The sequence below is a fragment of the Lampetra fluviatilis genome, chromosome 29 (genome assembly GCF_964198595.1).
Source record: "Lampetra fluviatilis chromosome 29, kcLamFluv1.1, whole genome shotgun sequence".
NCBI lineage: Eukaryota > Metazoa > Chordata > Hyperoartia > Petromyzontiformes > Petromyzontidae > Lampetra > Lampetra fluviatilis.
The window spans coordinates 4,254,882-4,316,825 of NC_136303.1; the positions used below are offsets into that span (position 1 = coordinate 4,254,882).

Consider the following 61,944-nt stretch of genomic DNA (forward strand, 5'->3'; position numbering starts at 1 on the left):
TGCTTTACCGAAAGAACCAAGAAGATGCATCCCTGCAGTCACGAAAGCTTCAAATCGAAAAAAAGGAGGCGATTATATTCACTGGACAACCAAACTTTCCCATAAAGTGGTACTCTTTTTTTATCAATGCCTTAGGGATGATGGGGCTCAGTCAAACCATAAACCAGGAATTGAACTCGCAAGCTTCCCATTCCACTCGCCGCCTGGTGCTTAGCCACCGGGAAGCACACGCTGGGAACCTTGCCAGCGATGCAGAAAGAGAAAAACACAGATCGGAGTCAAACACGCCAAAGTGAAGAGACATCACATCGTCAAGAACAGTCACAGGGATTGGAGCACAACACGGCGCTAGAATGGATGATTATGGCTGATGGTCAAGACTCAACAACAAAAACCATGACCAGGCTGCAGTGGTGGACAACATTCTCTGTGGCGTGCCGTGACGGGTGCTGCAAGATCTCACCGTGTCCCTCCAGTACTCGCCGAGCTGCATAATAGAGGTGTTTTGGGTTAGATCGCCATGTAAATATATAAATGTGTCGTTAAAACCCGACACCACCCGACACAACCAGCTTCATCAGGCTGTCGCCTGATGAAGCTGGTTGTAATTACTGGCGAAACGTCGTACTCAGATTGTAAATGTTGTGGCTTGGCTCTCCAACACACCGGCGTGCTGTACTAGTATACTACACTATACACTACATTGTACACTACACTATACACTACACTATACACTACACACTACTATACACTACACACTACTATACACTACACACTACTATACACTACTACACTACACTATACACTACACTATACACTACACACTACACTATACACTACACTATACACTACACTATACACTACTATACACTACACACTACTATACACTACACTACACACTACTAAACACTATACACTACACTATACACTACTATATACTACTCTATACACTACACTATACACTACACTATACACTACACACTAGTGCTGTACTAGTGACGAATTGTCCACGTTGTTTACGTGACAACGCTTACTAGTTGGCTGTGTCGGGTGGTGGCGGTTTTAACGACACATTTATATATTTACGTGGCGATCTAACCCCAACGCCTCTATTACGGACACATTGCCAGGTGGCACTCGTTAACACACACGAAGTGCTTGCCCACAAATGAACCACAAGACCTCGGCGATCTCGGTGAAGAAGCATGAACCATCACGCGAACTCCGATCATCCTCGGAGCAGCGGCTTTTGGCTGGAACATCCAACAGAGACGGGTCACTCCATCTCGCGCTTTCAAATGTTGCTGCTTTTACGGCCCTCTGGACCGCCCTTTCGATGCTAGTTTAATGCGAGCAAGGAATGAGGGGGCGGAGTCTGGGTCACGTGAGGAGAAGGAGGAGTCAGGGTCACGTGAGAGAGAGGATTTAGGGGGAGAACCGGAAGGGATCTGGGAGTTGAGAAGGAGTGGAAACAGGAGGAGGCCACGCTGGGCAGTGGCGAGAGGGTGGCACGATTGCCACGTGGTGGGAGGCCACGGCACCGTCGGCCGGTGGTGTACGTGGGGCACAGCAGAGCTAGCGGAGGAGAGCTAGTGGAGTGTTGGAAGCTAGCCGGGCGTGAAGAGCTAGCAGAGTGTGCGGGGCACACAGAGCAGCAGTGTGGCTGCGGACCGGAGCAGCAGTGTGGCTGCAGGGTACACAGTGGAGGAGGTGCGGGTCTGAGCGAGGACGCCGTAGGGGCGAGAGAGACAAGAACCCGAATAAAGGACAACGGAGATCTACGCTGTTGAAGAGTCCTTTATTACACTAGGAAGCCACGGGAGATGTGCACCTTTAAATCTAGATTGAAAACTCACTTCTTTAGGAATGCTGTTTGTGTTTTAGTGGGTTGTCCTTCTTCCTGCGCACCTCCGATCAGCGAAAGAAGTTAATCAATCTGTACAAACGAGATAAATGACGGAGTGGTAGCCACGGAAGGGTAACGTTCTCGTAGAGTATGACTCAGAGGTCGCAACCGGGTACCCGATACCCGTACCCTACCCGATACCCGGCTACCGTTTGCGACCCTGGTGCGGCCGGGTACGGGTAGGCCGTGAGTCACTGGTGAGTCACTGTTTGTCACTCATTTCCCAACGTCTTGTCTCTTCTCACAATTCAAGTTCCTAGAATCAACCCACCCGCGCCTGCAACATGGCTTCATCCCAGAGGTCGCAATCAGGTACCCGATACCCGTACCCTACCCGATACCCGGCTACCGTTTGCGACCCTGGTGCGGCCGGGTACGGGTAGGCCGTGAGTCACTGGTGAGTCACTGTTTGTCACTCATTTCCCAACGTCTTGTCTCTTCTCACAATTCAAGTTCCTAGAATCAACCCACCCGCGCCTGCAACATGGCTTCATCCCAGAGGTCGCAATCAGGTACCCGATACCCGTACCCGGCCGGGTACGGGTAGGGTACGGGTACGGCCGGGTACGGGTACCCGTTTGCGACCCTGGTGCGGCCGGGTACGGGTAAGGAATCAAAACCCGTTTGCGACCTCTGGTATGACTACTGTGGAGATGGGAGCGATGATGATGATGATATCAGCTCGTGTACGACGGCGGGGGAGGGAGTGAGATAGATCGTGAGCATCGCATGATTATCAGGGCATAGTACACGACGTGGGAATGGCGAGCTCACGATGCATTATTACGAATGTCAAGTGAGATGACGCGTCCGTGCTGGGGATTAACCTGGGGTGACTTAAGAGGAATACGAGGTGCTAGTGGTGTTGGTGACAACACGTGACACAACTTGGAAAGTAAATACAATAACGTCGTGCAAAAAAAGTATCGGGAACAAAACAACATGTTCACTTCACCATTGGAACCTCATTTGCCAGTAAAAAATATGATAATTGTTTTTTTACCCTTCTATCTGGCAACAAAACTGACACCTTTTTTTACAAGGAGTCATGTTTGCATAGACCACAACACCTGCAGTCATAATGCAAACAAAAAACATAACTCTGATAATGTATGCAATGTCCTTGAAGTTGATTGGTCCACACCCGAGACAGCTTTCCTTAGAGCCTAGTCTCACATGGGTTGGCTCTAAGGAAAGCTGTCTCGGGTGTGGACCAATCAACTTCAAGGACAGTGCATATCATTATCAGAGTTGTGTTTTTTGTTTGCATTATGGCTGCAGGTATTGTGGTCTATGCAAACATGACTCCTTGTAAAAGGTGTCAGTTTTGTTGCCAGATAGAAGGGTAAAAAACCAATTATCATTATAACAGAACAACATGTTCACTTCAATTTTGATTTTAAACTTTCGTGACTGCAGGGATTCATATTCTTGGTTTTTTCGGTAAAGTCACGTGACTTTACCGAAATAACCAACAATATGTTCACTTCAGGCGTGAAAAGGCTTTGGCCACTGACAAGGGGGAGCTTTATTGGCCATATTATTCCTGTAAAATATTTTACAATAAATACAGAAATATATGTTTTTTTAATTATGTGACAATCTTGTTTGGTGATGGAGAGTTTAATTACCCCCCTCCCTCTTCATTGTAAATAGCCCCTCGCAATCCCTAAACCTCAAATTACATAAAAGTCACAAAAAATACCCAAAGTTATCCTCTTTCAAAGCTTCTAGAACTCACTTTTCAAACAAACACAGGAGGGCATCGCTACCCACGCCCATAGATCCCCCGAGTAAACTCCCTTCCCTTCATTATACTTTCTTTGAAACCACATTAAGCGCGCGTGATGTGTGTTTGCCAGTTATATTTCTGAAAACGAAACGTGCAAAATGAATTGCGAAAATATGTCCGGTGAAGGCCCACTGCGAAACTGATTTAAATATAGTACTGTACAGAGTATATGTTTACATGCCGGTACATTTGCTGTGGTTAAGTCTTTGGTAAATCCACTGCTGGTTGGAGGTTTTCCAAGCCGTGTCGGTCAAGGGAAGTTGTTTGACCATACTTCACCACAATGGTGGGTTGGTTGATGTCCCGGGATCCGGTTCAGATACTACTCGCCACTGGTGAGAGCCGTGGACGCAAAATTCGAATTCAGGTCACGCACCTAGGGGGGGGGGGAGTCAGACATTTGTGACGATGTGTGACGAGGGGGGGGGGGGTGAGAAATGTGACGTCACATCAAAATGCGCAACTTTAAATAAACACAGACAACACGTTCTACTTAATTAAATAGACTTTTAAATAATTGTTTTCTCCTACAACATCAGAGTGCAGCGCCACATTAAATACGCACTACAATGACATTAGTTTAAAGCGATTTGAAGCATGTTTTATATTTGTGGGGGGGGGGGGGGCAGAGCTTTGTGACGTCATATTTGAGGGGTGGTCTGACTTTTGTGACGCCGTGTGACGAGGGGGGGGGGTCAAAAATCGTCCAAAATCGCGTGACGTCATTTATGGACGGTCCCATAGTAACCACTGCGTCGCCGCTCCCGTGTGTGTCACGTGTCATGTTACTCGATCGATTGAAGGATGGATTTTAACCAAGTGAGAACACAATGAGAATTGTCAACTCCTCTTACATTTAACGTGCAAGTGTGTATGTTATTTTTGTGTGTGTGTATGCATTAAGTATGTATACGCAGAATTTGTAGATTAGCACGCGTACATTTATCTGCATGGATGTATATGAGTACATGTATGAGAATTGCGTGTGTATTATGTACATGGCACATCATTTTAAAGCCGTTTTTTGGGAGCTTGGTGGTTAAATGAATAGCATTTAATAAACTCAATTCACTTTGGCAATGATTTACTTTCATTTTCGTGTACGAATGGTGATGGTGATCGTGATTGACTTTTCATTCTTGTGTCTGCGTTATGATCATCAGTCATGATCCATCCGCTGCTGGATGAACACCTCCACCACTATCCGTCGTGGTTCAGCGACGCAACCGCGCGCTCGTGAACGTGATAAGAAAAGTCTGCCAAGTGGGGTGCAAGATTAAAGTATCACACGAGAACAACAACAGTCGCCTTCAACGAGTTTCGCTGAACGTGAATCTGACAACTGGAAACACACGTCAAGAGTGACGTCGGCCACTCTTTACGTGTGGAGAGGCAGATGATGTCATTTTGGAAAACTGAAATTGACAACGATGAGCAACGTTAGTGCGGTATAAGTGGAACAAATTGTTTGGTGATGCCGCTGCATTGGCAGAGGCGCACACGCGCAGTGAACAGCACAAGTTAACGTAATAAGTTTTACCCTGTCTGGCAATAAAACAAGTTGTGTTGAGATGTTCAAACGCCAAATAGAAACCTTTTGCAAGGAATCAAGTTCGCATTAACCACACGTACTTGCGGTGAGCATGCAAACAGACGTGCTCAAAAGGTTTCTATTTGCTGTTTGAACATGTTAACCTGTTTAATTGCCAGAAAGGGTCAAACCGATTCTTTTTTTTCATACTCAACACTCTCATGGGCAACACTGTGCGCCCTTAACATAAAGAACTAAAACTGCCAACGTTTCAGGCACCGGGCCTCTCTTCATAGCACATAATCAGATGCGCCAGGACGATAGAATTGATAACAAGAGTTGGAGACTACATTGCACACCATGAGACCTGATGAGAATTATATATATTTTTTGTGTTTTCTGATTACCATTTTTTGAAAATAGGCACTGAGTAGCAAACAAACCCTTACAAACTCCTTGTTTTTTTCGGTAAAGTCACGTAGGTAAAAAAATAATAAAATCACGACGTTTCGGAGGCAACACAAGCTTCCGTCGTTGGGTGGAACCGTCACAGCAGAATTACTGTATCACTTGTATCAATTTATTTTAATTTTTTACCTACGTGACTTTACCGAAAAAAACAAAGAGTATGAATCCTTGCAGTCACGAAAACTTCAAATCTTGAATAAACCCTTACAAGTGTTGTCGGCTTACCGCGAGAGTCCAATGTTCCATGATGGCCTGGCCATACGATTCCACAAAAATACTTACATCCTCATAGCAATCTTAATTTTTAGAACTTTCGTGACTGCAGGAATTATTATTTGTTTCTTTCGGTTAAGTCACGTCTAAAGATAAAATAATAAATTAAATTAAATAATAGAATACGACGTTTCGATTGCAACACAAGCAATCATCATCAGGTATAATGAAATAGCGACATAAAATCTAACCAGAAAACTATAGACAGACATATTAGCAGACAGATATCACCAAGATACATAGAGAGAGCAACACAGGTAACAGAGAGAGGTGGTCGTCTCTGTGGGGTGGCCTTAAATAGACAGAGGAGGGCGGACGCAGAGAGAGGGAGGGGGGTTAGAGAAAAAATTAGCATATCAATGAGTGGACAACAAAACGTGGTGCTGCAAGTACGATGACACGGCAAGCAAGCCTGAAAATCAGGAGAAGGACACACTAAAATTAAATAACCTAGTAAAATATCGAAATGTAATGTAATACAACACAGAGGGTCGGTCAACACACAATTAACGCATAGCCTGGTTGATTACGTATTTCAAAGATTGCTAAGTTAGAATTTAAGTGTGAACATTCCAAAGAGAGGACACAGGCAGAGAGAGCAAGTAGTCAGAGAGAGAGAAAAAAGAAGATAAGTTAAAACTTCCCCGTAGAAGTGGTTAAATTCTAACTTAGCAATCTTTGAAATACGTAATCAACCAGGCTATGCGTTAATTGTGTGTTGACCGACCCTCTGTGTTGTATTACATTACATTTCGATATTTTACTAGGTTGTTTAATGTTAGTGTGTCCTATTATTTGGTTCTTTCGGTTAAGTCACGTCTAAAGATAAAATAATAAATTAAATTAAATAATAGAATACGACGTTTCGATTGCAACACAAGCAATCATCATCAGGTATAATGAAATAGCGACATAAAATCTAACCAGAAAACTATAGACTATAGACAGACATATTAGCAGACAGATATCACCAAGATACATAGAGAGATCTTGGTGATATCTGTCTGCTAATATGTCTGTCTATAGTTTTCTGGTTAGATTTTATGTCGCTATTTCATTATACCTGATGATGATTGCTTGTGTTGCAATCGAAACGTCGTATTCTATTATTTAATTTAATTTATTATTTTATCTTTAGACGTGACTTAACCGAAAGAAACAAATAATAATCCTCATAGCACTTGGCATAACCCTGACATTTCTTACAATATACGAACGAAGACGAGATATCGTCACCACACCTCTGATGTCCAACAAGGACTTCACTGTGTCGCGTGATTTTATTCATGTTAAAATCACGCAGGCTTTTTGTCTGAGCATTTTGCCATTGTAAGTTTCGCCACAACCCCCCGAACTAGGAACAGCATGACCACCAGGAGGAATTAATCACTGAAACCCATTTGAAGTTCCCCTTCAAAATTTCCGGTTTTTCGACTCCACATTTTAAAAAAAAGATTTGTAAATGTTGTGGTTTCACGCTTCAACACAGTGGTGGGCTAACGCAGTGAACTATTTGTCTTTTGTCAACGTGACACTTTTTTACTGATTGGCCGTGTCGGGTGGTGGAGGGTTACGACACATTTGTAAATAACGCGATCTAAACCCAAAAACGTTGATTGTGAACCACATTTAGAAACGTGCGTTTTTGAGATGTTTGGCTGCTGTACATCTCTGCGTAAAACCACCAGTTATTTGAGCAATCATTCGTGGCCATGTCACTTTGCCTGCTCAAAATAATAATAATAATAGTTCAATTTGTAACGGGCGCAAATTTGCAGACGTAGTGGCGCAACTCAGAGGCGCGGAGCCAAGCTCAGAGTCGCTCGAAAGCACATGGTTATAGAGGTGAGTTTTTAAGACTCTCTTGAAAGAGGCGATTGAGGTGAGGCTGCGAATGTGCAGAGGGATGATATCGTTCCAGACTGTTGGGGCTGCCACCAAGAAGCGGCGCATAGACATGCCCATCCTGGATCTTGGTATCAAGAGGAGGTCGTGAGTCGCGCTGCGCAAAATCAAACATTCCGTAAGTCATACTCGCTTCCGGTGTCTCAGGCACCTGAGCCCACCACTTGAAGAAAAGGCCGTAACATCGACGCAACTCAAGCCCGAGTTACGAGAGCCTTACTTCTACAGCTCTTCAAGGCGTCGAAAGAAAAAAATTTACGAAGCCGCGTTGTCACAAGCAGATGGTGTCATCTTCTTGGTTCTTTCGGTAAAGTCACGTAGAAGGGAAATAATAAAATAATAAAAATAAATATAAAATAATTCTATTTTATAAGGGAAATAAAAAACATAATAAAATAAAATTATTTTATTATGTTTTATATTATAATAAAATAAAATTATTTTAGTCTTTTTATTTATCTTATTTTATTATTTCCCTTCTACGTGACTTTACCGAAAGAACCAAGAAGATGAATCCCTGCAGTCATGAAAGCTTTAAATCGAAATTTAAGCAGATGGTGCTTTCGGCTCAATCTCCCCCCGCACGTAAACGAAACATGCCGATTGGTTACTGGTTCAGCACACCGGTGTGTTGGAGAGTATGTCCACTCCACGACGTTTACAATTCGATGACTACTATTTACTATTTTTATGTTACAAGATAAGGCCCACCAAGATATGTTGCTCTTTAGTCAGAAGTCACGTGGCCATCACAAATAACAGTCCTCTGGTTTTTTTCCCATCCACATTTAGACACATCCGTTTAAAGTTTTTAGCTGCAGTAAGTTTCCACCTGATAAGCCACTTGGTTGAGCATTCATTGCCAGTTCGCTTCTGAAAAAGGGGGCTAAATAGCACAGTCGCCCTTACCTGGTAAAAGAAAAAAATAGTTTACCATTTTTTTTATTATTTAGTTTTTTTTTCTTGGTTCTTTCGGTAAAGTCACGTAGAAGGGAAATAATAAAATAATAAAAATAAAACATAATAAAATAATTCTCACGACGTTTCGGCCACAACGCAAGCAGGACGTGAGAATTATTTTATTATGTTCTATTTTTATTATTTTATTACTTCCATTCTACGTGACTTTACCGAAAGAACCAAGAAGATGAATCCCTGCAGTCACGAAAGCTTTAAATCGAAATTGATTTAGTTTATCTTCGTCTGTTAATGTCGTGTACTTTGTGAGTCGTGCATGTCTGCATGAGTTCCTTGTTTACACCAATGTCCATGTGCCAATAGAAGAATGTGTGTAGTACATCAGCGTGGGCACAACTGCTGTGCCATGGATCAGACAAAATGGACATTGACAAAAAAAATGTTTACGAGAAGCTGAAAGATGCACAACGTTGCAAGAGGCAGCAAGAGGAACACGGACATTCAAGGAAATGCGCAAATTAAAACAACCCCTACCCCCCCGCCATCTTATTGACTGTTGAGAAATGTAAAGTAGCCGTGGGCATGTGTATGCACGCCTGATATGGTCATTTTCAGTCTCAACGCCTCGTATCTCGTTTGGCTACCACATCTTGACCGATAGATAATTTACGACCACGTCTTCACCATTATCGCCATTGCTGAGAATATAAGTGGCAAAATAAATAAGCGGAAAATATGTTTTTTTACTATATCTGTTTATCAGGCAAGTAAAACCCATTTCACAGTATTTGATTTACACATCCCTTTGGTTACTCGGCTTTTTGGGAGTTCACTTTTTTTCCACAGCTCGTGGTGTGTGCAGTTGTGGGGCGGATTGCATGTGTGTTTGTTTTATGTATGGATTTTGGTAGTACATGTTGTTTATGTCATTTATTGTGAAAATTCCGTCACAGTTCCTATGATCACTGTTTCATTGCTTTCATGGCTTTATTTTGGTGATTTCGAAAAGTTTATTGGTTTAGCCATGTTTGTTTGTTGTAGTACGGAGTAAGACTGATGGCCTTAATCTAAGTTATATTGTAGTTGTTGTTGTTGTTTGACTTGCATCCCACTGGGATTTTTGCACACAGCGTTTGTGTACGGTGTTTTTTCTGCAATATTTTGCTGTCTTTTCTTGGATTTTCTGTTTCCACTTAGTCACATATTCACTTTAAGATGTTTTTTGTTCATGTTTTTGTTTTTTGTTAGTTGCGGTTGCACCCGATTCAAGAGCCGAATGGCTCACAGGGCTATACCTAATACATGAACTTGAACTTTCGCACCGTACATAGGCAACCGTGCTAATCGGAGGCTCAGGAAAGCACAAACAGCTCTCCACAAAACTCAGTTGTAAAGAAATGCGGTTTTAAATTTAGATTTAAAAGTGGCCTAGCTCCAGTGGCTTCCTAATATCGGAAGAAAGAGCGTTCCAGACGGCCGCAGAAGCGCATCTGAAAGCGCGCGATGAGGTGACCGTCTTTGTTCGATGGTGAGCCGAAAGCCGCTAAGAGGATGGCCGGAGTTCGCGTGACGGTTACTTTGCAGGATCGTGGTGGCAAGAGATTGGGGAGGCTTTCATCCGGCAGCGGATTGAGCATGGCTGCTGCTGCTGCTGCTGATGATGACCAAGAAACTCTGCATCTTGCATATTATAAAAAAAAAAATTAATGTCTTCATCTTCTTGGTTCTTTCGGTAAAGTCACGTAGAAGGGAAATAATAAAATAATAAAAATAAAACATAGTAAAATAATTCTCAAGACGTTTCGGCCACAACGCAAGCAGCCGTCCTCAGGAGAAGAACAGGTCTGTCGGAAAGACAGCGTCTGAATGAACACCACCAGGCTTGGCAGCGTATATTTAAGCTGGGTTGGAGGGGGAAGAGCGCCTTGACAAAGAAACAAAAATTGGATGCTTACCTTTCTCAAAAGCCTGCTGCAATGTACATGACACATTCGATCGTGACGTGCGGCTATGTTTCGAGGGATATTTTGGCCGATTTTGTGGCGCTGTCTACATGTTGTTTCCGCTTGTTACTTATTTGCTTGATGTTTTGACAAAAATACAGAACATATTTTTCTTGGGTTAAAAAAAAACCCACTGGCTCCGTGTTTAGATTCGGGCTGCCGCTTGCTCATATCTCTATGGTCCAGCAAGAAATCTCTAAGAACGCGTGGGTAAGTTTACCACAAAGCGAGTTGATACCAGTTTGAACTTTATATCTCAACCTGACCACAAAAACCCCTGCACACGTCACGATGTTGGGAGGGGGTGTTAATACAAAGCACTAACATCTGGGGGGAAATAAGGAAATTCACCTCCGGTGTTTAAGTACGCAGACCTGTCTGTTCCTGTGCATGTACGGTGTACAACTACCTATTTCAACGGGGGTGGGTGAACAAGATTCAACTGTGGCCCCCACTCCTTTCTCCCGAATCACTTTTACTGAAATAGCTTCGGATATGTTTAACCCGCATGCAATAATACGCTCGGCTGCAACTACATATCCATTTTCGTTCCACCCGTGTATTTGGGTTTTAGAGGAAGACAGTGTCACGGTGACAGTGTTAACAAACAGACTGATTTAAAGGGTCAATACTCACAATATAGAGTCATCATTGCGTCTTCCTTTCACGCGCATGTCAGTTCGCAAACAAGCCGGTGTTCAGTAACACACATCAGGAGCGCTACTCGATGTTGTCATTTGTAACGATGCTTTTTTTGTCGCATTCGTGGGTACTTGTTGGAAAATATGTAATCGGAATAATTTTTCTTATATTTTTTTTAAACTTGTTTATCTGTTGATTCGGGGTTCCCGTTTGGCTGCAGGGTTTGGTGGTACATGTTGTTTATGTCGTTTATTGTGAAAATTCGGTCACAGTTCCTATGATCACTGTTACATTGCTTTTATGGCTTTATTTTGGCGATTTCGAAAACGTTTTCTGGTTTGGCCATGTTTGTTTGTTGTAGTACGGAGTTAGACTGATGGCCTTAATCTAAGTTGTCTTGTGGTTGGTGTTGTTGTTTGACTTGCATCCCATTGGGATTTTTGCACACAGCGTTGGTGTGCGGTGATTTTATTCTGGAATTTTCGCTGTTTTTTTCCTGGATTTTCAGTTTGCACATAGCCACACAGTCACTTTAAGATGCTTTCTTGCTCATGTTTTTGTTTTTTGTTTGTTGCGGTTGCACCCGATTCAAGAGCCGAATGGCTCACAGGGCTATACCAAATAAATGAACTTGAAACTTGAAAACTTGTGGCCGACTTGAGCCTCTATGCGTCGCATAACGCTGCCACATACCCGCTTAGTCGCGTCCCTGGTGCCTGTACACCAGCCCTTTAGACTACCCATTGTACGGAACTTATTTCGCACCGTACGTAACCAACCGTGAAAATCGGAGGTGCGAATTATACTTAAACCGGAGCTGGGCTGTAACGATTACATATGTACCGCAGTAGATGATGAAACTGTACCGACTGTCGGTTCAATTGCTCGATTGGCGTTAAATAGATGGCACAACAATGAGGGGTGGTGTAACACATGGAACTGGCATCCGAGTGTGGATTGCTGGCCTGCACCCGAGTAGATCAAGTGTCCCTTGAATGTGAAGTAACTACCTCGCTTGGTATAACAAGGGGGGGGGGGAAGGGGAGACATGGGTTCGATCCCGACCCTGGAATTTTGCGGTGTTTCTCTGTGGTCGCGTGGATTTTTCCTCTGGCGGTAACCCCGGGTTTTCCCTCCACAACACATTTAGAATCGACATCCACGCGGTTCAGAGAGGACTTGGCGGCTGCTGCTGCTGCTGCTACTGCAGCTGTAAATTTCCACAGATGTTGATAAGCCACTTCGCTGGGCTGTCATTTGTGGCAGACAGGTCGCTTCTAAAAAAAAAATAGCTACATTGGTAAAATAAAAAGCCAAAACATTTCGTTTTTTAGTTTAGTTTGGAGTTTACAAAAAGAGCCGTCGGGTAAATAAATACCCAAGTCGATGAATTGACTGACGTCTCAAATATCGTGCAGGTCGATGATTCGGGACTCCAGTGTGGGGAGCTTGACGTGTTCACGATTCCTCTTCTTCTTGAGTGCTGCCTAACGGCGTGTGCCACTTCACGATGATATTGGTCCCGGTCTAGCACGGCGTGTAGAGTTTGTGCTGCTGTTGTTAATTGTAGCCATGTTTTGATGTTACTGAGCCATGTCGTTTTTGGCCGTCCTGGTCGTTTTTTCCCTTCGATTTTTCCTTCCAGGATTTGCTTTAATAGCCGGTATTTGTGGTCGTTTCGGGCAATGTGGCCTAGGCAGTAACACTTCCTGCTAATGACGGTCTTCAGCAGTTGCCTGTCAGTGCCCATATCTTGCAGAACTTGTGTATTGGTGGTTTTGGCTGTCCATGGGATTTTCAGCAATCTTCGATACAGCCACATCTCGAAAGCTTCGAGCCTTTTTGTTGCTGTTGTTCACGATTATTAGGATTAATTCGAAAACCGGACACTAGTTAGCTTACTAAATAAACCAAATCGCAGCACAGGAGGAACCTAATACTGAACAACGTATTACACGAGGAAGCGCTGGGTCCATATACCGTCTACTTATAACACAATTACGCTATTACACAACCCCTTATCAGTGCCTGCCTTATTACAGACCAATTCCGACCTTTTTAGCCAACCCTGTGCCCGTTATAAACCTCAACGTTCATCCCCCAAAGTCTCATCACAAGAGAGAACAAATAGACAAACACAATTCATGTGCCCGTGTTGAAACGCCTGTGCGCCGTATGGACCTGACAACTCAATTTCCCTGCACAAGAACACGTGGTCAACCGTATGGGTTGACGGCGACGATATCAGGTGCATGAACACGGTGCAATAATACATCGCTCTGTAGTTTCACAGTAAAATGTGGTCGCACAACTAGCAGCTCGAGGCGCCGTTTTGGTTTCAAAATGTTTATTACGGCACCGTACACGCAACTTGCAGACACTGTACACGCATGCACGTGTACAACACGAAACAAACAAGTCGCGACATCTACTTACGTCAATGTCACAGCTCTGTGGCAACCTACTGGTGAATGGTGAAGGCCTTTCTCCCCACGCCGTGCCGGGCGTGGGTGTTGTTTCGTTGACCACCAAGCACGTTGCCCACCCCTCATTGGTATCGTCGGTTGCCACTGGATCGGTTCAGATATCAAAATTGCAAATAATTGTAGCCATGGGCAAGAATCGAACTCGGGTCACAGAATTAATTGTCCAGCTCGCTGAGCTATGCACCAAGGCAGACTTTTGGGGGCAAGTGCTGTTAGCGAGTAGCACCTATGAAGGCCGGCACGGCACACGAAGGGGTGGGTGGCCAGCATCCCCCCCCCCGACCGCCTTTGTCTCCCCAGTGGCGATGTTTGTACGCACCGCATCCAGGTACTCATTTGAGGCTGATTCGACCTAGGGGAGGCCCAGGACCGGTTCAGATAATCGCCGCCTTTGTTGGCCATGAGCCGGAATCGAACTCGTTTCGCCGGTTTCGAAGCACGCTACCTGCTACACTACAGCTCCCACCACCGCCACACACACACACTTAATAAGATTAAAAAAAAATGTATTGAGAACTAATTTCTTTAGAACTGCTGTTTGTGTTTCGTTTGTCGTTCTTCCCCCGCGCCTCCGATGAGCGCGGTTCGGCTACGTACGGTGCGAAAGAAGTTCAACGTCCACACGGTACAGTGTCATTCCCTCCTCCCGTAGTGCTGAGAAGAGGACCCTTTAAAACGATGGCCACGTTCCACTAAAATCCGGGCCAGTGCGGTGAAGCACGGTCAAACTTGAACCGCGAAGAGTTATTCATTCAACAACAGCAGCCAGCACATTTAATGTTCTTAGGTTTTTTCGGTAAAGTCACGTAGGTAAAAAATTTAAATTTAAATTAATAAAAGCTCATCTCCCCCCCTAAACCAGTATATATACGGGGTAGTATCTCTTGGAATTTCTCATTTACTTGATACAGCGAGCGTGCTGTGACGGTTCCACCTGAAGACGGAAGCTTGTGTTGCCTCCGAAACGTCGTGATTTTTATTTCATTTAACTTTCATTAACTTTAATTTTAAATTTTTACCTACGTGACTTTACCGAAAAAACCTAAGAATATGAATCATTGCAGTCACGAAAGCTTAAAATCTAGAATTAGCGCATTTAATGTTCGATCAAGAGCCTTAGCCCGGTGGGTAACGAGCCTTAGAAATTATCAAGAAAGTCTCAATCTCTGGATTTCGGTGAGTCAGTGTCGTAGTCCGGTCGGCTAACGCAGTCAAAAGATTCAGTTCACTCCGAGTTATTAATGCTGCTGAGAAATCCCCAATATTAGGTCAGTCGATTCGCAAACGTGATCTTCCTGCGTGTACTGCAAGAAAACAAATATAGTAAATTATATGTAGTAAATTACCACAATCTGGCCTCCCGCAGTCCACTGTCGTCTCTGATAAACGACAGCCTGTTCTCCTATAACGCAATTGTTGCGTACCCGAAGAACGCCTCGTTATGGTAAAATCGCGTTATTATCAACAATATATAATATAGGGGTGCATAGCGCTGTCCCGCGATAAAACGTGCGAAATCCCTACGCAGACTGAACAGAGACGAATGCGCGCAGGTAGCATCTAGAAGCATCCAGCAGCATCCCACTGCCTTGTGTGATGACGCTATGCCGAGGCAGCCGTACGATCGCTTATTCCTACTCGCGAGACGTAGTTCCATTCACACTATGAGACCTCCTTTACCAGTGGCAAAATATAGTAGTAGGTTTTTACCCTTTAAACTGGTACAAAAACTGGCACCTTTATACAAGGCATCATGTTTGCAATAACCACAACACAAGCAGTCAAAATGCAAACAAAAAGAAACAACTCTGATAATGATAATGATGCATATCATTATCAAATGCAAACAAAACAACTCTGATAATGATAATGAAGCATATCATTTTTTATAGTAAAATAAAATAAATGATGCATATCATTATCATTATCAGAGTTGTTTCTTTTTATTTGCATTGTGACTGCTTGTGTTATGGTTATTGCAAACATGATGCCTTGTATAAAGGTGTCAGTTTTTGTACCAGTTTAAAGGGTAAAAACCTACTACTATAGTTCCATTCACTCAATCGCGTTATTTCCAAATTCGCGTCCGCGTTATATATATAAAAATGTGTTCCCTTAATACGTTCATCGCGTTATATCCAATTCGCGTCGTGAACGCGCGCGTTGTAGCAGAACAGACTGTCCTAGATTATCTCGGTGTGCGTCTTTCGACTCGCTAATCTCGTCTCGTTGCAGTCGTTGGCGGTTAGTCGTAGTCATCGCCACGCTCGATGATTTTCTCCATTCGTAACCATCGCCAGGGCTCGATATTTTCCGGACCGCTGTTAGGCTTGGCTTGAAGTCAGGATTATTCGCATGAACACCAACTTGCAGGGTAACGCCTATCCATAATACCCAAAGTTATTATTATTATACCCGATAGGTTTTTTTTATAATCCTATGAACAGGCTTATAGTAAAATAAAATAAATGGACTCACCGAGATGGATGGAGGGCGTCAATAATAATTAGAACAATCATAACCAGCGTGCTGGACTGGTTCCGGATGAAAATTAAGCAAAGGTCTTTAATGAAGAAGAAAAATAAGAAAATATGTAACTTTGTTTGACGCATGTGTGTCCGTCACTAATTTCGTGAACACTCCGAATGCAGCGCGATTCCGCGTATTGTAAAGTCACCTTTGCTCGCTTCCACAGAATTGCCTTCGACGAAATTCGCCAAACAAATGCAGCACAGTGCTCACTCACCGCTTCACGTGAAGTTGAAATCCTGTGAAGTTTGCGCAACTTAGCGATAATTTCAGAGGGGAGTGTTTGCGTAATACTTGCAAGTTTCAGTGGCCCTGCTACAGGCAATGTGGCAATACCCTTGTTCGTATAATAAATAGTGTGTATATGGTGCAGTGCAATGTGGTTATCACATTCCAGACCGCTGCCCATTCATTCTACGCTGAGCCGACTTGATTCACTGGAACTACACAATAGTCACATTGAGTTCTATACTTGAACTGGTGGTCTGAATAAGCTTTTGTACATGAAATGCACATCTCTGTGTGTTGTTACATCTGTTAATTTCCAGCCCGCCCTAATTATTATATTGCGATGGGGTTTCTCACCATTTCTAGATCTGATGTATTTTATGCAAGTGCTAATGAGGTTCCTATAGCATATGTAGGAATCCCAGAGGCAGATGGCAGCAGTGGGCATTGATGACTGCGTTGTACTGATGAGTCCCAATGCGCACGAAACGGATCTAAAGTTGCGTGTTTTTTTTCTTCCGATTCGCATATTCTACTGGAGGCATTCATAGACACGTGCGCTCTGCAGAAGACAACACGGTTGTGTGTGCGGGAGATTACGATCGATGTTTTGTGTAAGAGTTCACAACTAAATACATCATTCATAATAAACGTTTTTGGGTTAGATCGCGTTATTTATAAATGTGTCGTAACCCTCCACCACCCGACACGGCCGATCAGTAAAAAAAGTGTCACGTTGACAAAAGACAAATAGTTCACTACTTTAGCCCATCGGTGTGTTGAAGAGTGAATCCTCAACATTTACAATTTTTGAGTAGTACGACGTTTCGCTGGTAATAATATCCAGCGTCATCGGGGAATTCGCCAGAATGGTGAAGCCCTCCACTTGCTCCCGGTCTTAAATAGAGCAGCAGGGTGACGTCATCATTTAACTTTTTTTTACTGATTGGCCGTGTTGGGTGGTGGAGGGTTACGAGACATTTATAAATAACGCGATCTCACCCAAAAACGTTTATTATGAATAATTTTGGTCGCGAAAGCCTACGTGTTAAACTAAACGACATAATAGTGCATTATGTTCTTCATGGCTCGACTTAGTTTTAACTTTTGTGCATTTTGGTGATGCAGGTCACGAGCACAGTGGTTCTTAACCTCGCACCCCTTGGGTTCGCAATCGTAAACAAAACAAAACGCGTAATGTTAATTACTACAGAGGTTTTATGAGAGAAAGTAGTAGTTGTGTAGTTAATTTGTGTTTACGATGTATTTTCCTTCTAAAAAAAAAAACCTGGCCATGCCTTGCACCCGCAGAACTGCAATCCCGCACTCCCATGCGATGGCGTGATGCATCCCAGGTTAGAAACCACTGCCCCAGCAAATGAGACTCCATCCTGATCTCTCTTTAGTTCTCGTCACCTGCTTAAACTAAAATAAACTTGACTTCCCCATGATGCATGTATGCTACTGTCGCTGTGTAGCGTAGCGTCCCGACACGTAGTTCCATGCAAACGCGATAAAATATTAAACTAAACAACATTTTTTTTATCTAAGCAGGTAAGGCTCACTGAGCTACATAGCTCTCTTTTCAGAAGTGACCTGGCCACAGACGGTAAGCTCAATGTCGTGGCTAATCATCGCGTGGAAATGTTTCGCAGCCAATTTATACGCTGAACGCGTGACGTTGATTCTAAATGCGGAGAAGAAAAACCGGAGGACCCGGAGAAAAATCCACGCGACCACGGGAAGAGAGAGAGAGAGACACGCAAACTCCAAGTATCCAGCAGCAGGCGTCAGGGTCGGGATTAAATCCGCGATCTCCTGCATACCAGACGAGGTAGTTAACATCTCGACACCGTGACGCCCATCAACATTCAAGGGGGTTTAGCCCGATGTCAGATCTCGTGTTAAACCAGTCGTGGTGAAGAATGGTTAAATAACCATCGCGGCTAGCAAGGTGCGTGGGGAGGCCCTCATCCACAAGTCAATTGACAAAACGTGCACACAGAACTGTGCGTACCAATGTTACAATAGCAATGCAATGTGGACGCATAGAATCTACAGCGGATGCATCCGAATACCCTGGAGTGCGAGAGCACAGGTTTTGCTCACACCCTGATGACGCTGGCTGTATTCTTCAGCGAAACGTCGTACAGCATTTTCAACTGTTGCTTGCTTTTCAGCATTCTGCCGGCTTTTGCTGATAAATCGAATCAACGTTTATATTTGCCCACCCCACGTGGCAGCTTGATTCGGCTGACTATGTCGGGTGGTGGAGGGTTATACGGCAGTTACAAACAAGTATAACCCGTAAAAACAAAGTTTTTCACTATAAATCATTTATATGCGTGGCGGCTAGAGTCCTCTCGTCCTCTGGCTTGAGATGGCTGCCACCTATGGGTCAGATGATTGCATGGCAGCATTAAGCAATTGGTAATTAAATATAATATTTTTGTCCTAAAAAGTGTAAAATTTTGGGAAAAAAATTTCACGAACATTAATTGTCACGCACAACGAGTCTGTGTGGAAAATGTCAGCTCGATTGGATCACGGGAAGTGGGTTAAAAAAACGACCGAAAGATTTGCACGGTCCAAAGCAAGCAAGCAAGTGAACTTAATTTAAAGGATTTAAAAATGGCATTCATACCAAAGCGACCTAACCCAAAAGAAACTCGTTACGAGTCACAAGGACTGTGCTTATTTAATGTACAGCCAGATGTGTAGTCTTGCAGTTCTGGGCAAGAGGAGTTGCAAGTTGGATGTCTTTTTTCGATTTAAAGCTTTCGTGACTGCAGGGATTCATATTCTTGGTTCTTTCGGTAAAGTCACGTAGAAGGGAAATGGAAAGACAGACAGAGACCTGTTCTTCACATGAGGACGACTGCTTGTGTTGTGGCCGAAACGTCGTGAGAATTGTATTTTATCATGTTTTATTTTTTATTATTGTATCATTTCCCTTCTACGTGATTTTACCGAAAGGACCAAGAAGATGAATCCCTGCAGTCACGAAAGCTTTAAATCGAAATTTAACCAAGAAGAAGTTGGATGTCTCTTCGTTCGGGCTTAGACTGGGGGCAGAGGCAGTCGACAACACGGACGGCTGGGGGAAGAGAGTTGCAGACTACAGACCAGGGGTCGGAAACCAAAATAAGAAGAACAAAATGCGTTCCAATTCAGTCTTTAAAAAAAAACTCAACATTTCAAGAGCGGCGATGCTCTCGCGTGGTGAATACGAGACGGTGGCAGTCCTTAATGAACAGCGGTTACGAAGCAGCAGCTCTTGAAAGAGCCGCACATGCAGCATCGGAGCCGCATGTTTGCTGGCCCCTGCTATAGACGATGCAACATAGGAGAATGAGCCACTTCGCGACTCAGCGATGGCGGTGAATTGGAGGCTTCGAGAGAAAACCACTCGGCATTTTTATTTTATTTTACTGAAACACTGCCTTTGCATTTGAATGCACCGTGCACATTACGCGAGATAAGGTGTACCGATTTTTTTTAGTTTGTTTGTTTAAAAACGAACAAAATGTAGACGCGTTTGCTTTTAAAGTGGTCGGATACGATTAAGCAAAACTAAATAATAAATATATCGTGTTAAGATCTTTTATATATACTACTATTGCAGCGGTGCATTCGTCGCATGCATAATGCACGTTTTATACACACGACTGTTATGCAAATTCCTAAATTGTGAAGAAATGTTTGCGGCATAATTTAAATACCGTCAACCCCCCCCCCCTCTTGTTTTTAGAGAAATACTGAGTGGGATTTTGTGCAATTCAAGGTATCGAGTTTTCTCAGAATTCGCAGCGTTCTGAAAACGGGGATATCTGCTCCAACATATCTCGGACTTAGAGACCGCGAGACGAAACACACCATAGTCCAACTTTTAAAGAAACGATGTTTGAAAAAGTTGGCAATGTGTGTGTGGTGTGTGTGTCTGTGTGTTTGTGACACACATTGTGGGGAGCGGTGGTGTAGCGGTTAGCGCTACGCTGCGCTACGAACCCGGAGACCCGCGTTCGATTCTCGCTCACGGCCAACACCCAGTGACGTTTATCTGAACCGGTCCTGGGCCACCCCTAGGTCCACTCGGCCTCAAATGAGTACACCGGTGCGGTGTGTAAAAATCATCGCCATTGGGGAGACAAAGGCGGTCGTGCGTGGTGTTGGCCACCCACCCCCTCGTGTGCCGTGCCGGCCTTCATAGGTGCTACTCGCTAACAGCACTTTCCACAACAGTCTGTTAAGGCTAGTACATTTGTTTGAGGATGCAGCGTGGTTTTTTCTCTCAAAGAATTCTACTCGATACCGGTAGTTTTACAGGTCGTGGTCGATTCACTGCTGGATGAAGGCCTCCCCACACCGCGAGCAGGTTGTTCGACCATACTTCACCACGCCGGTCAACATTGACGACAACACACAAACTCGACGCATTCGTCGTCAACAACACTGCCTTAAAAAAAGTAAACAAATATATAAAATCAGACGTTTCGGACGATGGCCCTTGTTCACAGCACGTGAGAGAGGTTCAGAGAGGTACCGGCGTGAGCGCTGACATTAAATCGATCGTTCACGGCAGGAAGCCGACAATCTCTGTGGATTTGGACAGCGGCGAATGCACACTCAGTGCGCACACGGGATCATAATCTTGATGTAAGCGGCTTATAGCAGCCCGTGCACCTACATAGCCACGCCTTTTCACGCACAACAAGACACTAAGTGACGGAGACGTCACCACGACGCTTGTGCCAGGCTATGTGCACGTTGAGGCCACGTGAAGTGTCGAACGCCCGCTGGCAGGAGGCCACGGGGCAGACCCAGATGCCAAGGGTCGACTGACTGAGACGACCGAGATGACTGGCTGTTGCACCATCTGTGCCCCCTACTGTGCCAACTTGCTGTGCTTTAGCCACCCGGCTTTCCGCTCGTTGTTGTGAGCGTCGCTCCTCCGCCCTCCGTTGTTGCTGGAGGGCGACTGTCTACAACTGCCCAGCAGCGTCCTTCACGAGCCTCCTCCACAGAGGCCGATCTTAACACCGTTGGTGCCAGTCATCGGCAAGTCCACCCAGCTTCACATTCACGCACACACACAAACACACACACACACAAACACGCTTACGCACCGCGTGTAATGGGGTTGCACTCCGTTAAATAACGATTCTACAGCAATAATTACACAATGCACACGATGCATTATTATCTCAAATCCACCCCCCACGGCGAGATGGAGCGATGGAATCGGACCACGTGTCCCGGCGTAGGGGTGGCTTATTGTTACGTCACATGATCGAACACCGTGCCCGAACAGCACGTAGCGGTACAACCCCTACACGTGCGCGCCAAGAGAGCGAACCTGCACCCTGGCGCCCAATGGCACACAGCACACGCACGCACAAATCCCATCACTCGTACACACACGCACGCGCGCACACAAATACGCAGCAGCAGCAGCAGCAACAGGCTGCGCGATGGCGTCATATTCATCTGGCCGACTCATCCTGCGCAGGGATTACGAGTTAGCTAGGGGGGTCCAGCATCTCGCAGTCAACATGTGGCACACTAACCCCCCCATCCCCCCCGAAAGGGATATGCCGCCTGCATAGCGGCGGGGGGGGGGGGGAGATTAATGCATCCCACCCCGCTTTTTGCGCAGGATCACACATTCTGCGTGCGAGCGCGCAGTGGATTATGATGCCACCGTGACTGCTGCTGCTGGTGGTGGTGGTGCTGGTGGTGGTGGGATACGGTGAACTCGGGAATTATCACCCTCGTGAAGATGATGACGATGACGATCGCCAACTCTGTCCACAAATCGTCTCCCTCCTTCCTCGCCAAGCCGCGACAACTGCAACATCAATAGGCATGTGCTAGGAAGAAGGGCTGTTGCCCGAAACGTCACTTATTTTTTTTTTCTTCTGAGGCCACAGTGTTAGTGACTAATGCGTTGATGTGTGTGTGGGGGGGGGGGTTAAATATCCTAGACGCACCACTTCCAAAGCAAACGGCAGCATCACCTATTAATTAACACGGGGTACGGATCATCATCATCATAATCAGTCGCCACTGAGCGTCTGAACCGTAGAGGCTGTGGAGGTGATGGAGGTAACGAGTGCGCCTAATGCGAGAGCGGATTTTCAAGAATAGTGTGGGGTCATCGGCGCGGACGTTATGATAGGCGGACGTGGGCGACTGAATCAATCGCGAGTTGAATTCGCATAAAAAGCCCCACCCCCTTCCCCCCGTGTCTGTAGAGCAGTCGTAGGCGAAGCTGGTGACTTCGCAAAATCATCGAATCAGGTACTCTGATGGTGGGTAGTTTTAATTCTTTTTCGTTTTCCTATGCACTTCGCTTGATTGTGTAGTAATTACAATGAATATGTCGTCATAATTATTCTTTAAAAGAGCAATGTTGAAACGAAGTTTTTTGCATGTGAAAATATGTTGATTCGTTAATTATGTTATAAGCATGGTGGTCGAATTGTTAGTTGTGTTACCGCACCATATAAACAGAATTATATAACCTCCGAGTTGTTAAAATTCATTGTATCTATTCATCACGAGTATGATATATAACGACCTCAATCATCGTACGTATAAATATTACCCGTCAGCTTATGACCGAATGCATCCTTTGGAATTAATGATTTGGAATTAATAATTTGGAATTAATGATTCCGAATGAATAATTCCGAATGAATCATTCCGATTGAATAACCACGAATTAATAATTACTAATAAATCATTCCCAATGAATCATTCCGAATAAATCATTCCCAATGAACCATTCCGAATGAAGAATAACGAATGAATCATTCCGAATGAATCATTACGAATGAATCATTCCTAACGAATCATTCCGAATGACGCAATTCGAATCATTCGGAACGCACTCGATCTCGTTGGGTCTCGTTCGATTGAACTCATGATGAACAAAGTACAATTCGTGACAAGAACTTGACCTGTAAGGCCCATGTCACGCGTATGGGAGCATTCGGAGTGATTTGCTCATTCACACGCGCGCACACCCACACCCTGGGTCGTGTGTGCGAAACGTGTGGGAGCGGTGGCGGCGCGGTTAGCGCACTGCGCGACGAATCCTTTACGGACCAACATCATTTCGATTTAAAGCTTTCGTGACTGCAGGGATTCATCTTCCTGGTTCTTTCGGTAAAGTCACGTAGAAGGGAAGTAATAAAATAATAAAAAATAAAACATAATAAAAATATTTTATTATGTTTTAATAAAATAATAAAAAATAAAACATAATAAAAATTATTTTATTATGTTTATTTCTTATTATTTTATTACTTTCCTTCTACGTGACTTTACCGAAAGAACCAAGAAGATGGACCAACATCATTTCGGGAGCATCTGAACCGGTCTTGGGCCGCCCCCCCAGTGTCGACTCAGCCTAAAACGATTACCCGGTGCGGTGTGTAAAACATCAGCACTGGGGAGACAAAGGCGGCCGGACGTGGTGCTGATAGCCACACAATCCCGTCATGTGCCGTGACAACATGAATAGGTGATCGCTAACAGAACTACGAACCCGGCGCCCCGAGTTCGATTCCCGCTCACGGCCAACACGAGTGACAATTATATTATCTGAACCGGTCATGGGCCTCCCCTAGGTCGACTCAGCCTCAAATGAGTACCTGGTGCGGCGTGTAGTAAACATCGCCACTGAGGAGACAAAGGCGGTCGGGCGTGGTGCTGGCCACCCGCCCCCTCGTGCGCCGTGCCGGCCTTCGCAGGTGCTCGCTAACAGCACTTTCCCCAGTAGTCTGCTAAGGCTATCCTGGGGGGGAGGGGGGTCGATCTTTGCCTTTGTGTGCGCGTGTGCAATTGCAGCCTCCGGCACTCGTGGGGATCTTGAGCATGGGGTCGCACCGGGGCAGTCTGATGACCGCGGAGAGCAGCGGCCTTCTCGCCTCCCTGGGGTTCGCGGGGGGGCTGGGCCCCCCACCCACGGCACGGCGTCATTCCATCCCCGTGGCCATGGGACGAAGCGGCCCCCTGCTCATGCACGACAGATACTCGCAGCTCACCGCAGAGGTGCCCCCTTGCCAATGCCGGCGTGTGTGTGGGTGCGCGTGTGTGTGTGTGCGTGTGTGTGCATGTGTGTGCGTGTATGTGCGTGTGTGTGTGTGTGCGTTTGTGTGGGTACGTGTGTGTGCGTGTGTGTGTGGGCGCGTGTGTGTGTATGCGTGTGTGTGTGTGCGTGTGTGTGTGTGCGTGTGTGTGTGTGCGTGTGTGTGTGTGCGTGTGTGCGCGTGCGTGTGTGTGTGCGTGCGTGTGTGTGTGTGTGTGCGTGTGTGTGCGTGCGTGTGTGTGCGCGTGTGTGTGTGTGCGTGTGTGTGTGTGCGTGTGTGCGCGTGTGTGTGTGCGCGTGTGTGTGTGTGCATGTGCGTGTGTGTGCGCGTGTGTGTGTGCGTGCATGTGTGTGTGGGGGGGGCTCTGACTTTTTGTGACGCCGTGTGACGAAGGGGGGGGGGGTAAAAAAATCATCCAAAATCGCGTGACGTAATTTATGGACGGCCCCTAAATACTGTGGGATTTGTTTTTTTTACGTAGAATTATATTGATGTGTTTAGCTCTATATGGCACATTGCAACCTCCGGGTGAAAGGCGGATTGGCAGTATGAATTATGATCGTTGATACATGCGGTCACACGCCTTGATATTGTGACAAGAAATAAGAATAGGTTTCACCCTTTCTGGCAATACATCAGGAGGTGTTAAGATATTGAAACACCTTTTGCGAGGAAGAAAATGAAAATGAAGTTTCTATTTGGTGTTTAAACATATTATCACCTGTTTAATTGTCAGAAAGGGTAAAACCTATTTTTTTTTCATACTTTGATACCGGTTAAAAAAAGGTCCCGTTTCTAACGAATCTCATCCAACTCGGTCGTTGTTTAAAGTCCACGCGTCACTCGTGTCACCAAGTCTGTCTCGTGTGTCGTGCCTCTCTCTCCCTCTCACGTCCCACTCCCCCCTCAAACCCATCTCTTGTCCGCATTTCTCCCACCTCGCAACATCTCCGTCACTTCTCCACACAAGCGTCTGTTCTCTCTCACCTCGGCAGGAGTTTTAGACACTCCGTTCTCCTGCAACGCCGCGCGTTGTTTTCATAACGCCAATTGGGTACAACGCGACAAATTTATTTGGGGACGCTTTTTTTATATAACGTGGACGCGAATCGGATATTACGCGATCGAGCAGACAGAACTACGTCGCGCGAGTAGGAACGAGCGGTCGTACGGCTGACTCGGCGTAGCATCATCATCATCACAGTCACACAAGGCAGTGGGATGCTGCTGGATGCTTCTACGCATCTCACGCGTTATCGCGGACTTTGCTTTGCCCTATATTATTTATTGCAACGCGGTGTTGTTCAGGAACGCAACGACTACCGCGTTGTAGGAGAACAGGCTGCACATTGCAATGGGGTGCTCTGAAGATAACTTCTGCTGAAGGCTTCCGGTTGAGCAGCACCACAGCCTCGTGCGTGTCGCGTGTTGATGGGCCCCCTGATCGTCGTAACTCCGGTGCAGGTGCACTTCCTGCACACACACCCACGGCTACGTCACTGGGGAAAATTAGAGATTGTTAAATGATTAAATCGCAACTCCGATTCATAAAACAAAAATTCCTGGACCCACTTTTTTGCGAGCGGGGGAGAAGGCGGGGGGGGGTGGTGAATTTGCGTAACGCGTCCAATGATTCATGGTTGCTCACTTTCAGCGAATAATTTTTTCATTCAAGATTTCCCATGTGTCGCCGGAGGACTGCAGTAGGTGGCACGTGTCTCGTGGTCGCCACAGCCATAGCGAGAGCTATACTGGACGTGGTGTGCCGGGTGCGAGACCGGAGTAGGTGGCACGTGCCAAGCAGTGGCCACAGCCATAGAGATCGGTAGACTGGATGTGGCGTGCCGGGTACAGAAAAATGTCCCCCGGGGGGTCGCCTACCCAGTACAGACAAGTTCAAGTTCAAGTTCATTTATTAGGTATAGCCATGTGAGCCATTCGGCTCTTGAATCGGGTGCAACCGCAACAAACAAAAAACAAAAACACGAACAAAAAACATCTTAAAGTGAATATGTGACTAAGTGCAAACCGAAAATCCAAGAAAAGACAGCAAAATATGGCAGAAAAAAACACCGTGTACACCAACGCTGTGTGCAAAAATCCCAGTGGGATGCAAGTCAAACAACAACCACAAGACAACTTAGATTAAGGCCATCAGTCTAACTCTGTACTACAACAAACAAACATGGCTAAACCAAAACACTTCCAGACGTGGCTGAAACGAAGCCTTTGTCCGTGCGCGTTGCCCCCCCGTTGTCAGTCCGACCCGGACCTGTGGGAGGACTTCACGGGCAGCAGCGAGGACGCGAGCGGGGGACGTTCGTCGCACCGGTCGAGCAGCTCCGTGTGGACGCGACCGAGCGGCAGCGCGTCCGTGAGCGGCTCGCCTCGCCCCGGTGCAGAAGTCGCGGTGGATATCGAGGGGCAGGACGGGTCGGAGAATTCAAGCTTTGTAGACTCGGAGAACGGTGAGATTGTTGTTGTGGTTGTTGTTAAATATGCGTCCCCTCGGACAACTGAAAAGCACCACGGCGGGTCAAGGAAAAGTAGCTGTCGAAACGTCAACGCCGCAAATGTATTCTGAGTCAGCGTTCTTCGTTGCAAGGTCCGCACGGGGCCAATGGCAGCCAACTGGTGGCCTTTAGTGCGGCCCCTGACGCACCCCATCATCATCATCATCGTGCTGCTGTCAAACCTCCACAATGGTTTCAAATGTGTTGGCGGCCCTCACACTACTGATGATGTCTTATCGGCGAAAGTGAAGAACACTGGGATGGAGTGTTTGCTCCATCACTTGCATGGGTTTCCTGCGGGTGATCCGGTTTCTTTCCACGTGTGAAAACATCTTAATATATAGAGGACTCGAGAGCTTGGGCAATTGTTGGTGGCGCCTGCTAACCGCCTGGCAGCCTTCCAGGTTATATGTAGTTCCCACTCGGCGATTCTGAGATGCAATTTGCATGAAAGACACTAAAACAACTAAACATTATTATTATTATTTTCTATGGGACCCTTTTTGCCAATATAAGATTTAAAAAAAACTTGTCTTTACTATTTTTGCCAGCCTTGATCTTTTTTTTTTATCACTATTATCATTACTCTTTGGTTCTTTCGGTAAAGTCACGTATAAAGAGAAAATCATAAATTAAATACTAGCATACGACGTTTCGATTGCAACAAATGCAATCATCATCAGGTACAAATGAAATAGAAACACAAATCTAGTATACTTAGAAATGTAATGTAATACAACAGAGAGTCGGATAACATGACAGTCCACACCCCACCTGGTTAATTACGTTCTTCCTGAGAATGCTAAATTTGAGAGAGAGAGATAAAGCACGGCACCAGAAACATATAGACAGACATATAAGCAGACAGATATCACAGAGATACATAGAGAGAGAGACGTACATAGGCACACAGAGAAACCACGTCTCTGTGTCGAGGCCTTATCATTGACCATGACCTATCCACTGCTGGATGCCTCCTCAAGCAGTCGCCATCTCTCTCAGGGTCCTGGCGTGCAAATGACTGTACACTGTGGATACATTCTGGGTCAAATTCCCAAACTGCTGCGATTTCAGAGACAATAGCCATCGCACTTCTGTCGCTGACTTCCCTGACTATTGTTATCGGCCAAGCTTCCTTGGGAAATCGCGTGCGTTTGTCCGAGCACAACAATAGGCGCATCGGAAAAAGAATAACGCTGGCGAGTCGAAGTCTGTTGATGGGGGTCGTGGCAATGTCGCGTGACTGAATACTGAGTACAATTGTGGCTCTGCTTTGGGTAAACATCGCTTAGGGTAAACATCGCGTTCATCTTCTGTCTTCTTGGCCGTTAGCTTCACACTGCTGGGCACGACAACAGGACGTTGATCATCCATGCTGCTCGCTATTACCACTCTGCACTGACAAGTGTGGTGAAGTATGGGCAGATAATCACCGTGACCCGCACGGCATGATGATCATTATTAGAGCTGCTATAAATGTCCAATTAATAAGCCATTGTGTTGAGCTATCATTTGTGTCCAGGTCGCCTCTGCAAAAAATGATATCTCAGTGGGCTCTACCTGCTAGGAGGACTCTTTGGTACTTTCGGTAAAGTCACGTAGAAAGAAAATAAATTAAATGACAGAATGCGACGTTTCGATTGCAACACAAGCAGTCTTCATCAGGTATAAAACAAACCTAGTGAACTTCTACATTTGAGAGAGAGACAAAACACAGACGCGGAGACACACAGACAGACACACAAGCAGAGAGAGACAACACAGAGATACACAGAGACAGTAGGTCGGATTAAAATAGTTCAGTTTTATTTGTTTCATGTTATAAAAGTGATTTCGATTTAAAGCTTTCGTGACTGCAGGGATTCATCTTCTTGGTTCTTTCGGTAAAGTCACGTAGAAGGGAAATAATAAAATAATACAAATAAAACATAATAAAATAATTCTCACGACGTTTCGGCCACAACGCAAGCAGCCGTCCTCAGGTGAAGAACAGGTCTGTCGGAAAGACAGCGTCTGAATGGGCACCACCAGGCTTGGCAGCGTATATTTAAAAGTGATTTGTTTACCTTTACTATACTTTGCACCCCTATCGTGTTTCTGTGTTGCTTGTTGTTGTAACATTCTGACCCGCCCCTTCTGGACATCTGTGAAAAAAGAGCTTTATAGCTTATCGGATTCCTCCAGTATAAATTTAAAAAAATACATTCTGATGGAGATGCTCTTATCTAGTAGTCGGTTGAAAAAAAAATAGGTGTGCGTGGACATGGACACACACGAGCACTGACGGGGATAGAACTACACAGTCCACTTGTAGTATTGCTATTCGCATTGAACAGGGTCCCATAGTTTACGTGGAGTACGCTTGCCAATAATATGTCGTTATCCAGCAGCATGCGTTTAACAATCCTGCCACTACCGATAATGTTGTAATCAGAGAGTTGAAATCGGTTCAGAGTTTGCGTGCATTTCTATTTGATCATGTTGGTCTGAAAAGCCAATGGACTCAGCTATATAATTTTCCACCAATGACCTAATCCGCTTAGTGGAGTATTATTGGTTTAACGAGTCTGACTCTACTGGTCAGGTGACCCATAAAATAGCAACCGGTCCAGAGTTTGCTTGCGTTAATACATTTTCTACTTGATAATTTCGTTCTGAAAAACCAAAAGAGGCAATGCACTCAGCCATAAATTTGCCTTAAAAAAAGTAACCCGTAAAAGCAAAGTTTTTCACTATAAATCCTTTATATGCGTGGCGGCTAGAGTCCTCTCGTCCTCTGGCTTGTGATGGCTGCCACCTATGGGTCAGATGATTGCCTGCCACCATTAAGCAATTGGTAATTAAATATAAAAAAAAATTCCTAAAAAGTGTAAAATTTTGGAAAAACATTTTCACGAAAATAAATTGTCACGCGAGTCTGTGTACAAAATGTCAGCTCGATTGGATCACGGGAAGTGGGTTAAAAAACGACCGAAAGATTTGCACGGTCGTAAGCGCGCAAGCAAGCAAGCAAGTGAACTTAATATAAAGGATTAAAAAAAAACAATTTTCCACCAATGGCCCCATACGCGTATTTTTCTGACTTCACTGATGATGAGACCCATAAGGTAGCCACCGTTACAGAGTTTTCCTGCACATTTATACTCGATAATGTTCGTCTGTAAAGCCAACGGACTAACCTATAACTCTGCCTGGTTTTTGTTTAATTGTACGCTTCATTTTGTCGAGTTTCACCGCAGACTTCACGGCGTCGCTGCTCGGCAACAGCGGAGGCTACCGGCAAAGGGAGGAAGGCGAGGCCTCGGTCGCAGTCATTATTGAGGAGGAGGACGAGGAGGAGGAGGTGGTGGTGGGGAAGGTGGACGAGGAGGAGGGCATCGACCTCATCACCCAAGGGGAAGCCCTGGAGCCTCAGAGCTGTAGCAACATCTCCATGGCAATATCGACGGGGCAGAAGCAGCCCAGGCAGCTGATCGGAGACGGTCCTGGTGGCCCCGAGAAGAGGGCCCCGCGCTGCAAACGCATCGATGCCCAGGGACCGCAGGTGTGTGTGTGTGTTCATCACCGTCACGTGTTAACATCCCCGCGAGGGAGACAAAGGCGGCCGGGCGTGGTGCTGGCCACCCACGCCCCCCATCGTGTGCCGTGCCGGTCTTCATCGGTGCACGCTAACAGCACTTGCCCAAATTGCCTGTTAAGGCTACACGGGGAGCCTTTATCTTTGTGTTTGTGTACGTCAGGGTGGATGGATAGAGCGGTGGGCGGCAGTGGTCAGCTCAATGCCCTACAGAATTGCAGAGTTGCTAGACTTACATTTCCGGCCACAGTCATTCCTACATCGGTGGTGGATATCTGAATTGGTCATGGGCCTCCCCTAGGTCGACTCTGTCTTTCCGACAGACCTGTTCTTCACCTGAGGACGGCTGCTTGCGTTGTGGCCGAAACGTCGTGAGAATTGCATTTTATTATGTTTTATTTTTATTATTTTATTATTTCCCTTCTACGTGACTTTACCGAAAGAATCAAGAAGATGAATCCCTGCAGTCATGAAAGCTTTAAATCGAGTATTATTTAGACAGTTTTATTTTATGTTATTTTTTGGCCAAAGCTGCTCCACGCACAATACGCACATCCGTGTCTCCCACAAACCTCCCCCGCATCAACGCACATTCACAGGAGGTTTGGCTCCGGCCAAGTTCAAGTTGATTTTTTTTTTTACCAGGGCGAGGGGGCTCGCGGGAGAGCAGGTTATTAAGTACGCCTCGGTGTGCGCGCGTGGCCTTTGTGCCACCGAAATGACGAAAGGCAAGCGGGAACAGCGTGGAGCGCCGTGCGTACAGCGATGGAGTCGCTTGAAATCGGGGCAGAAAAACAACAGCTTCAATTGCGTCACATTACAAATAAATAAATATTGCACAAACATTAATTTTTATTAAATTTTTTTTTATTCCCGGAGTGAAAGTTGGCCCAGGAAAGATTATTTTGAGACTGATCTCAGCACAGCCTGTTCCCGAAGAACACCGCGTTATGGAAAAATCGCGTTGTAATAAATCATATATAATATAGGGGCAAAGCACAGTCGGCGATAACGCGTGAGATGCATACACAGGCCAAACAAATAACTGAGGCGCGTGGGTAGCTTCTAGAAGCATCCAGCAGCATCCCGCCCTGCGTGACGCTTCGCCGAAGCAGCCGTACGACCACGTGTTTCCTACTCGCGCGACGTAGTTCCGTTCGCTCGATCGCGTTATATCTAATTCGCACCCGCGTTATAAACAAAAATGTGTTCCCCTAATACATTCATCGCCTTCTTGGTTCTTTTGGTAAAGTCACGTAGAATGAAAATAATAAAATAATAAAAAGACGGCTGCTTGCGTTGTGGCCGAAACGTCGTGAGAATTATTTAATAATGTTTTATTTTTATTATTTTATTATTTCCATTCTACGCGACTTTACCGAAAGAACCAAGAAGATGAATCCCTGCAGTCACGAAAGCTTTAAATCGAAATACATTCATCGCGTTATATCCAATTGGCGTTTTGTAAACACGCGGCGTTATAGGAGAACTGACTGTATCATTAAGTTACAGAATACTTGGCTAAGGAGCGGCCTGGCTTCTCCGTATCCCGACAACAGCGGGGATCGCTCTTAACAGCGTCAAAGACAAAGATCCCCCGGATAGCCTTAACAGACTGTTGGGGCAAGTGGTCTTAGCGAGACGCACATCAACAGTGTCCCAACGACAACAACGAGGCATGGAAGGATTCCCTCCGTAAATGGAAGAGACAGGGACTCACCAAACTGAGAATGTGCTGAGTTGTAGAAAACTATAAGGACGCAGAAAATTCTAGCCTTATGAAAGATGATGATGATGAAGAAGTAGAAAATCAGATGCTTTAAATAGATACAGGGTGACCATTGAACGAATCGGTAAGCCGGCAAAGAAATATATATGCCGTACGACATTGTAATGGAAGTTATCGTAAGTGAATCGAGAGTTTATAGCTTTAAATAGAGCCACTGACCGCATTACCGCACGAGCCAAAGGGGTAGCTGGTTACGCCAGCTGGGATGGAAAATTATTTAGTTTGCACCGTGGGTAGTATCCACCAACATGAGCAGAACGTTTGGTGTAAATACTGTGGGTTGGTTTTTTTTAACGTAGAATTCTATTTATGTTTTCAGCTCTGTACGGCACATTGCAACCTCCAGGTGAGAGGTGGGTTGACAGTGTGAATTATGATCATTGTTACACATGCTGTCACACGCCTTGATATTGTGACGAAACATAAGAAGAGGTTTTCCTCTTTCTGGCGAATAAAACAGGAAGTGTCTAGAGGTTCGAACACCAAATAGACACGACACCTTTTGCAAGGCATCAAGTCTGCATGAACCACACACGTGGTTGTGGCAAAACATACCACCAACAAACATGCTGCGATTTGAAGCTGTCGTGACTGCAGGGATTCATATTCTTGGTTCTTTCGGTAAAGTCACGTAGAAGGGAAACAATAAAATAATAAAAATATAAAACAATAAAATTCTCACGACGTTTCGACTGCAACTCAAGCAATTATCATCAGGTTTTTATATTTTTATTATTTTATTGTTTCCCTTTTACGTGACTTTACCGAAAGAACCAAGAATAAAAATGCCGTGATAATATATTCTGATTAATTGATCTCAAGGGGAATAATACGCAGAGGGAAAGCATGTTCGCGTGTTTCTTTGCTTTCGTTTTAAACAAGTTACGATTAATGCTGCATGGAAAACAAAAAGCGAAAACTGGAATAATCCGCAAACGTTTTTGAGTTATGCTGAAAAATCAAGAGTAGGGTTGACCCTTTCTGGCAAATGAAAATTACCACAGTACTTTTTACCACAGTAATTTTGCTGTGGCGGTTCCACCTGAAGACGGAGGCTTGTGTTGCTTCCGAGACGTCGTGATTTAATTTAGTTGTTCAAGTTTGTAATTTTTATTTTTTTAATTTGTGATTTAATTTAGTTGTTCAAATTTTTAATTTTATTTATTTAATGTGTGATTTATTTAGTTCTCATTTTTATTTATTTAATTTGTGATTTAATTTAGTTGTTTTCATTTTTATTATTTTTTTACCTACGTGACTTTACCGAAAAAAACAAAGAGTATGGATCCTTGCAGTCACGAAAACTTCAAATCTAGAAATGAAACAGTTATTGAGATGCTCAAACACCAAACAAAAATAAATTTTGTCAAGGCATCACGTCTGCGTTGACCACACACACACTTGCAAGTGCCAGAGTGCAGCTCACCATTACACGTCGGCAGATGGACGCTTCTTGTTAATATTGTCGATTTCCCATTTGAGAGTGTTGTTGTTATTTGAGTCGGATTGCTTTACTTGATTGTTGTTCGTTTGCTTTCGTCGATGTTGGAGGCGCAGGTTGATTGCCAACGAGAGATATGGGGCCGTCCATAAATGACGTCACGCACCTGGGGGGGGGGTCAGACATTTGTGACGATGTGTGACGATGGGGGGGGGTGTTTGAGAAATGTGACGTCACATCAAAATGCGCAACATTAAATAAATATAAACAACATGTTCTACTTAATTAAATAGACTTTGTAATAAATGTTTTCTCCTACAACATCAGAGTGCAGCGCCACATTAAATACGCACTACAATGGCAATAGTTTAAAGCGATTTGAAACATGTTTTATTTTGGGGGGGGCAGAGCTTTGTGATGTCATATTTAAGCTGGGGTCTGACTTTTTGTGACGCCGTGTGACGAGGGGGGGGGGTCAAAAATCGGCCAAAATCGCGTGACGTCATTTATGGACGGCCCCAATCTCTGTCCTGGTAATATTTCAAGTTCCCAAACACAAACTTGAACTTCCCGCGGAGGCTGCAGAGTTGGCATGTGCTGCCCTCTGCTGAGCGACTCTGAGTATCACCCTTCTACAACCAATTACTGTTTTGGTCATTGGGGAGATGTCCTCCTGCATCGGTGTTCTTTATTTGCAAGGGCCCGCGCGGGCCAATGGCGGTCGCTGGTGGCCTTTAGTGTGGGTCCCTGACAATTCACAAACGTGAAAACCTCACCATCGTGCTGCTGTAAAACCCAACAAACGGTTCATCTTCTTGGTTCTTTCGGTAAAGTCACGTAGAATGGAAATAATAAAATAATAAAAATTAAACATAGTAAAATAATTCTCACGACGTTTCGGCCACAACGCAAGCAGCCGTCCTCAGGTGAAGACGCTGTCTCCCCGACAGACCTGGTCTTCACCTAAGGACGGCTGCTTGCGTTGCGGCCGAAACGTCGTGAGAATTATTTTATTATGTTTTATTTTTATTATTTTATTATTTCCATTCTACGTGACTTTACCGAAAGAATCAAGCAGATGAATCCCTGCAGTCACGAAAGCTTTAAATCGAAATCCAACAAATGGTTGCAAATGTGTGGCGGACCTCACGCTGACGATGTCTTATCGGCGAAAGTGGCACCCCCCCCCCCTCTCTGAAATGTAGTGAAGAACACTGTCCTAAAGGAATTCATCAGGCATCGGCTAGCGTCATTATTTGGTGATCCTGCATTGGTAGTTTTGCACAAGGACAATTAATAAAACAAAAATGACACGATGGGTTCATTAAACTGTGGCCTTAAAATGAAAAATACGTAATAGATGACGTTTTTTGGCAATCGCCTTCCTTCCTTCCTTTATGTGCAATGAAGAAGGTTGATTGCCCGAAACGTTGCCTATTCAATATATGTTCATTCTACTATGGGACCGCTTTGAGATGTTTGAACGCTTGGATGTGGCGCGTTGATGTCTCTATCCGTGTCGCGCAGCGCTCTTCACGAGTTTTTCAGAGGGGGGCCACTGTGGCCGATAAGACATCATCAGCGCTGTGAGGGCCGCCACACCATTTTGAAACCATCGTTGTGTTTGACAGCAGCGCGGTGACGATGATGGTGATGGGGGGGGGGGTGTTGGGTCACCATTTGTGTTTCGTGTCGGAGGACCGCGCACCTCAGGGGCCTCACTAAAGGCCACCAGGGACCCCCAGCGACCCGTGGGGCCTTGCCATGGAGAACGCCGCTGTGTTGTGGTGTAAGCAGGGTGCAAGTTCTGACTCGATAGTTTCTGGAACACTGCAAGGCCGGCTAATTCTACACAGCAGCATTGTACCCTGTATTCCTACACACAACCGCAATGCTCTATAGACCAGTTGTTCTTAACATTTACTGCAGCGTTTGCATCCCTTTTAAATAACAATCTACAATGTTAATAAATACGTAGAGGATTTGATGAAACAAAGTAGTTGTACTCACGTGCCCGTGCTTAATTTGTGTTTTCGATTATTTACCTTCTAAAAATATCTGGCCATGTCTGGCACTCCCAGAAAGGGCATCTCGCACCCCAGAGGGGACGTGCACCCCAGACTAAGAGCCACTACTATAGACCGATGTGTTCCCATCTGCCTACGACTGACTTCCTTTTTCTGTCCAGCAAATGAATATGTCCACTGTTTCTGTACAGTGTCTTTAGATGTGCTCGCATTTAGATGTAAATCGTATTGTGTAGAAGACTCACACGGAGACCTTCAGACTCGCATAGAGTCCCGTGTCCATGCACAGGGGCCCATACACTCACACAGAGACCCAATGATTAGTGTAGGAACCCATAGCCTCACATCGAGACTTGGGACTTGGACGCCTCTCTGCAAAATAAATATTCCCCGCCGTGTCTGCGTAGCGCCTTGGGGTACGATACCTTGCTGATATTGTCAAGAAGCATGAACCATCACGGGAATTCTGGTCGAACAAAGAGGGTCACCGGATCACGCGTTTTCAGATGCGCCGTCTGGAACGCTCTTCCTTCCGATATTAGGAATCCACTGGAGCTTTGCACTTTTCAATTCCGATTGAAAATAATTTCTTTAGAACTGTTTCTTGTGTTTAGTGTGTTGTCCTTGCCACCCGCACCTCCGATTAGCACGGTTGGCTACATACAGTGTGAAATAAATTGAACATACATCCATACCAATCTGGAAATCTGACATCCTAAAAAAAGGTGAATTCGAAACTCACCCTTATTACATACCAGCGCAGCAAATGATCCCAGCAGTGGGCTATACCGGCCACCAGAAAACCCACCGCATTCAAGACTACGTACGGTGCAGAAGAAGTTCAACATGCATACGATCCATTTAAATCCACGTTGCAATCGCATTTTATGAACTAAACACAAAACTATTTTTATTTTACCAGGTAAGGCCTACTGAGCTATATAGCTCTTTTTCAGAAGCGACCTGGTCACAAATTATTGCCCAACGAAGTGGCTTATCACGTGGAAATGTATCTTAGCCAATCGCTCTTAACGAATGTTTCTAAATGCGGAGCTGAAAATCCCAGAGGGCCCGGAGAAAAAGCCACGTGACCACGGAAGAGAGAGACGCGCAAACTCCAAATGTACGGGCGTCAGGGTCGGGCTCGAACCCACGACGTGCCGTGCACCAGGCGAGGTTGTTAACATCTCGCCATCGCGCATCGCCCATTCACCCTCCCCGCACCACCGCAGGCAGCCGCCCACACGGCCGGCAAGTACAAGCGGCAGCGCTACGTCACCAAGGATGGAAAGTGCCGAGTGCGGTTGGGCCACATCCAGGACAAGATGCGCTTCCTCTCCGACATGTTCACCACCATCGTTGACCTCAAGTACCGCTGGTTCCTCGCCATCTTCACGCTCTGCTACCTGCTCACGTGGTTGCTTTTCGGGCTCGTCTACCTGCTCATGGCGCTCATCCGAGGTGACCTCGACCCCCAGGAGGGGCACCAGGCGTGCTTCGACAACGTGGACGGCTTCCTCGGAGCGCTGCTCTTCTCCGTCGAGACCCAGCGCACGATCGGGTACGCCGACGGTCAAGAGCCGGGCCGTCCGACTGACCACGGCGTAGTGATTGCGCCGAATTGTGGTTTTGCTGTCCGCGGAGTTTCTGTGCCCCCCACCCCTTGCTCGCCCATCGCCCCCCTCTCTCCGTTCGGAGCTCGTGCCAATTTAGTAAACTAGTCGGCACGTTTTCGATCACGTGACAACACCTTGCTGATTGGCTGCGTCGGGTCGGTGGCGGGTAAAACGACGGCACACAATCTCGATTTGAAGCTTTCGCGACTGCAGGAATCAGCTGCTTCAGCAGTTTTTCTCTCGCTGTGGTTGTCTCACCTGATGACGATTGCTTGTGTTGCGATCGAAACGTCGTGATCTATTACTTTTCTACCTACGTGACTTTACCGAAAGAACCGAAGAGTACGGCACACACATTTTATTGCGATCCAACCCAACACAACAACAAAAATCTTTACTAATTCCGCTGCACGTTAAAGCGATCGTCGCCTCCGTTCTGCCCCCAGGTACGGCACGCGGTCGGTGACGTCACAATGCCCCGAGGGAGCCATCTTGGTGATGGTGCAGTCCATCTTGGGCTCGATCATCGACGCGCTCATGGTGGGCTGCATGTTCGTGAAGATCGCGCGGCCCAAGAAGCGCGCCGAGACGCTCGTGTTCACGCAGCGCTGCGTCGTCTCGCAGCGCGACGGCCACATCTGCCTCATGTTTCGCCTCGGCGACCTGCGCGACACCCACCTCGTGGGCCCCAACATCCGCGCCAAGCTCGTCCGCTCGCGCCAGTCCCAGGTGACCGCCGCCGCCACCGCCGTCGTCTCCACGAAAGAGACGGCGGCGGCGCGATGTTGTTACATTTTATTATTCTTCTTCCTCTTCGTCTTCTTCCTTTTCTTCGTATTTTCCTTCTTATTTTCCTTCTTTTTTATCTTCTTCTTTTCCTTCTTCTTTTCCTTCTTATTTATCTTCTTCTTTATATACTTATTTTCCTTCTTTATTTTTTCTTTATCTTCTTATTTTCCTTCTTCTTTTCCTTCTTATATATCTTCTTCTTTTCCTTCTTTTTTCCTTCTTCTTTTCCTTCTTCTTTATCTTATTTTCCTTCTTATTGATATATTTATTTTCCTTCTTTATTTTTTTTATCTTCTTATTTTCCTTCTTTTTTTCCTTCTTCTTTATCTTCTTCTTTTCCTTCTTCTTTTCCTTCTTCTTTTCCTTCTTCTTTTCCGTCTTCTTTTCCCTCTTCTTTATCTTCTTATTTTCCTTCTTTTTTTCCTTTTTTTTCATTCTTCTTTTCCTTTCTGCTTTTCCTTCTTTTTCTTCCTCTTTATCTTCTTCTTGATCTTCTCCTTTATCTCATGCATCTTCTTCCTCCTCTTTTTCTTAACTTCTTCGCGATCTTCTTCCACTTCCTCTTGTTCTTCTAGCAGAGAGGTCGGCAACCCGCGGCTCTGGAGCTGCGTGCGGTGGCTCTTTAAGGATCGCTTCGTGACGTTGTTTATTAAGGACCCACCATGCATTGCGGCTCGTGAAATATTGAGGGTTTTTTTTACCCTAATATTTTCATTTCAATTGTCCCATCATTTCAATTGCCCTGCCATTTCAATTGCCTCGTCATTTCAATTGCCCTGTCATTTCAATTGCCCTGTCATTTCAATTGCCCTGTCATTTCAATTGTCTCGTCATTTCAATTGCCCTGTCATTTCAATTGCCCTGTCATTTCAATTGCCCTGTCATTTCAATTGCCCTGTCATTTCAATTGCCCTGTCATTTCAATTACCCTGTCATTTCAATTGCCCTGTCATTTCAATTGCCCTGTCATTTCAATTGCCCTGGCATTTCAATTGCCCTGTCATTTCAATTGTCTCGTCATTTCAATTGCCTTGTCATTTCAATTGCCCTGTCATTTCAACTGCCCTGTCATTTCAATTGTCTCGTCATATCAATCCTCTCGTCATATCAATCGTCTCATAATTCCAATCGTCTCGTCATATCAATCCTCTCGTCATATCAACCGTCTTATAATTCCAACCGTCTCGTCATTTCAACCGTCTCGTCATTCCCAATCGCCCCGCGTCACTCCCTCCAATCGCCCCCCCCCCCCACCGTCACTCCAATCGTCTCGGGCGGCAGGAGGGGGAGTTCCTGCCGCTGGAGCAGTCGGACATCAACCTGGGGAGCGAGACGGGTAGGAACAGCCTCTTCCTCGTGGAGCCTCTGCTCATCTACCACGTGATCGACGCGAGCAGCCCCTTCTGGGAGTTCTCGGCGGAGTCGCTGCAGCGCGAGGAGTTCGAGATTGTCGTCATCCTGCAGGGGACGATAGAAGCCACCGGTACGAGCCAGAGGTCGCAAACGGGTTTTGATTCCTTACCCGTACCCGTACCCGGCCGCACCAGGGTCGCAAACGGGTACCCGTACCCGGCCGGGTACGGGTAGCTGGGTATCGGGTAGGGTACGGGTATCGGGTACCTGGTTGCGACCTCTGGTACGAGCTCTGAAACTCTGACCAATTAGGGGCCGTCCATAAATGACGTCACGCACATGGGGGGGGGGGGGGGATCAGATATTTGTGACGATGTGTGACGAGGGGAGGGGGTGAGAAATGTGACGTCACATCAAAATGCGCAACTTTAAATAAATATTGACAACACGTTCTACATATTTTTTCAAAATTTCTTGCCGTTGATTTCACACCTGATGATGATTGCTTGTGTTGCAGTCGAAACGTCATGAGAATTTTTATTTTTTATATAAATATTATTTTATTATTTCCCTTCTACGTGACTTTACCGAAAGAACCAAGAATACGTTTTACATAATTAAATATACTTTTGATAAATGTTTTCTCCTACAACAACAGAGTGCAGCGCCACATTAAATACGCACTACAGTGACAATTATTTAAAGCGATTTGAAGCATGTTTTTTTTTGAAGGGAGGGGGCAGAGCTTTGTGACGTCATATTTCAGGGGGGTCTGACTTTTTGTGACGCCGTGTGACGAGGGGGGGGGGGGTCAAAAATCGTCCAAAATCGCGTGACGTCATTTATGGACGGCCCCAATCTCTGTCCTGGTATTATCTCAAGTTCCCAAACACGAGTTGTACAACAAAGATGAACGGAAGACAATTTGTTTTGTGCACGTGAAGACGTAATCCTTTAATATAAGCCGCCCATGGCGAGAGTGTACTTTGTTTTTTACCCAAAGAACCAAAGAGTATAATATAGTATGTTCAAAACAATAATGAAGTTAACATGCTGTGCAGAAATAGTATCTGTGGTATATCATGAACACGGTAAAAGTGTCTTCCCTGTCGACTGATTTGACTTTCATAATACAGGATTTATTGGGGGTTAGATCGCGTACTGATAATGCACGTAAATTACCATATGAATAACCCAGCCGGGTAATGAGTACCCATTGCAATGTATATGCATGAATTAATCTCCCCCCGCCCCTCTTCGCACGTGAAGGGCTCACAATCGATGCCATCACAACCACCCCTCTATTTAAGGAACTAAACAGGAGGAGGATTTCACCACAAATTTGGCTGTCCGCCTGATGGTGCCTGTTGTAATTACTGGCGAAACGTCGTACTCAGATTGTAAATGTTGTGGCTTTGCTCTCCAACACAGCGGTGGTGCTGAACTAGTAACGAATTGGCCACGTTCTGTTTACGTGACAAACCTCACTAATTGGCTGTGTCGGGTGGTGGCGGGTTTAGCGACACATTTATATATTTACGAGAGAAACCCCCCAAAAAAACCTGTATTGTGGATGATATTGGTCGCGAAAGCCTCCTGCGTGTGAAACTGATTTGACATTCCAAGAACCGACCAAACATCCTGAATTGGCCACAATACTCTCGACTATCCAACGGCTGCCTCGATGCCCTGAAACGTCGTGATTTATTTGATTTTCTACCTACGTCACTTTGACCGAAAGAACCAAAGAGTATGTATTCCTGCAGTCACGAAAGCTTCAAATCAAGATCATACCATTCATATTCTTTGGGGGTTTTTTCTTCGGTAAAGTCACGTAGGTAATAAAAAAATTTAAATTACATTTTTATTTTAAAAAGAAATTAAATTTAATATATTTTTTACCTACGTGATTTTACCGAAAAAAACCTTAGACCATGAATCCTTGCAGTCACGAACGCTTCAAATCTAGAATCAAGATCATACTACCACTCCGTGTTAAACTGGGCTTTTAACGTCCCAGCAAACACGCGCACACTCCAAGGCAACCGGGCAGCAACGACATCGTCGAAACGCTCAATTTGAACGTAACGCGCTCCCCCCACCCACCCCACCAGGCATGACGTGCCAGGCGCTGACGTCCTACACCAACGACGAGATTCTGTGGGGTCATCGCTTCGAGCCGGTGATGTCGCTGGTGAAGGGCGCCTTCAAGGTAACGGGCTTTGCAGTGAAAACGAACACGGAGTCACGTAGGAAAAAATAATAATAATACAATAATAAAAAAATAAGTGAAAATAACTAAATTAAATCACGACGTTTCAGAGGCAACACAAGTCTCCGTCTTCAGGTGGGACCGTCACAGCCAAATTTACTGCATCATACAGTAAATTATTATTCTTCTTGGTTTTTTCGGTAAAGTCACGTAGAAGGGAAATAATAATATAATAAAATTAATAAAATACAATGATATTTTGTATTTTATTATGTATCGTAAAATAATAAAAATAAAACATAATAAAATACAATTGTCTTTTGTATTTTATTATAATTATAAAAATAAAACATAATAAAATACAATTGTCTTTTGTATTTTATTATGTTTTCTTTTTATTATTTTATTATTCCCCTTCTACGTGACTTCACCGAAAGAACCAAGAAGAATAATAATTTACTGTATGATACAGTAAATTTGGCTGTGACGGTCCCACCTGAAGACGGAGACTTGTGTTGCCTCCGAAACGTCGTGATTTAATTTAGTTATTTTCATTTATTATTATTTTATTTTATTAATTTTAATGTTTTACCTACGTGACTTTACCGAAAAAACCTAAGAGTATGAATCCTTGCAGTCACGAAAGCTTCAAATCTAGAACCGGAGAGGATTCTTTTGCTTGTTTTCGTCCGAGTAACTTTTAGCCTCCAGGTTGTTGTTTATTTTTTTAAACCCGGCGTGAGTTAGATGCATATTCACGGGGTGGAGAATGAAAGACGACGAGAGGAGTATAAAGCTCTCGGTGTGATGTAGCGCCATTCACACAAGTCCCTCTCACCTCGCTTTACAACACAATCCCTCGTAACATTAAAACTAAGAGGGTATACGACCCCTACACTGACGGATACGCAAAGGAAAATAAACGTGTTTTCAGACGAACCCTAGAAACCTCGACTGACGGAGTCGTCTCTGAAGGCATGAGGATTTTAAATACACAATGGACCAACATCTTCTTGGTTCTTTCGGTAAAGTCACGTAGAAGGGAAGTAATAAAATAATAAAAATAAAACATAATAAAATAATTCTCACGGTTGTCATTCAGACTCTGTCTTCTCGACAGACCTGGTTTTCACCTGAGGACGGCTGCTTGCGTTGTGGCCGAAACGTCGTGAGAATTATTTTATTATGTTTTATTTTTATTATTTTATTACTTCCCTTCTACGTGACTTTACCGAAAGAACCAAGAAGATGAATCCCTGCAGTCACGAAAGCTTTTAATTCGAAATGGACCAACATTTATTGCGAATTAATAATACAAAATAATCAACCTCACCGAAATGGAACTCTTTCCGCATCTCCGCAGGTGGACTACAGCTGCTTCGAGAACACGTACGAGGTGAACTTGCCGACCTGCAGCGCCAAGGAGATGTACGAGAAGCAGCAGGCGGCCCTTGGCCTCATCTGACATCACCGGACGGACGGCAGGGGCCGCCCAGAATGGGTCAGTGGGGCGGTTGGGCAAAATTGCCCATTTGCCACTTTTGCCCCAAACAGGGCCCAACAATTCGCATGGTCTTTCCGACAGACCTGTTCTTCACCTGAGGACGGCTGCTTGCGTTGTGGCCGAAACGTCGTGAGAATTATTTTATTATTTCTAGATTTGAAACTTTCGTGACTGCAAGTAGTCATATTCTTAGGTTTTTTCGGTAAAGTCACGTAGGCAAAAAAAACGGAAAATTTAATTATTTTATTATTATTTTACTTTTATTAATTTTGATTTTTTTTACCTACGTGACTTTACCGAAAAAACCTAAGAATATTATTTTATTATGTTGTATTTTTATTATTTTATTATTTCCCTTCTACGTGACTTTACCTAAAGAACCAAGAAGATGAATCCCTGCAGTCACGAACGCTTTAAATCGAAATTTCAATGGTTATTTTTGGTGAGGGTGGTTTAAGGCCCCCCCCCCCCCCACGTGACATTCTGTGTTCTGGGCTTTCCCAAGAACCTCGAGGTGACCCTGCTGGAAGGTTCCACCAATGCTATTAAATCGACTGGAGTTGGGACGATTCGTCAGCTAGGTCAATGAATGAGTCAATTGGGTCAAGTCGTCGATAGAAAGGTGGCCACCCCAACATTCCGTCTCCCAAAGGTGAGAAAGCCCTTTACCAACTCCACACATCACCTCCCTCGGAGGTCAGAGCGTGGAGTTTGCACCACTGAGAGTTCAAATCCGGGTTTTCTGCTGCCCTTGATTAAACTGTGTTCTCAATTGTCGTGAGTTGATGGTCTGTCTCATCTTCTTGGTTTTTTCGGTAAAGTCACGTAGAAGGGAAGTAATAAAATAATAAAAATAAAACATAATAAAATTAAACAATTCTCACGACGTTTCGGCCACAACACAAGCAGCCGTCCACAGGTGAAGAATGAGACACTTCAAGCTAGGAACTTACATATAAGCTGGGTTGGGGGTCTGTCTCAGCCCCGTAAACAATGACTGTAGAAAAACACCACCCACGAAATTTAATGTGCCTCTGCACTTAGCTTTGAAAATGAATTTTACTTTTGGTCTAACTGTCATATCACAAGCATTACTCACGGTGGGAGGCGGGTGAGAAATGACAATGTCGCCTGATGTCATTAAGAGGCCAGTAGAAGAGATTACAGATGTGATCATGTAATGTCGACTTCCACGGATTGTTCTCCTGTTCTCTCACACAGGGTGATGTACTTCTCTTTTAGAGTTCAAAAATAGATTCTTCATATTCTTTGGGTCTTTCGGTAAAGTCGCGTAGATAGGTTCAAATTAATAAAAAAAAACTACGACGTTTCGATCACAACACAAGCGATCCTCATCAGGAGGAAAAAAGACGGCGATCCGCTTGTGTTGTGATCGAAACGTCGTAGTTTTTATTTATTTTTATTATTTGAACCTATCTACGTGACTTTACCGAAAGACCCAAACAATATGAATTCCTGCAGTCACGAAAGCTTTAAGTCAAGATTTAGATTTTAATGTACTACTTATGTATTTACTGTTTACTATTAAACGACTATTTTTATTTTACCAGGTAACACCCACTGAGCTATATAGCTCTTATTTCAGAAGCTCAACGAAGTGGATTATCGTGTGGAAATGTATAGCAACCAAATAATTTAAACGCATGTTTCTAAATGCGGAGGGAAAAACCGGAGGACCCGGAGAAAAATCCACGCAACCACGGGGAGAATATGCAAACTCGAAATATGTAGGCGTCAGGGTCGGGGTGGAAGCAAAATATAGTAATAGCTTTTTACCCTTTCAACAAGGGTAAAAAAAGGGTAAAAACCTATTACTATATTTTGCCACTGGTAAAGGAGGTCTCATAGTGTAAATGCTTACCCCGAGCTCTCAATACTCTGATAGTGCGCTGTTTTTGAGTTGTACGCCTTTTGGCGTCGTCTGGTCCAACACCAATGGAGACTAGGCTCTAAGAAAAACTGTCTCGGGTGTGGACCAATGAACTTCAAGGACAGTGCATATCATTACCATTATCAGAGTTGTTTTTTGTTTGCATTTTGACTGCTTGTGTTGTGGTTATTGCAAACATGAACCCTTGTATAAAGGTGTCAGTTTTTGTACCAGTTGAAAAGGTAAAAACCTATTACTACTAGAATATGAACACTTTCGTATGCTCAAATGATGAGGAATGTATTTGACTTGTATTGACTTGTTTACCCAAGACAGCCTTGCTGAGTCTCAACACTCTTAGTATTTAGCATGTTGGAGTAAACTGGAGTATCCATGGAATACCCATAAATGATTGGGTAACAGGTAACAATGCACACCAAAAGTCAATAATCGATTGCTGTACTGCCACATGGCCACCTTGGAATCTACCAAGATTACAAACACACAAATGTACAATACTTTATTACTAGTTGTAAATAATAATACAAACATTTAACATGTGTACATTAGCCACTGAGTGTAATCTCCTCTCCATATATATAAAAGGCAAAGTTGTGAATATGTGTCTGTTCAAAATGTTTAGCGTACTTCCCAACATGCAACAAACTTTGCCATGTGGATACTTTCCAGACTGTACACCATGCAAAAATTATGAAAATACACTTTAGTTTTTTTTTGGGGTGGAGCTCAAAAATGCATAGATTTTTTGCACGGCAACTGAACTGTGACGTCAAATCTGTCACGTGACCCACGCACGTGGAAGCGTAACGCATTGTAGTGTAGTGGTTAGCGCGCTGCGCTACGAACCCAGCGATCCGAGTTCGATTCCTGCTCACGGCCACCACCGGTAACGATGATTCAGCCGCTCCTGTGCCTCCCCTAGGTCGACTCAGCCTCAAAACGAGTAACTGGTGTGGTGTGTAAACATCGCCACTGGGGAGACAAAGGCGGCCGGGCGTGGTGGATCCAAGTCCCGGGCGAAGCCGGGGTAGTACAGCTAGTGAATTTATAAAAGCGAATAAAACATTTCAGACTGTAATTATATTTTATTACCTCCTGCTATCTAGTATTTATTTGCGCTGTTAATAAAATTGAGATTGTTTATGTGTGTGACTGTTTAGAATCCTCGAGGGTGGTTCATCCAAGATAACAGATTAAATGTTCATCTTTGGCCTCACTCCCATCACCATTGGCATAGATAGTTTCAGTCCAGACAGGATATGGTCGGAACGCATGTTTTAGTTGCATCCTTATTACTTGATTTCTTTCGGCTCGGTAAAAAAACGTGTCGATGAACCCTCCATCACCCGACATCCAATGAATAAATTTGGCACGGGGACAAAACGTGGCAACGTATTTATGCTTCAACACCACCACATCTCCCTCCCCTTCGCACGTGCAGGGCTCACAATCGATGCCATCACAACCACCCCTCTATTTAAGGAACTAAACAGGAGGATTTCACCATGGGAACCTCATTTGCCAGTAAAAATATAATTGGTTTTTACCCTTCTATCTGGCAACAAAACTGACACTTTTTTTACAAGGAGTCATGTTTGCATATACCACAATACCTGCAGTCATAATGCTCCACAAATTTGTCTGTCCGCCTGATGATGCCGGTTGGAATTACTGGCGAAACGTCGTACGTCAGATTGTAAATGTTGTGGCTTTGCTCTCCAACACACCGGTGGTGCTGAACTAGTGACGAATTGGCCACGTTCTGTTAACGTGACAAACCTTAAATTTCGATTTAAAGCTTTCGTGACTGCAGGGATTCATCTTCTTGGTTCTTTCGGTAAAGTCACGTAGAAGGGAAGTAATAAAATAATAAAAATAAAACATAATAAAATAATTCTCACGACGTTTCGGCCACAATGCAAGCAGCCGTCTGCTTGCATTGTGGCCGAAACGTCGTGAGAATTATTTTATTATGTTTTATTTTTATTATTTTATTATTTCCCTTCTACGTGACTTTACCGAAAGAACCAAGAAGGTGACAAACCTTACTAAATGGCTGCGTCGGGTGGTGGCGGGCTTAACGACACATTGATGTTCATGCCAATTCGTTACTAGTACAGCACACCGGTGTGTTGGAGAGTAAACCCACTACAACATTTACGAACACCGTGACATTTTTCCAGCAATTACAACAACCAGCATCATCAGGCGACAGCCAGATTTGTGTAAACATCCTCTTATTCTTTGGGTCTTTCGGTAAAGTCACGTAGATAGGTTCAAAGAAAATAACGCAAACTACGACGTTTCGATCGCAGAACACAAGCGGTCGTCTTCAGGAAAAGGGGGGTTAGCTTCCAAAGGCAAACTGTTTATAAGGGTTTTAAATGGGCGTAGTCCAAATGTCAACAGCCAATGTTAATGCAAGTGGTTTTCCACCAATCAATCATCCTCTTGTTTCGTAATGTTTATCACATTACTAATTGGCTGTGTCGGGTGGTGGCGGGTTTAACGACACGTTTATATGGACGCAATCTAACCCTTTTCTCCCCCAAAATTAAACCCTGCGTTATGAAATCTGTGTTACTTTTTAAATCCTTTATATTAAGTTCACTTGCTTGCTTGCTTGCGACCGTGCAAATCTTTCGATCGTTTTTAACCCACTTCCCGTGATCCAATCGAGCTGACATTTTGCACACAGACTCGTTGTGCGTGACAATTTATTTTCTTGAAAATTTTTTTTCCACTTTTTAGGAAAAAAATTTTCCATATTTTATTTAAAATACCAATGTGATAAAAATGAAACTCTTACTCAAGAAAAACAGAAATGAATAATAAAATAAAACCGATGCCACGCATATAAAGGATTTATAGTGAAAAACTTTGTTTTTACGGGTTAAGTTTTTTTAATGAAATGCATTGCCATCTTCTGGAAGATGGTAGACGTCATTAAAACGCGCCGGAATTCATCTTCTGGAAGTGGAATGCTGCACGGCGCTCCGTCCAATGCACAATAACAAACGCGGAAGATTGCTTCTGGAAGAAGAAGATCCTCCAATAAAACAATAAAATTTAACTTCCGGAAGAAGAAGTTGACATCAAACGACGGACGTTTGATTCTGGAAGCAGAAGACGCTGCTAATAAAACACGAATTCCCCTTCCGGAAGATGAAGCTTCCATTTAAACCCCGGGCTATTGGCTTATTGAAACTGAAGAACATTTATATAGCTTCTAGATTTGAAGCTCTCGTGACTGCAAGGATTCATATTCTTAGGTTTTTTCGGTAAAGTCACGTAGGTAAAAAATTTAAATTAATAAAAATAAAAATTAAATATAATATAAAATTATTATTTTTAATTTTTTACCTACGTGACTTTACCGAAAAAACCTAAGAATATGAATGTATATAGCTACCGGAAGCCGAAGAAGCTGCCGATAAAACTCGAATGATTCTTCCGTAAGAGAAAGCACCTTTCCCAATTAAATACGCGGGTAGATTTATAACTCTACCGGAAGAGGCTGCAGCAAGCCTCTACCAATAAAACGCGGTGTGATCTTCCAGAAGAGACCCTGTCTCATCGCGAGATCTCCACTCTCGCGAGACTTCGCCCACTTCCGGATTTCGTCTTCACCGAGAGTCGAGGGCCTTTGAAAAGCACCACCACCACCTCGGGTCCTGCTTTTACATTTATCTCAATAAAGAGGTTCGATAACACCACGCGTTAGCTATCAGGCGCGGGGGGAAGGTTATTATCATCGTTTATTTGAAACTTTGTGACCGCAGTAATCAATACTCGCTGATTCATTCGGTAAAGTCGCGTAGATATTTAAAAAATTATAAAATAAAATAAAACGACGTTTCGGTCGCAACACAAGCGTCCGAATTCAGGTGAGGAATACAAATGTTTCTGCTGTTGTGGCTTTATATCGGCACGGGAGAGGGTAGGGAATGGGCGGGGGGAGGGTGTTTGGCTGTAGGAGTTCACAGGGGAGATGGGGGGGTGGGAGGTTATCTACGCGATTTTACCGAAAGAACCAGAGATTATTGTTGTTGTTTGTGTGAAGGGCTTTGCTCTTTCGACGCGGCGGGGGGGGGTGCTTACGATGCGATTGAGAATGAGGAGGGCGAGCGGCAGAGTTGAGGGAGGACCGCGACTATTTGATGTCCGTTGAATCGGACCACGAAGCGGTCGGTCTCATCCAGCGGTGGATTGACAACGCCACGTTAACCCGCAGCCGTGGTGGCGATACAACTAATGGATCGATTAATGTCACTGTTGTTTTTGTTCTCTGTGTGTGTGGAAGTTTGTTCAGGGTCTATACTTGACCCCCCCCCCCCACTATGTAGCCCGATAGAGGCGCATACGTTCACCGTAACGTTGAACAAATACAAAGGAAATCGATTTTTCAATGGATTGATGGAAAGTCATCGGGAGTTGGGACGTGAAACTTTGCATATCCAATTTCAGTAATCGATTCGCCTAACAGGTTCGATTACTCAATCCCCGATAGCGAAAATAGGTGGGGAATAAGGCCTCTTGACCGTGTGTGCCGCTGGACGGGAGGTGTTGTGCGTGATTTGGCGACGCCATCAACTTATAATCTGCGTCACTTTTGTGGGAGGGAGTTGGCCAACGTTTTTGGAAGGGGGTCTCGGGTAAATCAACTCGAGTAAAAAATAAATGTCTATAACTTTCGTGTCGACTCATTGGCTTAATCGACTTTGATTCATCCCAGGTGTACGTCGATGACGATCTCGTAGAAAAGTCCTAGTCCGCGGATGTGACAGCGACGTTAAACTGGGGTCTTCAAATGTAGCCTTGTGGTGGTTCAAGCCTGTTGTTAACCAAATACTTAATGAACAAAAAATAATGACGCAATTTGTGTTTGGCAAGTCTCAGAGAATCAAATGAAAACGGTTTAACATGCGAAACGAGCACAAACAATTGGATAAACAATTAGATAAACTAACAATTGCATAAAGAGGCCAAGTAACAGTGCAAATAATTTACTTGGGAAAACCCTCGCTAATAATTCATTTTGAGTCTTTCCATTTGGGATATGTTGCGGGTTCAAAAGTGAGTGTTCCGCCGATGAGAATGCACACAAGGGAAAAGATACACTGAGAGCTCCACACGCCATTCTTCAATCAAGCAATTGACCAAATGTAACGGTGTACCGCACTAGTCACTTTGCCATATCCTGGCATCGCATCTCGCAGCCATGCACCCAAACAGCACGTGCTGTTTGTACAATTGGCCACGCACCCGAGTGATAACCAGGCTCGCATCTCCTTAACTTCTGAGACCTGATGAGATCGCATCTTTTCAGGGTGCTTTGGTGACAAGCCTATTTATGTGAATTCCTTTCTACCAAGTTTTCAGGATGGAATGTCTCGTGACATGGCCCGAATAACAGTGTGAAATTATTGGAAGCTCAAGGCAAAAGCAATATTTCAAGCGAGATAATCTGTATCACTGTTATTAGCTTTTGGTGGGTATTTGATATGTGATTTCGGTTATATATTTCCAATTAATGGGGGTTCACAATGAAAAATATATTAACTTGTTTTTCAAAAGCCCTACAGAGAAAACATAAGCTTGTATGTCATTTAAAGAAAAATAACGATAGAAGTAATGTTAATGAACAGCCCTTTGTCTATCCAATGCGGAATGAAGACTATCCTTGGTGCGTCGGTTGTAGGTTTGTTTCACCACCACACTTCAACACGCTGGTCAGTACGGATTGGTAGGGGTGGTGGCCCAGAAACCACAGTAGGAATATCGCTTGCCACTTGTCAGCCGTGGTCATTCAACGAACTCTGTCGCCAAGTTCACATTGCAGTGCGCTCACTACAGGTCAGTTTTGATGCAGAGTATTGTTTTTGAAATTCAAATATTGACAAATCTGCACAGCCAAGACATGGTCAATTACTTTAGATGTCTTAATTTATGCTTAAATTGTCACCCGTGTTGTGCAGGTCCATTTGATTCAGGATGAATTTGGAGCGGGTCACCAATGAAGACAAGCTCAGCCTCTGCAGGAAATACTACAGAGGTAACGATGCGAGTGTCAAAATGACGTCCATGTCTTCTTATTCAGTTGCCCGACACCTCGCCAATAAAAGTGAACACGTCACCCCAATTCGCTCCAGTCAGTGCTGGATCAACATCTCGATCCCACCACCTTCAAGATTCCTCCATGGATTCGTCCTTGCCTACCTCTCCTTGTATCGCATTCTACTTTCCTCTATGCACACTGCTGCACCATTCAAGGCCTTCTGTTGAAGCTTTCAGTCAAACGTCACTCAGTCGTTGGTTGCTCATTCTCATCCATTGCCTCCCATTTGTTATTCTTATTTTTTACCTCTGCCTATGGCTGCCTCTATCAACAAAATACATTTGCCCACCATTTCATTACTGCATCTTGGGAGGTGGTCATGTTTAGAAACTCTGTACATCCAAACTTTGTTGTTGTGTATTTTAAGGACCGGTTGAAGCATCTGTCCCGATCAAGCAATCTCGGTTATTTTCGTTAGCACACCCTGCCACAAGCAGCTGGTCCATTGTTACGCACGCAGTGAAGGAAAGTGAGACCATCAGTGGTTTGCAGAACACCTACGTCAATCTGAATGCGGTGAAAGCTAAATGAATGAGTTTTCCATTACGCGTTTGGGTATTGTCTTGTCCATGCTAAACTCTGGGCTCTGGAAAATCCTTACCGACACACTTTCCGTTACTTTGCGAATTCACGATTCAACACAATGGGGAACACAGATGTGTGCCATTTTTTACTTTTTATGTACCGTTTTACCACCAAGATGTACCTAAGGCTGCTCATTAGTGTGGTACTATTGTGCCGTTTCATCATTGGCCTTAATCTAACGACTGCTGGATGAGCATAGTTGGCATGGTTGACTACGTACGGTACAAAATAAGTACAACACATACATTCAAGGTCTCCCTGAGCTGGTCACCATCTCTCACAGACCAGCGATGCAGCAATCGTACTAGGCCTGCACACCAGCTGATTTCATTGCTGCTTATCCACAGTGGGCCTCTGCTTGGGCACTTTCACTCCTTTGGCTGTTCATAGTAAGTTTTGGCAAAGTAATGATTAATGCAGTTTTTGTAGCATCTGTAACATCCATTGACTGAAAGCATATGAATTGTATTTTGATAACTATCAAACTGTACTTTGTAGGCATTGATGAATTTATCCTGGCTAAATTTTTCTGGGGAAAAAAAGACCCATGCGTTTAAGTTATCTGATAGGGATAAATTATATTTCGAAAGGTGCTTTGTCCTGTGAATGATGCCACCGCCGTGGCTGCACATCACGCAATAAACACTTGCATAACGTGTTTGCTTAGCACTTGCTGACGTTCGGATTTCTGCATTTGGGGATATGAGCGGTAATCCCGGCTGTCAGCTTTAATGCGCATGAAACGTGTGATTCATTCCAAAGGCAAGGTCAGCACTCGGCCAGAGTGAACCGCTCACTTAGGATTAAAAAGCAAGTCAGTCATGTTACTTTGTCGAGCAATGAGTGCATTCTGCTTTTGAACATAATGTGCGACTTTTTTTGGAATGTTTCGGCGTCCTCATTTTTTGTTTGTGATATATGTATTCCATTTTATCATCCTCATCATCATCAATCAGCCCATGACCAATCCACGACTGGATGAAGGCCTCTACCCAAGTCGCCACCATCCTTCAGTTCCACAATGTGACATTCCATCCCAGCAACTGCAGCATTGTCCTTTTGGGTGCTTTCCCTCTTTTAGCTGTTGCTACTAAATCTTTATTCTAGTTCCTCCGGCGGCTAACGTATCCTGCCCAAACCCAGTTGCTGTACTTTTCTTAACCGGAAAAGATTACCTCATTAACCTGCGTTCCTCTTTATTTCTCCGTATAATCCAAACTCTTGCACATCTCTCCATGTTTATTTGTTCACATTTGAGGTTTTGTTCCATCCTCTCAGTACGTATCCATGTTTCTTATTGAATGTTTCGCACTTGAAATGGGTTTAGATAATTCAATATTGTGGTGATTTATTGACATATAGGAAACCATTGGTGTACATGTAAACTGTGGCATTTGTATGGACAAACTTTAGCTGACATGGGAATTTTAGTTCCAGGTTTGATATGCACCACATTTAAAGCTCGTGGTAGCCATGAGCAGGCAGAACGGTAATTGATTCTTAAAAGTATCTGCATGGAGCTTTGAGTGTTACCCTGTTTTATGTATAGGATTTCCCTGCTTCCTCCAGTTTCCCAGCAGCAGGATCCATGGTGGTGCAGCGATATCCATTGTTGTACCGTACTATGCTGTCATGTTTATGCCCTTCTCTATGCCTTCACCAACCATCATTTTTCAGCGTGGTGAAGTATGGTCAACGCCCACGGATCCGCATCCAGCAGTTGATTGACATGTGCATGAACTCTGAAATCCTCCCACATGTCAAACACTCACTGGAATGGAATAGGCCAAACATTCCACTACAGGATAAGAATTAAAGGATAAGGATTTGCTTTAGGGCGCCTAAATGCCATCTGACAGTATTTTAGTTTCAAAGAGGGAGGATCGATGAAAGCCTCATTGAGTTTCAAGAGCCTTGGCATAAGCGAGGCTTGCATGGCTATTTTTATAAAGTCATTTACAAACCTACTGAACATGTTAAAATAAAAAAAAATGTATACTTGTTTTGATACACCAGCTGCGTACGTTTAATAATGGATCATTCTGTCTGCTGGATATTTGAACATTCGTGGAACAGATTGGAACTCAAATTGTCTTAACACCTCGTGGGAGCACTGTGCTCTCTCTACACTGAATATGTTTGAATACTGGCCCAGAGTTGTGACGTCAGCCGAAATCGAGTGATTGACAGCTTTTTAAAACTAAATAAGCCCTCATTTGCCGAGCTATGTCCCTACCCAAATTACTAACCGTTTCCAACATTGCCGAGCTTTCAAGGTGGAATGTGATCAAACAGCATTGTGGTCAAGGATGTGTGACGAGCCAAGAAATCATGTCCTGGATAAGTGGAACAAGTCGTCTTGATGTGTCCATTCAATGGTACGCAGGAGGATTTATTCTGCTGCCCTTCCTCTGGCTGGTGAATTCCATCTGGTTCTTCAAGGAAGCATTCATGAAGCCACAATACCAGGAGCAAGCCGAGATCAAAAAGTGTGAGTGCCATGCCCTTGGGTCTACACTGATTTATTGTTCATGCCATTTATTTCCCCCACTTGTGGGGTCTGCCTGCCTTGCTGTCTTTTTCCACTCATTCCTTTTACTCGGACATCTTCATATCCATTCCAGTCCTTCACGTCCTGGTTGTCCACTTGAAACAACCTCTTTTTAGGCCTGCCTCAGTCTCCACCATGGTGCTTCTATGATCATCACCTTCCTGCCGATGTGGTTTTCCTCTCGTCTGACAATATGCCCCAACCCATCGACTCGCCTTACTCTCGGCTTGCCTAAAATGAGTTCCACCATCCTTGCCTTATTCCGCATTGCATAATTTCAAGGCCAAACCATTATTGTATTCCCCAAGATTCATGTTGGCATCTCGTCAGTTTTCCATGTGGTACGCAGCATCTGCTGCTCCTCTTGTGGGTTTTTAGTCCAATATTCAAACCCATATGTCACAGTGCTGGTCTTGTACACTCTCCCCTTCAATTAAGTCAGAATCCATATCACTGCACTGCTTTATTTCCATATTCTTTGTTCTTTAGGTAAAGTCACGTAGAAGGGAAATAATAAAATAATACAAATATTAAACAAAAAATGTATCACGACGTTTCGACTGCAACACAAGCAATCATCATCAGGTGTGAAATCCACAGCAAGAACATTTTAAAAATTTTATTTTTTCCATTTGTGCTATCCCTTTTTAGGTTAATCAGATAAGGCCGGCCCTTGACGTAAGAACGTTGGATTTGTATTATTTAGAAAAGTGACAATTTTGCATTAAATTAAATGATCGCTTTTGCAAAAGACAAATATACACTTTTCCTGAAGACGACCGCTTGTGTTGCGGTCGAAACGTCGTAGTTTTCTGTTATTTTTGATAATTTTCTTTGAACCTATCTACGTGAATTTACCGAAAGACTTCAAGAATATAAATATAAATCATTGGGAATTACAGTATATGGGTAGGGTGAACTGGATATTAATTGTAAGGCCAGGTGCAACCAACAGCAGTGGTTATAGAACTTTTGATATGCATGTTTATAATATTAAAACTCCTATGTTGATTCATGATTATACAGCGAGAATAACATCTGGAAGGCAGACAAACACAAAGGCTGAGTTTATTGATATAGGCGCCCACTGAATTGAAATTGTTAAAATACTTAAGGTAATAAAATACATCAAATGTTATAACACATGCACACTAAAAGTGTATTTCTTGTTGCATCCACCACTTTGGTGAATTCCATGGCACGTTGTTTGCTTAGCTTAAATCATTACGCCTAATCCACCGGCTCAGACATGAGCTTTGTACTTGGCAAACGTGGATGAGTGCAGGTCTCTGCCACAGCTGAGCACACTTTTAATTTCGGCACGTCCCAGTCGGGGACATCACAAGTGGACATTGTCAGACCGGAGTATGCTAATTCGCAACATCGTCGCCCTATGGTCACACATGCATTCAGATGTTATAAATAATGAGTTTCAGCACAACCTTCTGTTATCTGTTAGCCCCGCAGACAAACACCGACTTTGCTGAGTGTATACAATGTTAGTGGTGAAAATTAATACGATACCGTTTTGGGGATAATTATGAATTTGAATTTTTCATCTGACGACCTTGTGTCTGCATATATATATTTTAAAATTAAAACATTGGTCGCATGCTTAAGTTTGTTCATACTATACAAGGCTAATTTGCTATTGCACATGTTGGTTGACATGTAATTCGTGCATTTCACGTTAATATCAGCCAAGGGACAGTTTTCTGTAGTAATGAAAATAAAGGCATTTTTATTTTCATGTTCCGCATTTAAATTGGGATGCATCTTCAATCACTCGCTCCCGATTGATGGCGAGCCAGTATTTTTCAATGTTTAGGAGATTGTTTACATTGAAATGCTTCATTAGCGGCATAGGTTTAGAATGGTGCTATCGTTATTTAAGAGTACTTTGTAAACATTTGGCATAATTGTGGACATCGAGCCATGTAAAAACTACTTACATTAATAATAGGGTGTTAATTCTAGATTTGAAGCTTTCGTGACTGCAAGGATTCATACTCTTAGTTCTTTCGGTATAGTCACGTAGGTAAAAAATATTATTTTATTTGTATTAATTTTAATTTCATTTTTTACCTACGTGACTTTACCGAAAGAACTAAGAGTATTGATAATAGGGTTTCTCCCCTTTTTTCTGGCAACAAAACTGAAACCTTTTTACAAGGATTCATGTCTGCATTAACCATAATACTTGCAGTCAAAATGCAAACAAAAACACACACTCTGATAAGATATGCGTTGTCCTTGAAACTGATTGGTCCACACCAGAGACAGCTTTCTTTTGAGCCTCGTCTCATTAACTTGAAATAAAGCACGAGCTTTGTGAAGGGTTTTCATGACCACGATCAAAGTGGGATTTGTGAATATACACTCGCTTTTCTAGCTTCTAAAAGCTACAAACACTTGTTTTGTGTGTTTTCAATGCCTTTGAATCATACCACTTGCAGACGAAAGAGGTTTAAAATAAAAATTGCTCGGTCGCACTGCCCCAAACAAACACACAGGACACACGATCGTTGGCGTGCCTCGGTCTCCATGATTCCTTCATCTCCTGATGATCCCAAAAGTTGTTGTCACATTCCAAACCTGTAAACAAAACCACGCTGCCCCCAATGCTCCAGACCCTTCCTGGCTTCCAATTCAATTTCAGATCAATTTCAAGATTGCGCTTGCTGTCCTTTAAGATGATCCATGGACCCACCCTTGCCTACCACTCCGCTGTTATCTCACTCTACTCCCTTCTATGCACTCTCCCACATCTTGCCTCGCCTCTCCTCTCCTCATCACACTCTACTCCCCTCCTTGCATCGTCTGCTCAAGCAACCCAAGGCTTTCTATCAAAGGCTACAGTCAACCTCAAAGTCTGGGACTCCATTGCCGCAGTCATCTGTGCCTCCTGGTTCAAAACCTTGCTTTTTTTCCCTCTGTCTTTAAGTGACTGCCTCTTTGCAACGTAAATGTGCCTGCACCGTTTTTTATGCGGTGTATTGAGATCTGATCGCATTCATGCGCCACGTAAATCTACATCGTATTGTAGACATTCGCAAACAAGATGTATAAACTCGTATGCAGACCCATATACTCGTAAGAGAAACCCGCACACTGACATTAGAGACCTGTGGACTCGTATAGAAATCCATAGCCACACAACGCAGGGGATTTATCACCGACGGGCGCTATCTGTGCAAAATAAAAATGCCTGACTTTTTCTCACCAGACGCCGCGTGGCCTTTCGGATTCTGTCGCGCTCCCGACGCTGCGTTTACGCCGCACGGCGCGTCGTGAATGTTTCCGTGTGCGCAGATGTGGTCCGCTCGGCGATCGGCGTGCTGGGCTGGACCGTGGTCCTCACTGTGTGGATCTCTATCTATCAGCACTTCCGCCCGCAGTGGGGAGCCACAGGCGACTACATGTCCTTCACCATCCCCTTCGGCATCCCGTGATGTTCGCGAGTTGCCGGCGGCAGGACACCCACCCCCTTCGAGTGCGCACAAGGGCGTTTACACTTGCAGAGAGGGCTCTTGGCATGTTGTTGGCTCAACAGTGGGTCCTCGAATATAGCGGGCTGATTCAGGGGTGGTGGTGGGGTGATCAGGTTTACCAGTTTTATTTTTCATAAATCCATGAAATCTAAATTTATCCCATTGTGCTATTTTTTTTGAACGCACCGTATATTAACACAAGTATATAATAATGAGATATAAACTTACATTTTTTTTGTATCGTGAATGCTTGGTTCACAGGTGTGGTGGAGCTAGTGGTGAATCGAAGGATAGCTGAATTAGTTACTGCGTAGTATCGTGCACAACTTGGGACTACCTGGCACACAACGTTACTTGCGCAGTGTGGAGACGCAGCGAACCAGTCGGCACAGCTTTTCATACATTTTTGTTAATAATTGGTTCGTACGATTTTCTACTTTTTTTCTTCTTTAGCTTTGGTTAAATTGTAGGCGTCCCAACAAAAACACCATTTATATGCAGGATATCCTATAAATGCTCACATTTTTGTCCAGGACACGCTGTATATATGGGCATCCAGATTCAAGGAAATTCGTGCAAAGGATGTATCCTGCTCAGAGGTCGCAAACGGGTTTTGATTCCTTACCCGTACCCGGCCGCACCAGGGTCGCAAACGGGTACCCGTACCCGGCCGGGTATGGGTAGCCGGGTATCGGGTAGGGTACGGGTATCGGGTACCCGGTTGCGACCTCTGATCCCGCTTCAGGGTTGGTCACATGCATAGGTGTTCATGTATACAAGGGTCTTTTTTTATGCAAACGATATTAGAAAAATTGGGCACTTTTGAACGTGGATATTTGTGCACTGGGATGTTTTGTGTTCATACTACCGATGCATAATTATTATTGTAAGCATTTCCACACGTGTGCTTTTTAGATTAGGAAGTATTTGGCCTCGTAAGATGCCAGTCAGATTTGGCAGATATCCCAAGTAGCTTACTGCAGAGTAACTACAGCATGCTAACAATGCCCTTTAATTGCCTTGCTGCCCTGCAAGGGATTACATTTTCTGAATGAACTTATATTCTGCGTGAATTAATTGTGTATATATGGTTTTGAAAGTATTGCAAACAGTGCAGTGTTTTGTGTTCATACATAACAGTGAAGCTTTGTAATGAGTGACGAATTATACATGCCTTCACAAATGCTCTTTCAGCAAAACAAGTAAATATGCAGCCCTCTTTGGCAATCTACTGTTGGATGAGGGCCTCCTGATCATGCTTGATGATCAGTGGGTTTGAGAAGACATGGAGCATAGACTTGTCAGCATAAAGGCACGGTGAACAAACGCTCTTTCTACATTATCGAAATTACTAAAACGTGCATTTTCTGAAATGTTTGGCTTTTTTGAGCATACGTTAATAGACGGTTGCAAAACCTTCCACGTTTATTTGAAGTAATGCGTCCCATATTTTTTGTCATTTCAAGTACTTTCATCTTTGAATAATGTCGTGGTTGAGTTTAAATGCTTCGCGTTTTACTCTCAAATGTCCTCTTGGTATTCCATAAATATGTGTCCGTTTATACTGTGTGGTACACCCAACAGCTTGTGTTTTTCTTAATTTTTAGGATATCAATTGTGGTGTTTTCTTTTGGCGATCTGAAACGTATTGGGACGATTTCGATCTTGTAATTCCATACGATGTTACTCCGCTGTTCGAATTTCACAGACACTTTGCTTTCGGAAGTGTGTACATTACTGACATTAAATGTTCCCAATGAACAAATAAAGTCGCTTCACATTTGACTGTTTGTGAATTGTCATCATTCAAGTTGCAACTTGGAACGACGACACGCATCGGACCGATACCATTTTCAAATGACTTGGTTCCCAGACGTTTTGCCTTCGCAAAAATAAACGCAGCCTCAAGTTTTCAAACCAAATCGCGCAGAATGTGCCTGATCTCATCAGATTTTGTCGGCACAGCAGGTTGGAGCCTGGCGAGACATTCGATTGGTCAGCACCATGCATTAATTCAGGCGTTATCGCCTGGCAGGACAGAAACGAGCACTGCATAAATGTCCATTGTACTTCTACGCTCCCCCTGCCTTGAACCCGCACAGACCAGGGTGGTGAAGTATGCTCAAATAGCTACCATGATGTGGGGAAGCCTTCATCCAGCAGTGGATTGAGGGCTGTAAGTGTACGTGTCTATCGCCTACAATTTTGGCATCCCTTCAAACCTGACCCTCCTATTGCGGTCACGTTTTTGATTGACCAACAGCCACGGTCAATACACTGCTGGATGAAAGCCTCCCAAAGCTGCCACGATATTCGGGGCCGTCCATAAATGACGTCACGCACCTAAGGGGGGGGGGTTTGAGAAATGTGACGTCACATAAAAATGCGCAACTTTAAATAACTATAGAATTGTTATAACAACACTAATTATAGCAACACTCCTACAACATCAGAGTGCGAGAGCCACATTAAATACACACTACAATGACAATAGTTTAAAGCGATTGGAAGCATGTTTTATTTTCAAAATGGGAAAGCGAGGATGTCTGTGGGCGCCACTACACACGTATTCTGAAAACGTTCATCATCAGTAGTCCTGGTCAATCCACTGCTGGTTGCAGGTCTCCCGCAAGCCGCCACCGCCGCCATCCACTCGTGTTGCTGCGATCTGGTCATTTCCATACAACTCGTAGAATCGACACGCGTTTTGAGAATCTGGCTGCTATAAGTTTCCGCATGATGAGGCACTTCGTTGAGCTATCATTTGTGGACCAAGTCGCATCTGTAAAAAAAATGCTGTCTTGCTCAGTGGGCCTTACCGGGTACATTAAAAAAAAGTTTATTGTTTAGTTTCAAGCTCACGCCATCCCTCCGTCTCCACGGACGCGTTCCATTCCTTGGCTGCCACTCCATCATTGCGCTTGACCATCATGCACCGTCCCTTCGATGAACGATGGAAAGACCCAAAGCAGAAGATCCCCTGGGGGGATTTGATCTCCCACGAAGCTGCTCACGGTCCACCCCTCAACCGCATCCACTTCACAAACCATGGCAGCAGCAGATGCGGATACCCCGATGAGCAAAATGGAAAATTAAAAATTCCTCCAGTACAACGGAAAACGACGCAATGGCCCCAATCCACAAATACGTGACTGCAAGGATTCATATTCTGAGGTTTTTTTCGGTAAAGTCACGTAGGTAAAAAAATTAATAAAAGTAAAATATTTGTATTTTACTTTTATTTTACTTTTATTAATTTAATTTGTTTTACCTACGTGACTTTACCGAAAAAACCTAAGAATAGCGACGATGCACTCCGCTTACTCCGGACGCGGTTACCTGGGCTTGCCCACGTGAAGGTGACACTTTGGTTGTTACTCTGCATCGGCATCATGAGCCGTACGACAACAACAACGACAACAACGAGGAGAATCTTCGCTGTCAGCTGACGTGTCCTGCCCAAGTCCGTGTACTTTTCTGAACAGTTGTCAATCTGTTTTGTCTATATATTTAGGGGCCGTCCATAAATGACGTCACGCACCTAGGGGAGGGGGGGGGGTGAGATATTTGTGACGATGTGTGACGAGGGAGGGGGGGTGTTTGAGAAATATGACGTCACATCAAAATGCGCAACTTTAAATAAATATAGACAACACGTTCTACTTTATTAAATAGACTTTTAAATAAAT

General features: G+C 44.3%; 2 protein-coding genes across 3 annotated transcripts; both read left to right on the forward strand.

Moving 5' to 3' along the window:
* The first annotated feature begins 30,723 nt into the window (after positions 1–30,723).
* On the forward strand, positions 30,724–43,559 carry LOC144943056 (G protein-activated inward rectifier potassium channel 4-like). Its single transcript, XM_078870222.1, has 6 exons — positions 30,724–30,834; positions 37,357–37,685; positions 38,187–38,469; positions 39,811–40,012; positions 41,997–42,094; positions 43,458–43,559. Exons 1-6 carry the CDS (start codon positions 30,724–30,726, stop codon positions 43,557–43,559), a joined length of 1,125 nt encoding a protein of 374 aa, XP_078726348.1.
* A 5,566-nt stretch (positions 43,560–49,125) lies between these two features.
* On the forward strand, positions 49,126–60,040 carry PSENEN (presenilin enhancer, gamma-secretase subunit). 2 transcript variants are annotated; one of them, XM_078870026.1, is made up of 4 exons: positions 49,126–49,212; positions 51,489–51,565; positions 54,600–54,704; positions 58,077–60,040. In XM_078870026.1, the coding sequence occupies exons 2-4, from the start codon at positions 51,505–51,507 to the stop codon at positions 58,214–58,216; spliced, it is 306 nt and encodes a 101-aa protein (XP_078726152.1). In that variant the 5' UTR covers positions 49,126–49,212; positions 51,489–51,504; the 3' UTR covers positions 58,217–60,040. The 2 variants fall into 2 exon arrangements, with proteins under 2 accessions (XP_078726152.1, XP_078726151.1); XM_078870025.1 differs by having other exon boundaries at positions 49,135–49,397.
* The last annotated feature ends 1,904 nt before the right edge of the window (positions 60,041–61,944 follow it).

Coding starts and splice junctions, on each gene's coding strand:
- PSENEN (XM_078870026.1), top strand. CDS start 51,505: ATGAATTTGGAGCGGGTCACCAATGAAGACAAGCTCAGCCTCTGCAGG. Junction 51,566..54,599: donor CTGCAGGAAATACTACAGAG/GTAACGATGCGA, acceptor AATGGTACGCAG/GAGGATTTATTCTGCTGCCC. Junction 54,705..58,076: donor GCAAGCCGAGATCAAAAAGT/GTGAGTGCCATG, acceptor CCGTGTGCGCAG/ATGTGGTCCGCTCGGCGATC.
- LOC144943056 (XM_078870222.1), top strand. CDS start 30,724: ATGGCAATATCGACGGGGCAGAAGCAGCCCAGGCAGCTGATCGGAGAC. Junction 30,835..37,356: donor TCGATGCCCAGGGACCGCAG/GTGTGTGTGTGT, acceptor GCACCACCGCAG/GCAGCCGCCCACACGGCCGG. Junction 37,686..38,186: donor GAGACCCAGCGCACGATCGG/GTACGCCGACGG, acceptor TTCTGCCCCCAG/GTACGGCACGCGGTCGGTGA.